The sequence below is a fragment of the Panthera tigris genome, chromosome C1 (assembly GCF_018350195.1).
Source record: "Panthera tigris isolate Pti1 chromosome C1, P.tigris_Pti1_mat1.1, whole genome shotgun sequence".
Classification (NCBI taxonomy): Eukaryota; Metazoa; Chordata; class Mammalia; order Carnivora; family Felidae; genus Panthera; species Panthera tigris.
The window spans coordinates 24,906,042-24,976,661 of NC_056667.1; the positions used below are offsets into that span (position 1 = coordinate 24,906,042).

The 70,620-nt window shown below is 50.6% G+C and overlaps 1 protein-coding gene across 4 annotated transcripts; it reads right to left on the minus strand.

The window, feature by feature from the left end:
* Positions 1 to 17,947: 17,947 nt before the first annotated feature.
* On the minus strand, positions 17,948 to 49,090 carry TRIM62 (tripartite motif containing 62). Of its 4 annotated transcripts, none has more exons than XM_042996359.1 (6): positions 49,003 to 49,090; positions 48,040 to 48,473; positions 36,165 to 36,260; positions 31,058 to 31,314; positions 30,118 to 30,233; positions 17,948 to 20,247 (listed from the first exon to the last, which is right to left on the minus strand). In XM_042996359.1, exons 2-6 carry the CDS (start codon positions 48,445 to 48,447, stop codon positions 19,697 to 19,699), a joined length of 1,428 nt encoding a protein of 475 aa, XP_042852293.1. In that variant the 5' UTR covers positions 48,448 to 48,473; positions 49,003 to 49,090; the 3' UTR covers positions 17,948 to 19,696. The 4 variants fall into 4 exon arrangements, with proteins under 4 accessions (XP_042852293.1, XP_042852291.1, XP_042852292.1 ...); XM_042996357.1 differs by having other exon boundaries at positions 48,040 to 48,489; positions 49,003 to 49,075; XM_042996358.1 differs by having other exon boundaries at positions 48,040 to 48,508; positions 49,003 to 49,028.
* Between the last annotated feature and the right edge of the window lie 21,530 nt (positions 49,091 to 70,620).

The following is a 70,620-nucleotide window of genomic DNA, read 5'->3' on the forward strand; positions in this document are numbered from 1 at the left end:
ATGAGGAAGAGTGAGCTGTTAGGGTTGAGGTAGGGGTCAGAGCTGCCTGCCACCCTTCAGCCCTAGAGCTGCATCTCCTGACTGGTGAGGGGCCTCGGTGTGAACCCAATACCCAGCCTAAGGCCTGGCCCAACACAGGGGCAACTGAATATCTGACACGGCTCTGGAAATACATACCAAAGATAAAGAGCAAAGAGATGGGTGTTTGAGAGGTCTTGAGGAGACCTGCACCCTTACTCTCCTTGCAGGTCTGCAAGGCAGTAGGAGTAATACAAATACATGGAGGTTGGTGTCACTTACTCAGGCAGTAACTGCCATAACAGGGTGGCCCCGGGGCACTGCCACATCCAGTGCCAGGGGCCCTGAGAGTGATGTCTTCTCGACTGGAAGTCTATCATCAGGATAAAGCCTCCTTCACACTGCTAGGGTCCCAGGCTATGCACCTGGGGTACGTGAGTTGCTTAGCAAAGGAGTTCAGATTTAGAGTTCCCCTCGCTGCTACAGGGGATTCAAAAGATTTTTCTTCTGCAATTAAAAACCATTAAAATGTAATTCACGTGCCTTAAAATCCACCCTTTCAAAGCACGGAATTCAGTGGTTTTTAGTATAATTCACGGAGTTTGTACAACCATCACTACTGTCCGATCCCAGAACATGTATGTTACCTCAAAAAGGAACCCTGTGCTCATCAGCATTCACTCCTCTTTTTCCCCCTCCCCAGCCCCTGGCAGTCACTCATCTACTTTCCATCCCCATGGATTTGTCTGTTCCAGACATATTAATAATGTTTTTATACCTTCACTTGAGCTTCTCTCTGGGTAAGCCTGGTATGTGGGTTGTTGTTGTTGTTGTTGTTGTTTTCCTCCCCCACACTGCCAAGCAATTCTCTGACACCAGCTGGGTATCCCACAGTTCAATTCAATTCTGACACTATCTGCTTAGAGATCACTTCAGATCCCATAGGTTGAGGGTTCAGTCCTAGAAGACTTCCTCACTGCCCCCCCTCCCCCCCTTCAGATACCAATCACCAAGTCCAGGCTGTGCCTTGTGTTTGGACCAACAGGCTGTAGATTGGAGGTCCCAATGACGCTCTTCCTTGGGTTCAATTAATTTTCTAGGATGGGTCACAGAACTCAGGGAAACACTTTACTTCCTATATTCCTGGTTTATTGTGAAAGGATGTAACTCAGGAATGGCCAGAGGAAGAGCCGCACAGGGCAAGGTGTGGAGAAAGCGTGCACCTCCCTCCCAGCACCTCCATGTCGCACCAGCCTGGAGGCTCTTCAAACCCTGTCCTTTGGGTTTTTATGGAGGCTTCATTACCTACACGGGACTGAGGAAATCATTGGCCACCGGTGATTGAACTCAATCTCCAGCCTCCTCCCCTCCCCAGAGTTTGAGGGTAGGATATAACAAAAGACACCTTTGTCACTCTCATCACTTAAGAAATTCCAAAGATTTTTAGGATCTCTGTGCCAGGAATGGGGGTGAAAACAAAATATACATTTATTATTGTAAGTCATAATATCATATCTCGTCATCCTGTCTCAGCATCTCAGCCAGTCCTGGGTCCTGCGTGTGGCTCTGAGGTCATCTAATGAGGCAGTGTGTTCTGAGTGAACTGGGTGCTTGTCAAAAGCAGAGATATCTTTTCCAGGCTTGGCCTACTTTTTGATACTTTGACACTAAATAGGCTGACAGGACACCAAGAGATTCAGAGACCAATCAGAAAGGGTCACTCTACTGCCCCTTAGTTATTCACCCACGACCAGGTTTTACATATTACCATGCCGGGCTCAGCCCTCGTCTATGAGGCCATTTCTGAGACTTCTGTTTTGATGCCCAAGCAGACCTGGACCCACTCCTGCTTTTTTGGAGGAAAGGGAAGGAGAGGGCAAACAGAGGTTCTTCTGCTGGAAGCGGGTGTCTGCTTCCAAAGGCAGCAGATGCCCTGCTAAGACCGCTGGCTGCAGTGAGATCTAGGCCTAACCCATTACCTTGTCTGAGGCAGGTTCACTGGGGAGATGCGTCTGTGGCTTTTAAAGTGACAGCAGCTGGCAGGGAGTTTGAACAGATTTCTCACTGGAGCCTTTCAAAAGGTTTCATGTTCCATTTGCTGCAAGAAATGTGTGAAACTTACTTTTCTGAGAAAGCTATACAGAGAAGTAGATGTGACTTACTTGGTAATAAACAGTCATTTCTTTTCAGTTGTTTTTGTCATTTCCATCTTTTTTTGTGTGTGGAAAGTATTAAACACGTGGAGAATGTTGAGGGCCTTTCAGGCCTGTACAGGGGAATCTGACCGGGGTCTCCTGGAGCCTGGGCTGCACAGGCATTTGCCTCCTTTGAGTGCCTCCCTAAGCAAGCCACTGGCAGTGAAACTGCGTGCCATGCTGGCTGCTCCAGAGGTCACTTTCCTGGTGGCCTCTCCCAACCCCATCCTGCCCTGAGACCTCACCTAAGGGACACCCTCCTCTCAACACCTCCCCATAATCCATCTGTGCCTCCTCCCGTGGGCTTACTAGCTCACTTACTTACTCCGGGAGGTTAACAGACCCGCTACTGCCACTCCTGGAACAAGCTGTCACCTCTCACCCAGGGACTGGCCCCCTCCTTCCCCTCCACTGTCCACTCTACTCAGCACTGGATCCAGTCACCCCTGATTCCCATTTCATCAAGAATAACATTTAAAGTCCTTGTCCAACTTCTTCTCTGGCTCCCTTTCCTCCCTTATTCACTACTCCCCAGACATACTGGCCCCTCTATTCCTCAAACACTCCACGCACGGCACCCATGCTGGGCCTGCATTTACTGCCCCCTCTCTCTGAAATGACCTTTCCGGGTTATCTGTGGGGCTCACTCCATTCAGGTTCTACTCCAATGTTTTCCCCAGGCAAGGGCTTCTCTGATGACTCTTTAGAAAAGGCCCTTTCCAGGCTCTCTCTTCTCCCTTAACTGGTTTTATTCTTCACAGTACCTATCAGCACTCGACACACTCCCTTACATGTTGGTCTGTGCATCATCGGTCAGCTCCTCCGGAATGTGAGCTTGGCAAGAACTTTTATTTTTTTCACTGCTAGGTCTTCATTACTTAGAACAAACTAGGTGCTCAAAAAGTATATGTCAAATGGACAAGTGAATAAACATAGCAACTTGACCTGTCTGAATACGTTTCCTCATTTGTCAAATGCGCCTGCCAAATTGCCCTCAAAGGGTTACTGTGAGGATTAAGTAAGAAAATGGTATAAAGCACCCAGCTCAGGGCCTGGCACATCATTAGGTGCTCAGTAAATGATGTTGAAAGGAAATTCCTTGAGTATTTACTGTGGCCATGCCCTGCAGTAGATGCTGGGGATGCAGAGGAGTCCTCACGGAACTCACAGGGCAGTGTGGTCATAGAGAAGCCTGAATGAGAGTAAGGAGTCTGATCTTAATTCTGTAGGCCGTAGGGAGCCCCACATGATTCTGGAACAGAAGCATGACAGGACCTCGGAAAAGATAATTGAAAGTATATTCAAAAAGATCAGAGGAAAGAGACCTGGTGGGCTGGTGGTAGCATGCACTTCCTTCCCCCGACAGCCTGGTTAAGGGCCCAGCCAGGGAGCCTTACAGAGGTCCAAGGGACACAGTTGTCACCTCTGTCTACCCTTGTCCTAGAGGGAAACTGTGGCTCTGTGGGTGTCATCCCTCCCCTTGGAAACAGACCTGCCCGGGCCAGCTCATTCCAGCTACAAAGGGACCACAGGGAAGGCAACAGGATGGGAGTTCCCACTCAACACTCTGCTCCATTTTAAATTCCCTTCCTGGCACCTCTGGAACGAGCAGCTAAACCTGTATAAATTCAACCAGCAAAATGATTCAATGCAGCTTCCTAGCAGTCAGAGGTATCTTTCTGAAATCTGAATCTGATCTTGTCAGTCCTCTGTTGAAATCCCTCAGTCAATCCCCACTGTGATGCCAATAAAAGCAAAATTGGCTGAGATCTCTGCCTACCTCACCAATCTCATCTGCCACTCTGCTTTCACCATGCTCCGGCCTACTGGCCTCTTTTTAGTTCCTCACAATTACAGGGTTCTTTCCTGCCTCCAGGCCTTTGCCCTTGCTGTTCCTTCTGCTTCTCCTGGGCTGACTTATTCTCATTTTAAAGGGTCACCTTAAATGTCACCACCTTGGAAAGGCCTTTTTGAATACCCTCTACAAAATGGCCCCCTGTCCATGTTAGGTGAGGTCACATTTTATAAGAATTAGATCCTAAAGGCATTATTTTAGGTAAACAAAACAAAACCAAAACAAAAAACAAAACACCACCACACCAGGATTGTCCCTGAATATCCTTAGGAAGCTATCCTATTGGAGATAATACACCATTTCCTTTATTTCTGTTCCTCTGACATGCCAGGCACCATTTCTTTACAGCCCCAAATAGCTCCATTATCTCTTTCTCCCCCTCCTTCAGGTCTTCGCTCAAATGTTACCTTCTCAGTGAAGCCTTGCCCACCACCACTCTTTAAAAACTAACATTCCCACCCCAGCATTTTGTTATCTCTTGGTACCCTTCCCCTTCCCCCACCCCGCCCCATAGCTCACCTTCTGACATACTATACACTGTCTATTTGGAATTAAGCTCTTAAAGGCACAGATTTATTTTGTTCACTGCCCTGTCCCCAGTGCCTAGAACTGTGCCCTATACATAGCTGTTCCATAAATAACTGAAAGAAGGAATCTTTCAGATCTCAGCGTAGGCACCTCTCCCTTTTCTCCTCCTCTGTGCCTTGGTTAGGTATTGCTTTGTAAGCATTCATAGTATCCTCTATCTAATCATACTAAAGAGCGGTTGATCACAAGGTAATTTTTGTCTACTTTTTCTTCTTGCCAATCTGTTAACCCCACAAAGATATGGAGTATCTCTTAATTGCCAGCGTCACTTGGAGCCTGGATTTGTGCCTGTAGGCTAGGTGTTTAGTGTCTTTTGAATAAACTAGTCATGGAGGGAGGGGCGGGTGGGCATCTGGCCCCTTCGGCTCAGCTCCAGAGCAGCCAGGACCCTGCGGAGGAAGGGTCCTTAGGAAGGAAGGCACACACGGTGCCACAAGAGCTCTTTCTGCTCCTCCACTTAGCTAGGTGGCCTTGGCCTAGGACTGCCAGATAAATCTGTATTCAGACAAACGACGGACGCTTTTTTAGTAAACGATCATCCCGTGCAGTATTTGGGATACTCTTACAGAAAAACGTCACTTGTTTATCTGAAATTCAGCTCTAACTGGGCGTCTTGCATTGTATTTGCTAAAACTGGTAACCTTACCCTCTCTCTGGGTTTCGTTTTCCCCATCTGTGAAAGGGGGTATTTCTGGGAGACCAGCCTCGGGCGGCCCCCCAGGCGGAGGAATGCTCCCATAGGGGCTGTCCCTCCGCTGAGCCGTGTGGGAGCGCGCTGGTCTCAGGGGAGTTTCTCGCTGAGTGAATACGCGCAAGGCCCTGCCTGCAGGAGCTCGGTTTTCTCACTTAGCACCAGTCGAGGGCGGAAACGATTCCGCCAAGGCTTCAAGGAACACCGAACGCACGGCTTCCAACCGCGGCGTCCGCGGATTTCCGGTGGCGTGATGTCACTTCCGTGCCAGACAGCCTCCTAGGCTTCCAGCCCCCTGCTATCGCGCCCTCTGCCGGCCCGGAGGAGAAGCTGACTTCACCAAAGGGAAGAGAGAGCGGAGTCCATTGGTTGAAAGACGGACGTTGCTACCAGCCTCCACCAATGAAAAACCAAACCTTTGCCGCGGGCGGGGCTCCCACAGGAAAGGGGTCAGGCCGGGACGAAAGCGGCGTGGGAAGGCGGCGACCTGGTCTCGGCCGGGCTAGAAAGGCTCAAAGTAACACCGGAAGTGGGCATGTTACCCACCAGCTACTTCCGCCTCGCTTTACAAAGTGGGAGGGTCCTAGAGTAAAAGGACCCGGGATCTGTAGGGTGCGGGGAGGCTTGTCTTCAAATTTCCTCTATGTCTGTTCGTTTCGTACCCGAGAGGGTCACGTGATGAGTTCACGCAGAAAAACAGGGGCTTTGAACGAAATCTTGAGCCGGAGGCCAAGGTGATTTTACATTTTGAAAGAATAGAGTGCTTACTGTGTGCCATGCCCCGCCCTCGCCCCTCGCTCGCTTTATTTCATTTCATCCGCGCAAGCCTGTGAAGTTACTTTGACAGGTTCCTACCCCTCGCTGCCTGTGTTGTAATCCTGGTTCTGTCTGTTATTGCCTGTTTCCTGGGGCAGGTTCACATTTTGTGCCACAGTTTCTGCGTCTGTGAAATGGCATAATTGTCCTTACCTCATACCGTTGTTCTAAGGATTAAATTAATGAGCATTTAAAGCGCTTAGAACTGCACCTGACTTGCTAACCATAGCAACCATTTAAGTTATTTCCATTTACAAGCTAGGAGACCAAGGCTTAGATAGGAAGTAGCTTGGCTAGCACAGATAGTAACTAGTGAAGTCAGGTTGGGGCCTCAGCAGCAGAGGTTCGCAGACGTTATTGTGACTCAACTCTATCTCTGGGTCTTACATTCCACAGTTCAAATTCCTAGGAAGAGAGAATCTGAATAGATAGTTTAAATCAGGTATGTCTATTCCTGGGTCAATCCATTAAGGACTCTTTGTGAGCTGCTTGCTGTACATTTCCTCCCTCTACCCTCCAGCCTTTATATTCCTAAAGGGAAGTCTGAGTTCTGTAACCTCTAGGAGTCAGCAAACTTTTTCTGTTAAGGGCCAGATAGTAAATATCTTATGCGTTACAAGCCATACTATCTCTGTTACAACTGTTCCACTCTGCTGTGTACAGCAAAAGCAATCAGAGACAATACATAAGTGAACGGATATATGACTATGTTTCAATAAAACTTTATTTGTAAAACCAGGTAGTGGGTCATATTTTGCCAACTCCTACACCGTACTTTCCGTTTTTGCCTCCTATACTATCCTCTTCCACCATTCTTCCAGCAAGCTGCTAGTCATTCTTCAGTTCTTGGTTCAGATGCCACTTCTTGGAAATTTCCTTAACTCTCCTTCCCTGTCTGGTTAATGGCCTCTTCTCTATGCTTCCACAAACTCCTGTACCCCATCCAAGCCTTCTCATTGTCATTGTTCTGTTCCAAGCACTAGATTACTAGTCTGGATCTCATTTATCATTAAGAACCCAGCACCCAGCACACCTGGGTATCATTGGATGGGTGGAAGGAGCCGTGAATCTGTGGCTGGCGGACAGTCAGAGCAAATGTTTGAGACCTTAGGGCAGTGGTGAGAATGCTGGGCTTTTGTATTAGGTGTGTGAGACCCACTCCCTCTTTTTGTTGCTCCTCTGAATCCCAGAGCTCAGGCAGTGGGTAAGATAGAGGAGAGGCTCCAGGTTGGACAGGGGTTCGGGGCCCTGGCAATTTCCATGCCATCCAGGCTTTGCCTGTCAGGGGCTTAGGCCATGTTCCCCAGAAGAACCATGTAATAAGCAGAAACTCCATGACCTCAGGAAAGCAAAGATGATGTGGGTGTTTTAAGATATGACAAGTGGAAAATTCCAAGTACACTAAGCCTTGGATAATCTGATAAGCCAGTGCCCAGTTGGGATGAAATCAGGTATGCTCTCATCCAGTCCCTGGAGAAAGACTTCCTGCCCTTGGTGAGGTTCCCTGTGGAGACCCCACCAGGCCAGGGAAGGGGGGTTCCCAGAGAGATAGTGGGCAGCATGTGGCCAAGGGCAGCCTTGGTCTCATAGTCACCCAGAGCCACAGTTACAGGGGCTGCAGAATGGGCTTCCTGACCTGAGGGTTTGTGAGTAATGTCCAACAGAACCTGGACAAGGGCACAGGAGACTATGAGGCCATACAACATGGTTTCTTCTCATGAGAGGATTTCTTCTCTTGACTTAAGGGTCACATATATCACACCTTTGGGCAATGCAGATTTGATAGGGCTTTTCCCGAGTGTTATGCACAAGGAGACTGAGAATAAAACAGAAATGGAAACTCCTCAGTCTTTTGGCCCTTCAGTGGCTTACCTGCGCCCCTGATTGGGACGGTGGGCTGGGGTGGGCGGCCCAAGACCACTGGGAGCATGTCTTCCATAACATGCAGCTGAAGATCAGCAGACTGGATGAGGAGAACAGGGCTGGGACAATGATCACTGCAGGCTGCAAGCCACCCACGTGTGGCCAAAGGGAATGAGAAGTCAGGGCAGGGGTAGCAGACTGCTCCCAGGGGCAGGCAGTGCCCCTGCCCTCGGTAGCTGTGCCCACAGAATATTGGGGTCCCAGGTCTGGAGGAGGCAAGAACAGACTTGGAGGCAAAGATTGAGTGGCCTTGGGCAAGGAGCCAATAGTTCCTTTCCCCCAGTGGTTTACGCTTAGAAGTGTATGGTACTTGGTACACGGTTGTGGACTATTAGGGGAGAGAAGCGATGTTAATAACACCACGTGCTTTATATGCCTTGTCTTATCCAACCTGACAAGCTGCCCGTGATATTCCCCACCCCCCCTACCAGGTGGAGAAGCTGAGATGCAGAGGTTGGCTTGTCTGAGTTAGTAAGGGGCAGAGGCAGGATTTGAACCCAGGTCTGCATGCTGCCAGGTCTTCATGCTGTTGACGTGTTTCCCAAGAAGAATGGGCCAGCCCAGTAAGACAACACCTGGCGCGCAACAGTCCCTCAACAAATTCTAGCTCTCACTATGTATTAATATTAGATTGACCCATTTGGCCCTCAGAGTAAGGATAGATAGTATCATTCCCATTTCTCAGACAGGAAAACTGAGTCTAGGGAGGTGAAATGTCTTGCCTCAGATCACCCAGCTGGAAAGTGGCAAGGCCAGGATTCAAACCCGGGCTGACTCCTCTTTTCTCGTGTCTGCTAAGGTGCTTAGGCAGCAGAGGAATCCAGTACTACTGCCTTAGTTTATTCAGCTGAAGAATGGGAAGGTGTCCTTGGATCTTTAAAAGGCCATCCTATGAAAAGGAGGCCATTCTTGTCTGGGGGACACAGAAGACGGAGCTAGGAACAGTGGGGACACAAGAGGACCCACATAAGGAAAGTCCTCCTGATTATTATTGTCCAGTAGTGGGATGGGCTGTGGCAGAACTAATGAGCTCCCTGCCAACAAACATACCCAGGGATGCCACGGTTTGCGAGACTGCAAGGATCACACTCTGAGGGTCCTGGCACCGGCAGACCCGGAGGCCAGGGTCTCTGGCCCCAGAGCATGGGGGCTCTGGGTCCTGTTCCGTGGAACTGCCAGCTTGCTGTACCTGTCCTCACTGGGGCTCTTGTAGTAAAGGAGTGGGGCTGAGCAATACAGCTCTGAAACAGCCCCCAGTGCTCCGAGGAGAATTCTCACTCCTGTCTTTCTCTCTATCCTGTGCTTCAGCCTTACCAGCCTTTCAGCCTTCTTTTTGGACTCCCTGCCTCCAGCTTTGCCCTACCACATGCAAATATGACCTCACTTCTCCCCTGCTTCAAACCTTGCTGGGGCTCCTGGGTGGCTCAGTCAGTTAAGCGTGACTTCGGCTCAGGTCATGATCTCACGGTTCATGGGTTTGAACCCCATCAGGATCTGTGCTGACAGCTCGAGAGCCTGGATCCTGCTTTGGATTCTGTGTCTCCCCCTCTCTCTGCTCCTCCCCCACTCATGCTTGCGCGCGCGCTCTCTCTCTCTCTCGCTCACTCTCTCTCTCAAATAAACATTAAAAAAATAAAGCAAAACTTTGTCCTGGCTCCACAGTGTCCTCAGATGTCTCACAGAGTGGCATGGCCCAGCCCTGCTTTCCTTTCCAGCGGCATCGCTCTGCCTCCCTGCGTCACATTCAACCCTCAGCTACATAGCCTCATTTCTGGCTACCTTGCACATGCTGTTTCCTCTTCCTGGTACACTTTGCCCATCCTGCAGTTCTTCCTCATCCTGCAGATCTCTGCTTCTCCAGCAGCCTCTTCTCTAGCCTTGCCTCTGCCCATGTGCTGTGACTCTTTGATAGAGACCTGGGATGCACCTGTCATTGCTTATCTCAGTGACAGCACCTAGTAGGCACCCTCTGGGGGTTTGTTGGGTGAATGACTGAAAGAGAGAGGGAGAGAGTGGAGAGCACAGTGGGGCTGTTTTGGAGGAAAGTAGAGAAGGAGGGGAGTCCTCTGGCTGGACCATCCCCACCCCACATGTAATGCCACCTTTTCTTTCTTCAGAACTTGCCCAAAGCAATACTTCTTTGGACTGAACTCAGGGAGGGTGGACCCAGTGTGGGCTGACCAAATATGACCTTCCTCACCTGGCCACTCCACCCCCATTCAGTTCTGGGTGTCTTGACTCCAGCTCAAGGGCTCTTTCTGATTCATCAACTTCCCTCCTTGGAAATTAGCCAGTGCTGGGCAGTAGGTGGGGGTAAGCTGGACTTACCAAGCTCTGCCATGAACTTGCTGTGTCACCTTGAGGAATTCACCTTCCTTCTCTGACCTCAGTTTCCCCAACTGTAGCAAGGAAACAGATCCCTACACATATCGCAGGATGGTATGGGAATGGGAAGCTGACAAGGAGCATGGGTTTGGGAGTCACCCAGCCCTGGGTTCAAATCTGAACTCTACTGCTTAATTGGAAAATCATCTTAACTCTCTGGACTTAGTGTTCTTATCTGTAAAATGGGGATAAAAGTAGTACCTCCTCTCAGGCTTGTCATAAGGATTAACTGAGATGACAGCTAATAATAATTATTATACTAATAATGCTTCAAACAAGGCTTGGTGCACAATTAGATTCAATAAATCATAAGGTATGCAGGGACTTGGAGAGAAAATAGAGCATTTGGAAACATGGCTTCGAATTGGGTTATAGAATTCCAGAGTTGGGAAAATGCCTTAGGAACCACATGGTATGTTGGTGAGGTCACTGAGATCCACCCCCACCCTCACCACCCTCCCCCCGCCTGGAGCAGAGAAGGGTCTTGCCCAAGATCACGCTCAAGTCCACATTATTTGGCTGGAAAATTCCTGGGGCAGAGGGTGAGCCTGGGCTGGGAAGCTAGGTATTTGCTTTAGGAACCAGAAAATGTTCAAGTGGCTGAGCTCCCTCCCCACCACCCCTAGCATGGGCTTGACCCTGTTCCTTGCCCTGTCCCTTGAGTATGGGGGAAAGCTGGCTAAAGAGCTGGCTGAAGTACAAGGGTAAGTAATATTTTTCTTGAATCCCACATGCCACCACTTGAGTCTAGAGGCCTTCCTCTGCCTCAAAGTCCACCCGAGCCCTCCCCACCCCATGATGGGAGGAGCCCAATGTTCAAGAAAGTGGTAGAGGAAAGGAGCGGGGTTCTACTTACTGCACAGGAGGGTAATCTGTGGAGCAGTTGCAGGGGGGCTCTGTGCCCATCAGTGGGGTGTTGGGGCCTCAGCTCAGGAGGGGTGGAGGTAGGCAGGGGGTCAGGGCATTCCCCTTTCTAAAAAGGAGGGGAAGACCAAGGTTAGATCCTGGAGCAGCTGTGGCAACAGGCTCCCTACTCAGAAAGGAGGGCAGGAAAAGCAGGCCTCCAGGGGCTCTGAGATCAGACATCCCTCTTGGTGTTAAACTGATGCGTAGAAGACTTTTTGACAACCTGGAAAAATGAATACGATCTATTATAAAGTGGGGAAAACAGGCTATGGAGCAATAAGAAAGTGTGTTCTGATTCTTGTATATAAACATACTCACATGGGAAAAAAGACTGCAAATGTTATCACCCAAGCACCATCAGTGGTTATCTCTGAACAGTGGCTGATGGATGATTTTTCCTTTTTTGTGTCTTGACTGTATTTTCTAAATTTTCTATAATGAGCACGTAATAAGAAAAAGATTTACTCAGGGTGCCTGGGTGGCTCAGTTGGTTGAGCGTCTGACTTTGGTTCAGATCATGATCTCGTGGTTTGTGGGTTCGAGGCCTGCATTGGGCTCTGTGCTGACAGCCCGGAGCCTGGAGCCTGCTTCGAATTCTCTGTCTCCCTCTCATTCTTCCCCTCCCCCCTCAAAAAATAAATAAACATTAAAAAAATAAAAATAAAATAAACAATTTACTCAGGAAAGCGACATACTTTAAATGAGCAAGCCTTTGACCAACAATTCCATTTGTAGGAATTTACTCCACAGAACACACAGAAACATGAAGAATGATCATATTTTCAAAAAAGAAAGCTCTAGTTTTGTTTATGCATAAGCAAAAATGCCTGGAAGGACCTGAATCAAACTATTAACAGCTGTTGATTTCTGGGAGCCAGATGAGGGAGTTTTCTGCTTTATAGTCTTTCGTTTATTTGAATTGTTAAACAATGAGGGTAAGTTATTTTGTAATTTTTTAAAAAGGCAAACAATCAAACAACATTCCTGGTCTTTGCTGGCTCTCTCTGGTTCTCCCAGTGTGGAATCTGGCTGGGATGGGGGGCAGGACAGTGGGCTCACCCTGTGGGCTCAGTTTCCATCCAAGCATCTTTAGGGAGGAGATTTCTCTGGTCTCTAAGATTGCCCCCCAACTTGGAGCTGGGGTGCTTCAAGATCCAGCTTTGGCACTAGCCAGTTCCAGCCAGCAACCATTTCTTGAGCCTGTCTCTGCACCCAGTGGGCAGAGCTGGGGTATGTGATCCCTGCCTCAAGATGTTCGTGATGGTGGGAGATTGAGTTCTTCTAGGTCTGAAAGCCTGGGATAGCTGCACCTTGGGTGGATGAAGGACGAATACGATTTCCACAGGAGGAAAAAAGGAGGGAAAGGGCATTCCAGGCAGGGGAATGAGTATGACAGAAGCAGAGGTGTTAAGGACCAAAGCATGCTTAACATGCTCCATTTGGGATCCTAATGTTCTGAGTGCTCTCCTTCCACCATTATATGCAGTCTTTCTCTCTTCCACAGGCAGCCCCTGGAAATGGAAAAGCCATGCCATGGCCAGCACCCTGTGTAGGGGTGTTGGGGACAGGGAGTGATGCCTGAAGCCTGGGCCAAAAGCAGCGCTTGCATTGGCCAGGTACACGGGGGCCACTGCCACTGCTAGCCAGCTCTGTGCCCATCCAGTAACAGCTGCTCTCGTGCTGCCCGAATAGAGTCATTTTAAAAAAGCCCCCTCTTTCTTTCTACTGTCCCTATAAACTTTTGCCTACCTGCTTGGTGTGGTCCCTGAAATCCCACCTCTGGCTACTCTTTCAGGAGTGGCTCTATTATGAATGCACAGAGGATGGGAAGGGGGCAGCATCTCGAACCATAAGCCAGTTATCCTGAGAAGCACAGGAGGGTGTGTTTTGATGGAGGAAGGAGTGTGACAGAGGAAGAGGGAGGGTGAAGGGGTGGGCAATGTGGGGCAATTTCCCCGAGACAGCCTCAAGCTAGAACCTTAGAACTCGAGTTTGCCCCATCACCCAGGGCTACCCATCCCTTTTGTGGAACCAATGAAGAATGAACACTCTTAAGGTGGAGATGAAGGGGACTGTCCAGGGTTACTGGAGAGTCAGGGATGGAGCCAGAGTCCACTCCTGGTTTAGCAAGGCTCTCCCAGGTCTCGACCCTGCATTCCACACCTGTGAGATGCACACATGTCCAGCCAGCTCTGCTTTTTCTGGGACCTCCTGGAGCCCTTATCTGCATCTCCCTTCTCCCAGTGGCAAGAACATTGCTGCTGGGCCCCAGGACCTCATTCCTGGTTTGTAGATCTGGCAGTTTGGTGAGGGAGGGGCTTCTGCCTGGGGTTTGTGGTAGACAGAGGAAGCAGGCCCAGCGGCTCAGCCTACAGGGTGTGAGGGGGCAAAAGCCCCTTCCCTAGGAAAAAAAATTCCAAAACCTTTAAATCACCGAAGTCCCAGGGCTAACTCTCGTGCCATGGAATCAGGGGACCCCCTTGGGCTATCGCCCCTGATGTCCTCACTTACTTGGAACTCCCTGTGGGTCCAGCAGCTGCCCAGGTGACTTTGTTCCTACTGTGGCTGATTCTGGCTCCAGACTGTGTTGCCAGCAAAGGAGGTCCCAGGTGTAGGCAGGCACCAACTGGCTTTGCCCTGGAGAAGAGGATTAGGGTCCAGGCTAACTGTCCCTTGTTCTTGGGGTAAAGGACAGAGAAAGGCACTCCGGTCCTGGTGCCCAGGGCTGTGGGGGCCATGGCCACTCCCTTTTTCCTTCTGCTCAGACTCCAGGTTCCCCAGGGGTGGGAGGAGGCACCAGAATCCACTGAAGGGAGATTGAAGGTTATGTGGAAAGAGCGTATGGCGGGGAGGCAGGAGGCCTGGGCCAGGCCTGGCTATGGCCCACAGGCTGGTGTCTTCTCATTTGGGTCATAGTTTTCTTCTCTGTAAAGTTGATGTCAGTGGTCTCTCAGCAGCCATCCTGTGATGCTTACTGACATGTTCAGTTGGGTTGTCTCCATCGCAGAGAGGATTTCCCAACCCTGTGACCCCTTTGTGCTCTCCTCCTCTCTGAGGGGTGCAGGTGCTGACTGAGGGTACCCCTCCACCCCTGCTGACCTTAGACATGAGATCCTTCTCTGAGCGCCTCCCTCTTCAGTCCTGCTCCAGCCCCCTTCCAGCTGGTCCTCTGTGCTCCTTTTCCTTGCCTAGGCGGGGCCTTCTCAGCTGGCTGCTCTTCCTCTCCTGTGTACTGATTGGGAACCAGGACATCAGGTCTTGGCTCTGCCATGTGCTATATGCCTTTGAGCTAGGAATCAACCCTCTCTGGGCCTCAGGATCCCCCATTGGCATTCAGGCTTGATCACACTCAGGACCACAGTTTTGGGGAACTCAACAGGAATTGGGCTTTGTGCCCCTGGATCCAGCCTCTTGAAAGGTCCCCCTTGTCATGACATCAAAGTAGGAAGCCCCTAGGCCTCTGGTCCAAAGTGGCAGTCCTTCCCATACTTCATCTAATTCCCGGGGTGAGTGGGGGGCATTCTGAAATAGTCAGAAATATAATAGAACTGTCAAATTTGTGAAAGAAGATAAAAGACTTTTATTCTGTACCCAGTGTAAAACAAAAACAAACATACTGTCATTTCATCCAGATAAAAGGAAAAACAAAGGAAAATGAACACATTTCAAAATAAAAGTATCCTTTCCTGCTATTTTTTTTTTGGAGGCTATGCTTCCTTACTGCATCTCTCTTTCTATATCTGTTTCTACTCTGTTTCCCATCACCCTTTCTTCAAGGGTGGGTCAGGATTCCCAGGGAGACAGAGTAGAATCGTGGGTGTCCCAGAGGAAGGAGAAATAACCGCTCCCGGGTGGGCAATAATGATGATTCAGCACCTTGGCCAGCACCCACTACTCCCCTCCCTCCCACCCCCCAACCAACCCCACTCCTCTCCAAGCCCCCTTCATTTAAGCCTGTGACATGGCCCTTTGCAGCTGACCTCCTGGTGAAGTGTTTGGGGATGGTGAACATCCCCAGGACCCAGGCAGGATGAGAGGAAGCCGGGAATGCTGCCCAGGTGTGAGCTGTCAGCCTCCGGGGACAACCTCTCTGGCTGAGCTCTGTGCTGCCAAGAGACGTCATCTCTGTTGTTTTCTGTTCCTGCTGGCACCCCAGAGAGAAAGACCCAGAGCGAATGGCCTTGTTAGGTTCTGACTAGGACAAACCCTGCATTAGGCTTACAGAACCCTGGCCAATCAGAGCCAGAACCTTGGCAATCAATTAACTAGATTCCTAGTCCCTCCCCAATAGAGATGGGGAAACTGAGGCCCAAGGAGAGAGAGAAGGACCTGCTTAGGGTCACATAGTGCCTTCTTGAGTCTACCCCTGACCCTGAGAGACACATGAGGCTTGGTTTGAAGTTGAGGCTTGACTCACAATTGCACAAATGCACAATGGAATGGAGCCAGGGTTAAAGTCCCACTTTGAACCCCAAGGGAGATCACAGTTTTGGTGTCCCCTGCCTGTCACTGAAGTGGTCCTCAAAGTTGAGAAGCATTTCCCAGGAGGTCCAGAGAAGAGTTTGGCTTTAGCTTTGGATGGGCCTGGGTCTGTTTCCAGCTCTGTTGAGTACTGGCTGTGGATCCCCTGGGAGGTAATGTTTCTCCACCAAACACTCAGATAATGATACCAACCTCATGGGCTTGTCTTGATATTAGATAAGTACCAGCACTTTGCCTGGGATCCAGATAGGGATACTCTCCTCCTATCAGTTCTCTCCTGCTCTGGGTAAGACCTTTGTTGATCCCTCCTCCCTCCCCAATGCTGAGATGCCTTTGCCTCCCCTCTTTGCTTGCCTGTGTTAAATGGGGGATTCCGGGTATCATTCAGCCTGACAACTCCAGATTCCTTCATTCATGAATTCTTTGGACCCTGAGAGACACATGAGCCTTGTCTTGCAGTTGAGGCTTGACTCACAATTGCACAAATGCACAATGGTATGGAGCCAGGGAGATGCACTGATTTCCCAGAGTCCCAAGTTAGGTGTGCAAATTAGCTCCCTACAGTCACTCCCAGACACTAGGAAATGGAGAGTAAATACCGGGAAGTGGCCACCACTTCTTGGACCTTGTGCCAAGGCTGAGTAGGGGAAGGGTAAGAAGGACTGTGGAGGGGGTACTGCCTCCCCAGAAGACAGATGCGCTGAGCAAAGATGGAGGGACATGGCTTTGGGGCAGCCAGTGGGGCAGGCGGGTTGGGGATACTTTAGTCTCAAAATCACCTCCCCCCAAACTGGGTGCTCTCCATCAGCCGATCAGAGACCTTTCCTTCTGCTCCTGCCAATCCCCCCAATCCTTGTTCATGCCCCTTTTTCTAGAACTCCAAGCAATTCAACAACTGGGGTGGTTCCTTCTCCTCTCTCTCCAGCTCCAGGTATAGGCGAAGATCCATCTGGAGCCTCAGGGAGCATCCAGTGTAACCCCCTTCATCTGCAGGGGACGAGACTGAGGAAAGGGCCTTCAGGGTACAAAATGAGTCAGCACAGAACTAAGACTAGGCTCAGGACTCCTGTTTCTCAGCTGTGGGGGGCCCAGGGCTTTGCCACTTAGAGTGTACACAGCTCATCTGTCCATATGCAGGGCCCTGCCTGACTCCTGGTCAGACTCCTTCCCCATGAGTCAGAGGTAGGATGGACCTCCCTGTACACAGCAGACCTGGGGACATTTCTGGCTTAGGTAGTCCCACACTCCACACAAGGCATAAGGAGGAAGATAGACTCCTTAAGGTCAGGTGTCTTAGGGCACTGACTCCTGGAGACAGGTAGAGTGGGAGGCAGGACCTCCCTAAGTGCACTGCATTTAGCAGCTTACCAATAAATCGTATGAGATGGGTGTTATTACCCTCATTTTCTCTGTGGAAAAACTGAGGCCTAGAGAGGCTAAGCCATTTCTCTAAAGTCACACAGCAATGGAGCTCGGATTCAAGGCCAGGCACTCTTATAGAATTCAAGAGACCATGGCACGGTCTCATGAGCTCCCCTCTGCTCTCAAGGCTGCCATGACCCCCTCCTCCAGGCAGACTGCCAGTCTTCCCTGACAAGTAAGTTGTGATGTGAGTGCTGGCTTTAGAACTCCGTTCTTTTTTTTTTTTTTTTAATTTTTTTACGTTTTTATTTATTTTTGAGACACAGAGAGACAGAGCATGAATAGGGGAGGGTCAGAGAGAGAGGGAGACACAGACTGTAAAGCAGGCTCCAGGCTCCGAGCTGTCAGCACAGAGCCCGACGCGGGGCTCGAACTCACGGACAGTGAGATCGTGACCTGAGCCGAAGTTGGATGCTTAACCGACTGAGCCACCCAGGCGCCCCTAGAACTCCGTTCTAATCCAAGTTCCACTGCTTCCCAGCATGGACTTGGGACTGTGGGCAAGTCATGTCTTCTCTCTGAACCTCATTTTCCACCTCTGTCAAGTGGGCATAATATTACATACCCAGTAGGTTTGCTTTGTGGATTAGCCATGTTAATACATGAATACCACCTGGGACAGAAAAGGCAGGCCTTTGTCAAAATGAATAGAACTGACCACTGACATTCTGTAACTTTAATTTAATACAAATTCATCATAACTCACAAAATGGGAAACATTTAAAATAAAAATACTGCTGGGGGGTGGCCCAGCTTCTGGTAGATGAAGGGGTGAGGTGAGAATGAGGATTCCTCCTGCCCACAGGGGACCCCAATGGGCAGCAGTTGTGAGGTGGGAGCCCCCCAAGTTCAGCTAGTCTGGCTCCTTTGGGATGAGGGTGGTCAGGGACCCCACAAGCTCAGAATCTAGGCTCCAGGACTAGAGAGCGAAGTGAAGGCTTGAGACATTCGGCCAGTGCTGCGGATAGATCCACCTCTTGGGCTCCTGCCCTCGGGCAGGGACAGGGCCACGGAGCAGGACACGTGGAGGCTCTGCTGCTTCAAAGCCAAGGCCTGGAGGTGAACTCCAGTGACAAAAACTGTGGATGGGCTTGTTCAACACCTAAACATCCTTCCGGGCCTTTTTGCATGGCTGCAGTGAGAAGAAAGAAAACTACGTTTCCCAGGCACCCTTGCCACCAAAGTTCTGGATCTGATTTATGTTTCCCCAACAGTATCCCTCACAGAGATTTGGATTTGAGAACTAAACTGAGTGGGACAGAGGCAAGCCTCAGGACACCAATTTGCCGGCCCGGCCAGCAGTGGAGGGAACACAGTTCTGCGGTCAGCAGCTTCCTGATGCAGTGGCTTCCTGCAGGTGGGAGCCGCAAGTTGTTCCTGGAAATTCAGCAAGGAGTCTGCTCCTCCAGCCCTTCCAATGATTTTGCAAATCAGGGATGTGATAATAAATGCTGTCAAATTAAACTAGCTAAAGCAGCTCTTGTTTTCTGCAACAGGATCCTAACTGAGACAGACGCCAAGCCTGATGGGAAGTCCCAGCCAACAGCCTGTCCCAGTGCTCGCCTGAGACAAGTGTTCCCCTCAGCCTCCCCGCACCCTAAGCCTGGTCACAGAGGCCGGTTTGGACCCTTATTTAAGCCTCTGGAGACCTCCATCACCCAGTGATGCGTGTCCTGCAGCTGCTTTTAGGCTACCGGGCTCTGCATCAGCCTTGCGTGCCATCATCCTGATTTTAGACCCGCGGGCTGGAAGTTGGTGGCACAGTGACCGTAACACGTGGGTTCAGTGACCAGGTGCCTCCCACAGGCCACAGCATCATCTCTACCTGCAGGTCAGTGGGAGAAACAGGAACCATAAAGCTCTTGGTCCAGAGGTAGAAGGAGAGGTGGTTCTCGGGAACCCTAGGACCAGCTACAGCCTGTGTCCACTGTGGGCTGGGATCAAGGGTCAAATGGCCCACGGTGGGGTGCCGGCCAAGTCTTAGACCTGGAAGCATAAGTGGGTTTCATGTATCTTTCAGGCTGCCAACTGCTGGCAACACTCTTGACACATCCTGAGGTCAGGGCATGTGGGCAGGAGGGAGACAGGGAGAAGCTCCCCCTCCCCGCCGCCCAGAGGATGGGGATGAGGGCTGGGCAGGGGCCGCCCTGAGGAGAAGCCATGTCACATCCTGGGACCAAAGCTGCCTCCCCATCAAGGTCAGAACTACAGGACACCAATGCTGATGGCATTTAAGAATCATGGAGCATGACCACCAATATAGAAGGGAAATGGAGGCTGAAGGGTAAACACCCAGCCCGAGGCCTCACGGGGTGTGGGGGCTACACTGGACCGGAGTCCTGGCCTCTGTCCCCTGGGCAGAGCTCTTGCTGGTGGCCGTGGCCCAGGTGGCCCCTGTGGGCTCCCTGCGCCGTCCTAGATGCGGACCGTGTTGATCCTCAACGGCTGCACGTTCTTGCCGTTGGCGTGGCTCTGCCCCGGGCTGAAGTAGGAGCAGAGCTTGCCCGGGAACTTCTCGCGGAATGTGTAGAGCCAGGACATGTCGTCGGCGTTGTAGAAGATGAGCAGGCCTTGGTCGTAGTCCAGGAACACGCCCACCTTGTCGAGCTTGTCGCGGACGTTGAGCCGCGTCCAGGGCTCGGTGCAGGCACTGTACTGGTTGCCATCATGCATGACGATGCAGTAGAAGCCGCGGCTGGGCTGGATCTGGATGCTGCCCTTGCGGCTGGCCGCCTCGTGGGCCAGCCCGATCACCCACTGGGTCTTCTCCGCCACCACCACCTCCCAGTAGTGGACGCCGCTGCTGAAGGCCTCGGAGCCCAGCACCGACACCTCCACGTCGAAGCGCTTTGGCGAGTCCTGCAGCGGCTGTGGGTGCAGGTTGCCATAGGCCACGATGGTGCAGTCGTCGGACAGGATCAGGCGCTGGTGGGCAGTGCCCGGGTCCAGGGTCAGGGCGGCGGGCACTGCAGGGGGCGGAGGAGGGAGGAAAGATAAGTGGGGAGAAGGTTGGGGATCCACTCTGTGGTGTCTCCCCGAGGGCCAGGTTCTGGTTGGTGCCCAGGAGGCTGTGTGATGCTGAACACATGTGATGCCTGCCCTCTCTGGTCCTCAGCTTCCTCCTCTGTAAAATGGAAGGGCGATAGCTGAAGTCCTTCCAGATTTAAGCCTGGCTGCAGGGGAGCAGAAGCTGTGGCTGCTTGTTCGTTGCCAATGCCTGGGGCAAGGACATAGTGGGCACCCCACAAAAGTTTGCTGAGTAAACCATAATGAAATCCAGAATTAGGGAACTTCAGAACTGAGAGAGCTTAAAGATTATCCCAGGTGCTGGTAATCACCCTGGGACTGGGGGATAAGGAAATCTGTGGGGTGGGGTGTGGGTTTCCTCAGTAGGTGGGATCCATGCATCTAAATGCCCTGAATGAGGGGCGCCTGGGTGACTCAAGTTGGTTAAGCATCCGACTCTGGCTCAGGTCAGGATCTCACAGCTCGTGAGTTTGAGCCCCGGGTCGGGCTCTGTGCTGACAGCTCAGAGCCTGGAGCCTGCTTTGGATTCTGTCTCCCTCTCTCTCTGCCCCTCCCCAGCTTGCATTCTGTCTCTCTCTCAAAAATAAACATTAAAAAAATTAAAATTAAAAATAAAAAAAACATTAAAAAAATAAACATTAAAAAAATTTAAAAAAATTTGTAAATGCCCTGAATGAAATGCACAGGGAAGTCCCACGACCCCTTTGCCACCCATAAATTTTCAAATGCTCAAGCAGACAATCATGTGGATGAAAAATCACTTTTATAATGACCTAAAATTACAACTTAACTCCCTTTTATGTATAAACAGGAAATCTTTTTTTTAAGTTTTTATGTTTATTTTTGATAGAGAAAGAGAGAGAGAAAGAGAGAGAGAGAACGTGAGCAGGGGAGGGGCAGAGAGAGACAGAGACCCAGAATCCGAAGCAGGCTACAGGCTCTGAGCTGTCAGCACAGAGCCTTACCGGGGGACTTGAACCCACAAGCCAGGAGATCATGACCCGAACTGAAGTTGGATGCTTAACCGACTGAGCCACCCAAGTGCCCCGGGAAGGAAATCATTTTGTACAGTTTTAACAGACTGAGTATTACTACCATGTAAACTGAGGGAGACTGAACTTGGTTTGTTTGGAACTTTGCTGAGAATTGTTCACTTTTCGGGAAAGTATATGTCTGAGAAAAATGCCACTGACTCATACAACCTACCTGTTGTGGACCATATGTGAGGCACAGTCGTGTTTCATCTACGGTGTGAGCACCTGACTGCTTCATTATGTTTTCCACTGTGGCTGTGAGTGAGCACGTACAGATTGGCATACACAATATTTTATTATAAATCATTTCCTTCTATTTTTCCTTTACACTGTCATCAGAGTATGTATATACATACCTGTATATATACAGTTTCTCAAGTTTATATACATAGTGCAGTTGTGGAAAGGTTATTATTACCTTTGAGACATTGCAAACTATTTGTTATGAAATGTAGGTGACAGGTCTGAAAAAGCGGAAAACCATGGATTCTAGGCCGACTCTTCCACTTGACAGATGGGGAAAATGAGACCCAGGGAGGAGAGGTGACTAATCTCAGGTCACCCAGCACTCAAAGGCAGGGCGAGGACTAAGCAAGGTCATGTGCAATCCAGCCCCAGCTCTACCTGTCACACGTCACTTCCACCACACGCAGCCCCGACACCTTCACCCGGACTGCCCCTCCACTGCCTCCTCCCTGCTTGTTGTAATCACCTCTGCATGAGGCTCAACTCCAGGGCCCATCTTGTGAGAAGCCTTCCTGGTTGCCCACAGGAAGGTGGTTGCTCCCTGGTTGCTCTTTCTTCTGAAATTCCTTAATTTTGTGTTCTGGTTGTATAAGGGGTATTGTCTTCTGTGCCCACATCTTTTTGCACCATTTGCACCAGGAGGGTAAGGGCTGTGTACCATGCAGATAGGCTGTCCCTTGTGCGCCCGGTGCCCAGCAGAGAGACAGGCATGGTGAGCGTTTCCAGAAAGGCTCACCAAATTAAACTGGCCCTTGCTTGTGTTCTCGTGGACAGGTGGCACAGGCTGGGTCATCCTGTTCCGGGCTGGCCACACTGGCTTAGCAGGTCTGGCTCTCAGAGTCTCATGCACTCTCATGCCAAGGGTTCTATTTACTCTCTCCTCCGTGACGGAGCTGATGCCCAACCAGAAGATGGAGAACCTGGAAGTGGCCTTCCTGAGCCTGGATGACCATTTCCAGGCCAGAGCAAGACAGAGGCGAGGAAGGGTGAGGAAAAGGAATCCTGCTGCCAGTACCCGGGAGCGAACAATTTCTTCATCCTGCTCTCTGGCGGTTTCGTTGTCTGGTGAAGCAGGAGCATGACTACACTTGGCTGGAGCCTTACCCCCTCCTTCTATCACCTCTGTTGGCTGCACGCATGCACGGAAATAAAACGCCTCAGTGGTGGCAACTGTCACCAACAGGGAGCAACAGCCAGTTTCTGAACTGGTGCGCCCGTTCACAAGGCCACTAACAAAGCTGACCGTTGACTTACATCGAGCTCTTTCCACGAGCTCTGTTAGGAGTAAATTTAGTTTTGCATTTTACATTCTCCTTTCCTGTTCTTTGAACTCAGAGGGATGCATGGAAACAATTAGCCCTGTGAATAGAGGGGTCAGTCAGTGGAATCACAATTCTCTATCCAGGGACATGGAAGAGGGGGAGTCAGGGGAAGGAAGACACTGGATCAGTGGACATATGTTTTACCCTGTGGTCCGAGCGGTCACAGGGCAGCCTGTCAGAACCAGAGGCTCCTGCCACATGGAATGTAGGAATTCCCACAGTGGGGTCAGGAGGTGAGAGGTGGAGGGAGGTGTAGGAAGTTATGTGTGAAGGGAGGTAAGGGAAAGAAAAATCTAATTAGACACAGATGGGCCACTCCTCCCGGCTGTGGAATGCGGGTCACACTCAGGCGTGTACAGAGGAAGGGTTAGAGCACGCACAAAGCCACGGTGTGGGCAGCGGCAGTTCTGAGTGCCACGCGGGAGCCTGTGGTGCTCAGGATGATCTAGGAGGTCAGCAACAGGCAGGAACTGCAGCTCAGGGCAGAAGGACCGTGCGACGGGGCGGGGGGAGGGGCGGAGACACTAGCACACCAGACTAGGGCTCAGCCCCAGACTCTCAAGCCTAATGTGGGGCAACGTGGGCCACTTCCAGTGCCACCGACGAGTGGGGAGGGCGCTCCAGGAGGCAGCCAAGTGGGCTCTCAGTGGTTCTGAGATTGGGCCCACAAAGATGAGCCTGCAGTGCAGAGGAAATCCTGACTGCGTAGAGTGCCAGCTCCTTGGGCGTGGAGCCTCAGCTTGGAAGCCCAGGGGACTGGGTGAGGGCAGGGCCCGCCACTCATTGGGTGGGCCTAGGGGCGGGGTCTGCTGTTCATTGGGCAGTGCTGGCAGTAGAGGCGGGACTAGGTGGGGGAGGGGCCTGATAACTGGGTGCTGGGTTCCACATCTCAGGGGCAGGGCTAGGGGCGGGGCCTGGTATTCTTATTGGCATAGGGCGTGGCCTGATTCTCAGAAGCTTTTTACACTCCAAAGGACAGGCTGGGGTCCACCTCCAGGGTCTCCCATCTACTCATAAACAGAGGTTCTGTCTTCCAGGCCTCCTTCCCACCCTCCCTGAGGCGACGGCTGGCAGGAGTAACAGCCTTCAGACCACAGACAGACCTAGAAGGGGGCCTAGCAACACCTTTTCTCCGCTCTGAGACGTCAGTCCGGGGTGGAGACTGGCAATCCCTCCACCCATCCTTTATCCTTGGGAGAAGTGCCAGACCTCAGCAAAACAAACCAGTCCCCCGGGGTTCACTATAGTACAGATCAGAGCTCTTTTCTAGGTCCTGACACACTGTTTTATAAAAACAAAAAGCAGGTATTGAAGCAGCCCATTTAAGCCTGAGACCTCGAGGTCAAAGGCATTTAGGGCGGGCATGGACTGTGGAGTCCCCAGGAAAATGTGTTCTGGCCATCTTAAACCACACATCACAGGCCCAAGCAGCAGAGAAACCCCCTAGTCAAGTACTATCACTTGGCAGCAGATGGCTGGTTCCTCTTTGTTCTCAAGGACAGTGGCTTGACCCTTCAGAAGCCTGATAGGACAGGAGACGCTGCCAGCTCTTTCCTCTGGCCAGGCCCTTACATAATCTGCTGCCCCAGTTCTCCCACCTCTTCGGCCCCCTCTGCGCCATACTGGCATTTGAGAAACACGTTCACACCCACTGGTTCATGGGAATACCACAGCAGCCCTAGGAGTGCAAGTTACCATCCCATTTTCCAGAAGAGGAAACTGAGGCTCCAAGGAGACTTCTCTGAGTTAAGTGGCCTGCTCAGGTTGCCACTTGGGGTGGAAGTAGAGTTGGAACTTGAGTTAAAGCCTTGTCACACCGTGTTCTTTCCTCTGTGTGGCTCCAGAAAGCCTGCTCAGCAAGACTGAGGAACCAACTGATTTGTCATTATAATAATGATAAACAAGTATCAAGTTCTTACTAAGTTCCAGGATTATTATCACAAATAGATAATTTTATTTAATTCTTATCCTTAGGCTGGGAGATAAATCACATCTTCTCCAACCCTGTTTTACAGAGGAGAAAACTGGCCCAGAGAGGGCAGTGATTTGCCCTGGGCTACACAGCTAGGTGGTGAGCATGCTGGAACCCACAAATGACTGGATTCAGGTGAGCAGGGGGAGGGGCGAGCCGCCCAGAAGAGGCAGATGGTAAAAGCAAAGGCAGGCAGTGTCTGGTGTCCTGGGAGCAGAGGCCACCTGGTCTGGCTGGGGAGAAAGTTTGTGCTCGGGGGCAGCAACAATCAGGCCAGGCAGTTGGAGGGTTTCCAATGTCGGCTGAAGGGTGGGACAGGGGGTGGGTGGTGGGTAGAGAGTGGAGGTTCCAAAGCAAGGGGAGTGACAGGTGCTAAATGGAGTTCTCAGATGACCCAATAGGAAGCCCAAACTGGAAGCAGGGCAGGCAGGAAGCTGCTAGAATCCATGGGCTAGTTCCCTGGGGGCGCCTGCCCCTCCCATCTGGACATAAAGGGCCTTGGTGCTGGCGGAGGAGCCATAGTGACTTCACAGGCCCTACAGACAAAGGAAGGGGCCTGGCTAACCAGGTCACTGGTCTCTGAACTCCCCAGGGACCGCTATCCTTGGCAGGATGTTCAGGGCACAGACTACTGCTCCTTCAGCCCCTCTTCCACGCAGTTTTCTCTGGGTCAGTGGTTCTCAACTGGGGCGATTTGCCTCGCAGGGGTCATTGGACAATGTCTGGAGACATTTTTGGTTGTCAAAACTGGGGAGGGGAGCATCTAGTTGGGTAGATACCAGGAATGCTGCTGAACATCCTATCATGCACAGGACAGCCCCCTAAATAAGGAATTATCCAGCTCCAAATGTCAATAGTGCTGATGTTGAGAAACCCTGCTCTGGGGCAACCAGCAAGTTCCCACATCCATTTACTCACTTGTGAGGGAGTTGGGAAGGGGCTAACATCCCTATTTTACAGAGGAGGAAACTGAGGCTCAGAGGAGAAGGGACTTGTTCAGGATGTGTGGCAAGTTCCATTCAAAAATACTTACTGAGTACCTACTTTATTCTAGTAGCAGAACTGAGACTCGGATTCATTCATTTCTTTATTTACTTTTCCACAAACATTTACCGTGCTGGCTGCTCTAGGGATCTACGGTGATGAATTAGACCCAGGCCTGACCCTGAGCTAAAAGTCTAGCGACACAGACAGCTACACACACATTGACAAAAGAGTGAGATCAGAAAAGTGCAGGGCTACCTGAAGAAACCCAGGAAGGCTTCCCAGAGGAGGTGTTTATAAACTAAGACATGAAGGGGAGTAGGAGTTAGTCATCAAAGCCTGAGGTTTGTGTAGAGGGCACAAGGGAGCAGCATGTGTGAAAGTGGAGGAGGGAGAATATGGCTCATTTAAGACCAGAAGATGGTTCGGTGTGGCTGAGTATGATGTGGAGGGGAGAATGAGAGAATGGCAGGGCGCAGGTCTTATAGGGCCTGGATCGTCAGGCCGAGGTGCCTGGATTGCCTCTCTAAGCTGTCACAAGGATGCAGCGGGTGGTAGCCGAGACAGAGCTCCTGAGACCAGCTGCCCGAGGGGCTGCCCTGGGTCAATGGTGGGGGACGCGCTTCTTGCCTCCTTGAGTTATGCAGTTTCACCCATGTGTGGCCCTCATCCTGCTGGGTCTCAGTGTGAAGGTCCCTCCACGTCTAGGAGCACATAGAGGCCAGAAGGACCCCAAGAGGATAACCCAGAGTCCCCCCAGTCTGCTGGAAAATGCGCCCTTCCCCAGACTAGGCACAGATCCAGATTTAAGAGTACCAGGAATGGGGTGCCTGGGTGGTTCAGTTGGTTAAGTGTCTGACTTCGGCTCAGGTCATGATCTCACAGTTTGTGAGTTTGAGCCCTGTGTCTGGCTCTGTGCTGACAGCTTGGGGCCTGGAGCCTGCTTCAGATTCTGTGTCTCCCTTTCTCTCTGCCCCTCCCCTCCTCACACACTCTCTCTCTCACAAATAAATAATTTTTGTGTGTGTGTGGGGGGGGGGTGCGCCTGGGTGGCTCAGTCATTTAAGCATCTGGCTTCGGCTCAGGTCATGATTTCACGGTTTGTGACTTTGAGCCCCACGTTGGGCTCTGTGCTGACAACTCAGAGCCTGGCACCTGCTTCTGATTCTGTCTCTGTCTCTCTCTCTTTGCACCTCCCCTGCTTGCAGTCTGCCCCTCTCTCTCTCAAAAAACAAATAAACATTAAAAAAATTTTTTAAAAATAAATATTTTTTTAAAAAATTAATAAAAAAAAAAGTACCAGGAGCTGTCCCTTCACTCCTGGGAAATCAGTATTGATACATCAAGTGTGGTCCTCAGCCACCTACAGGGAACCAACCCCCCATCCCTGTCCAGCATTCACACGCTCAGTGGTGCCTTCAGCCTCTCTCCATCCCTACCTGGAAGGCCCGATCATGAGCATCCTGGGTTCATTCATGCTCCTCCCCCACTGCCTTTGCCCATGCAGCTCCCCACACTGGGGACAGTCTGGAGGCACCACCAGGCCCCAGCCTTCCCCGAGTGGCAAAGCCATCAGCCTTCAGCACCTGGTTCAGACATCTGTTCCTAACAGCTCTGTGCCTGCTTTCTCATCTGAAAAAATGAGGATAATAATAGTGCCGACCTCTGAGGGAGGATTCCCCTTTATATCCTTGTCTTACCTCTAAAGGACGTGGTGCCTTTGTAGGTTGTATGATTTCGGGTCCCAGGGTCTACTCACTCTACTAGAAACCTGTTCAGACCTTCTTCCCAGCAAACCTCCCATTACCTCCTCTCGCCCATCATCATCTCAGCGGATGACCTTGCTTCCTACCTCGCTAGGAAAGGGGAGGCTATGGGCAGAGAGTTCCCTCAAGCTCCCACCGCTGCCCATTTATTGTCTCTCCTCTGGGCTCCTGAAGATGAGCTGTCAGAAGAGGCAGCAGCAGACCCCACTCCTGGCTGTCCCTGCAGCACCTCTCTCTGCCCTGCATCCTCGGTTTTGCCACTGGGTCTTTCTCATCACCCACAGATAGGCTGTTACTTCTCCCACCTTCAACAGCCTCTGCCGCCTTCTCGCTCCTTCCCTTAAATAAAACTCCTTGAAAGCACTGTCTCCACTCGCTCCCCTCCCATTCTCTCTTTTTTTAATTTTTAGAGAGGAGTGCGTGTGCAAGCAAGCATGAGTGAAGGCGGGGGGGGGGGTGAAGAGAGAGAGAGAGAGAGAGGGAGAATTCCAAGCAGGCTCCACGCTCAGCCTGGAGCCCAATGCAGGGCTCGATCCCACGGCCCTGGGATCATGACCTGAGCTGAAACCAAGTTGGATGCTCAGCCAAATCAAATCAACTGACTGAGCCACCCAGATGCCTCATGTCCCTTTCTCTCGGACAGCTTCCTATCCGGCTTAGGCCCCTGTGGCTCCACCAAAGCTCTTGTCACTGAAGACCTCCATGTTGCCAGAGAACGGTCAGTTCCGGGTTCTCTCACTTGGCTTAGCGGCCTTTGTTGCCACTAGCCACTCTCTACTTGGCTTCCAGGACTCACCCAGGTTCCCCTCCCACTTCCCTGGCTGCTCCTTCCTGGTCCTCTTGGCTGGGTCTCCCTCCTGTCCCTAACCTCTAGGAGTGCCCCAGGGCTCCAAAGTTTAGAGTGACTTCATCTCTCTTCCCTCCACTCTCACTTTCTAGGTGATCTCACCTAGGCTCATCAAATACTGTCCACGCGATGCCGACACTGCCCTGACCCTTGTCCTGTACTGCACGTGTCATCCCAACTGCCTTCTCTACACCTGCACTTGGACATCTCATCGGTACTGCAGACCTCACACGCTTACAGTTCTGTCCTTCCAGGCACCTCAGCCCAAATCGCTGTAGTTTCCTTGTCTTCTTTCTCTCCCACCCCAGTTCTCTCCCATTCGTTAGCAAATCCTGTCGGCTCTCCCTTCAGAATATATCTTAAATCTGATCACTCCTTTCTACCTCCACTGCCATCACCCTGCCCCAAGCCACCATCACCTCGCCTGCAGTATTGTGGTAGCCTCCACCAGTTTCCCAGCCTCCACCCTCCATCCCCTTCAGTCCGGTCCCAACCCAGCAGCAAGAGGGAGCCGCTAGGAAGTTAAGCTTACGTCACTGCCTGTCCCCAAACCCTCCAACGGCTCCCATCTCACTCAGCGTGAAATCTGAAGTTCTCACGCTGGCCTGTAGGCCCTCACGGGCTGGCCACTGCTGCCTCCCTGACCTCCTCACCTCTACTCTCTTCTACTCTAGCCACATGAGTCTCCTCACTGTTCCTTGTACACGTCAGGCTTGCTCTGCCTCAGGGCCTTTGTACTTGCTATCCCCACCGCCAGGAACACTCTTCCCTCAGAAACCTGCATGGATCACTCTCCTTCTTCCTTCAGGCCTTTACTTCTTCTTCTTTTTTTTTTTTTTTTCAGTATTTATTTATTTTTGAGAGAAAGTCGGGGAAGTGAGAGAGAGAAAGAATGAGCAGAGAGAGAGAGGGAGAGAGAGAGAATCCCAAGCAGGCTCCGCACTGTCAGTGCAGAGCTCAATGTGGGACTCAGCTCCACAAACTGTGAGATCACGACCTGAGCTGAAATCAAGAGTCAGACGCCCAACTGAGTGAGCCTCCCAGCTGCCCCCAGGCCTTTACTTCTATGCTTCCTTCTCGGTGAGGTCTTCTAACTGGGTCCTCCACCTAAAATCTCTATCCTACCTCAACATCCCCTCGCTCCCTTCCTTATCTTTTATCCTTATCTAATGAACTATGGAATTTACTTATTTACTTTTATTTTCTCTCTCCTTATGATGTAAGATCCACAAAGGCAGGGACCTTTTGCCTGTGTTGCTCACGGCTACATCTCCAACACTTAGACTAGCACGTGGTGTGAAGCAGGGGGTTTGATATGTGCTGAATGTATAGGATGGATGAATGAACTGTCCAACGCCTCAGTCTCTTCATCTGGAGAATGGATACACTAATGGAACCGACCTCATGGTTGTATGAGGACTCACTGAGCTGAGTGATTACGCAGGTGCCCAGCACGAGCCCTGGAACACAGTAGGTGCTCAGCAAGAAACTCTTCTCATCCCTCTGCCCTGCCCCCAGGCTGTGATTAGAGCAGGCAGCTGGGCTGGGATGTACCCCCCCCCCCCCCCCTTAGCTCCTGCCCAGGATAACCCTTGCCTCTTCGTTGGCCCTGTTGGTAACTGGCAGGAAGGGCCTTACCTGGGTGGATGTCCTGGAACAGGGACTTCCAGATGGTGTACTGCAGGGGGCCTGTGTACTTGGAGGTCGGGAAGTCTTCGTAAGTCAGATTGGTCTCATGGATTTTCCCTTTAAGCCTGGAAGGAAAGCAGGAGAGCAGGCTGCATTGGGGGCCGGATTTCTGTCCCAACACACGGGGGGCCCCACAGCCACCTTCAGGGCAGCTGACAAGGAGCAAGGCCGTGTATTTAAAGTCTGCCAGCCCCAGGTTCAAGTGCCTGCTTGCGCCACTTCCTACCTCTCCTAGCCTCAGTTTCCTTATCTTTAAAATGGGTGCTATGATAGCACCTGCCTCCTAGGCTTGTGGCGAGGATTACATGGCGTCATGTATGTACAATGCTTATCACTGTGCTTGGCTCACGGTCAACACCAAATACGTGATGTTAGCTGTCAGTATTGATCATCAACCGACCGATAATTAAGTGTTATTATTTCTAACGGTGGCGATGGGACAAGAGAGACCTGGAGTTGAATCCTGGCTCTGTCATATACTAGATGAGGGGCCTCGGCCAATTGACGTGGCTTCTCTGTGCCTGTTTCTACACGTGTGAAATGGAGATGACAGCAAGGGAGCTAACAGGATTATAATAATATAAATATTATTTATTATCAATAATATCAATGTTATTATAAAGACTATAATATGTACTTGTACTATAACATAAATAACATTGTACTGTAAGTAATATTCTATGATTCTACTTATTACATATAGAACGATAGAAACACATAAAGCCTTAGACCAGGCTCTGGCACACAGCCAATGCCCCGTAACTGTCTGATGAAGATGTGAGTGAATGAATTCTCTGCTAACCACCCCATCTGCCTCCAGGGCCATCTCCCCACACAGGCTGGGGACGGGATGCCCGTCTGGGGAAGGCAGCCGGTGGCGGGCACGTACCGCTCGGACAGGGAGGCCACCCCAGCCAGGAAGGTGTGCCGGTCGGTTTCGGCCAGCCGCTCCTGCAGGATCTGGGCCCCCTCCTGCACCTTGCGCAGCTGCTGGCTGTAACGCTGGACTTTCTGCTCAATGTCGGTTAGCGTGCGGGCCGTGTCCGCCTCCAGCTCCTCCAGCATGGCCTTCTGCCGCTCGCGCAGTAGCCGGTGCAGCCGCTCGAAGGCCTCACCGATGGTGGTCCGCAAGCTTTTGGTGGAAGACTGTGGGGACAGTCATCAGGGGTTATGCCAGGGGGAGCAGATGGGGTGACCCCCGGGAGAGAAGAGGAAACCGAGAGCCTTGGCACGGCGAGAGGAAAGGGTGGGGAAGGGCACACTCCGTGGTGGGAACGGCACCTGGTAAAGTGCAATGGCATGTCAGGCTGGCATGGCCGGGGATGGCGCACACTTCCACGTGCCCATCAGGACACTCATGAAGTGCTCTGGGTGAGACACTGAGGCTTGCACTAGAGGGGCTGCGGGCTTGAAAGACATTTGGGGGCAGTCTCTTTAGCCCCGGTGACTGACAGGCTGGCTGTAGGGGTACAGGAAAGAAAGGTGTGAGGATGATGCCCAGATTTCTGGCTTGGGGGTGGGAGGGACAGAGAAGCTGGGGGAGAACAGGGGGGCAGGAAAAGACGCTGAGTTCAGTCCAGGATACAGTGAGGTCTTTCTTTAAAAAAAAAAAAAAAATCACTCAGGGGTGCCTGGTTGGCTTAGTCAGTACAGCATAAGACTCTTGATCTCAGGGTTGTGAGTTCAAGCCCCATGTTGGGCATGGAGTCTTAAAAACAAACAAACAATAAAATTAAAATTTAAAAAATCACGCATGGGGTTCAAGCAAAGATGACAAGGAGATCACGGATGGCAGAGAGCTTTATAAACTGCAATGTGCCGGGCAAACCTTGGCGGTCGCTCATCCTTGAGACCCCCTGGCTGAAAAACAAGAGCTGGAGGCAAAAGCCACGATCACAGGAGGCAAGACTGGACTTGCACATTTCTCTGTTCCCGCGGGCATTGGCAGGCCCAGGAGGGGCCTGAGCGGTGCAGGGCGCAGGCTTTGGTACCCACCAGCCTGGGTGAGAATCCCAGCTCTGGGTCTCTAGCTGTGGAAACCTCGGTTGCCTAATGTCTCTGAGCCTGTTTTCTTCTCTGTGAAAGGGGTAACGCAACCACGTCGCAGGGTTCTGGTGAAGACTAAGCGAGGGCATGTTCACAAAATGCACGCCATTGTCTGAAGTGCAGAAAAAGAGCCTGGTTATTAAAGGGGATCCATTCTAACAGGCACACCCTAAAAGTCTTCACTGAGAGATGGCTTCTGAGCTGGGGCCCGAAGGAGGGGCAGGATGTCAACCGGGGGTGTGGGGAGCAGCCGGAGTCAGGACAACGCGGGATACAGAAGTGTGGCCAGGCAGCAGCAGCGTGTGGGACCTGCCTCTGCAATTTTACTTTGTGGGATTCTGGCTGGGAGTTCACAGAGTCAGAGACCCCGCTGTGTTCAGTGCCCAGGGCTCTGTGGGAGGTTCAACAAAGGCTCAATTAGGGCCAGTTCCCTCCTGTCGCGGCAGCAGGAAGAAGTGCTGGCAGTGGGCCAGCCTCCCCGCGCATGCCCACCCAGAGCGCCAGGCAGACAAAGGGGGCGGGGGAGAAGCTGGGGATGAACAGCCAGGCTGCTTGTGGCCTCCCGGAGCCCCTTCCTGCACCCTGAGGCTTCTGTGCGGGTCACGGCGGGGGTGACGGGGCCTGCCCTTCCTGCATCATCTGCTGCTGCCCTCCAAGGACCCCCAAATCCCACGGCCACCCCTTCCGGCTCCTTCTCAACCCCTCTATGACAGTGTTTGGTGCACTGGCCACCCTCTACCGGCGGCAGGTTCTGGTTTGCCTCCCACCTCTATGGCTGCTCTCTCTGGGCCAGCTCCTTCCATTCTCACCTACATGGCCTCCTTCCTGTTTGACCCCATGGCTTTGAGGATGGCTCCCGTGTCCTTAGCCATGGTCTTGAGTGTCTCCTGAGCACCACATTCATCCTTCCACCTGCCTCAACTACACATACTCCTGGGATCCTACAGCCCATCCAACTCTCTCGGTCCGCAAGTCAACTCTGGGTCTTTGGCAACAAATTCACTGCCAGAGTGATCCTTCTGATGTGCAAAGTGGGTCAAAGCCAATGTTGTGTTTAGGAACATTTCTTGGCTCCTTGATAACCAGTAGAACACTCGATTCCTTAGCCTGGCATTCAGAGTCCTCAATCTGACCCCAGCTCACCTCTCTAGTGCCACTGCATTGTAATTACACCTGCCTAGAATGGGCCCCACCCCCAACAAACTCTTTATTCAACAGGCAAACTCCTACTCATCCTGCAAGACCCAGCTTGAAAGCTACCTCCTCGGTGACATCCTCCCTAACTTTTTCAGGCAGTTAAATAGTTAAATGTCTCCAGAGCATTTTGTAAATATTCCTAATACACAGTCTCACATTTTATGTGGCTCCAGCTAGTGGATGAACCCCCCGGGGGTAGGAATGACGTCTTTTTCAGCCTTGCGCTTCCTGTGCCCATCCCAGGGCCTGGCACAGGCTGGCAGTCAGAACCTGCTTGAGAGGTGAAGGGGGAAAGAGTCTTGCAAAAAGTTGCTCTGCAGAGGTGAGTGCAGACTCTGTCTTCTTTTTAGGGTACGGGCTAGTGTCTCCAGGACGAAAGAAGATGGGTAGGAAAAGGGAGACAGGCAGGGAGAGGTCAGCTCAAAAGAACAACATCGGAGTGACAGCCAGCTACCACACGTGATTCAAGGCTGTCCCTGAAAGGTCCTCCCCCCTCCCAGCCTACCTGTCCTATTGACCACAAAGCCATAGATCTTGCTGAGGACACCCCAGCACATGCCTGGAATATGCCAGAACTAGGTTCTGACAAAACTGGACAGTAAGCTGCCAACTAGCCACTTACTAGCTGTGATGCCTTAGGCTTGTTCCTCAACCTCTCTGTGCCTCAGTTTCCTTGCCAATAAAATGGAGATAACATTCCTCCATCAAAAGTTGCGTCCCCCCCAACCCCCCGCACACACTCACTTGTTCTACAACTACTGATTGTGTGTGGGAGGCACTGTGCTAGGTTCTGGGGAGTCCCACTGTCATAGAGATGACATTCCGCGGGGTTCAGTGAAACAATGAATGGGAAACACAATTACCCGCACAGAGAAAGGTTCCACTCAACCGGTGTGCCCCGTTTATTCTAGTTTCTTTCTAGGGCAGAGCCACCCCCACCCCACCCCCAGTCCCTCTGGTGCTGTGGCTGGGAAAGTAGCCCGTACCCCAGCCCACCACATCCCTGGGAATACACTGGGGCTTGGAGGAATTGGGGCTGCTTCAGAAAAATACCCTGCCAAGAATGCGTCACTTGGTCAGGACCGACCAAAGAAAACACTGGGCCTGGGGAGGGAGATCAGACAGGCCCTCAGGCTGGGCCACTGGAGGGGCAAGCTCTGCAGGAAAGCCGAGTCAGGCACCAGGTGAAATATGACCTCCAAAGCATCCATAGGCATTTCTTGTATAAACACCCCAGTCCAGACAGGAAGCAGGGCTGGGGGAACTGGAGGGGGAGCTGGCCCCACAGGACCCCCCAGAGGTAGACAGATGGACAGGAAAGCAGGGGAGGAAAAGGTCAGTGGAGAAAAACAATGGGGAGTGGAGAGAAGAGATTGCTGGGGGGAAAACCAGACCATAATATTCCGCTCTCATTCACAGAGAGGCTTCCATTAGCTTCTCTTCACCTGAGAGGTGCTGAACCACCGGACAGATGGGGAAACTGAGGCTGTGGGAGGCAAATAGGCTAGAGTCCTCTAACTGTTCTCATCTGTTGCCTGCTGAGGGTCCTGCCTGCAGGCAGTCCAGAATGTTCTCTGAAGAAATGTTTGTCATGACCTTCCCAAGACCCCACACGGGTTGGTGGCCAAGCCGAGGCACAGATCTGGATCTCCAATGGCCTCTCCGGGCCCCAGGCTGACCCCTCAGAGGCCCAGAAAATTCCTAAGGCTCTGCTCCAGCTGCTGCCGGCAGCTGCACCCCTGCTAGTGAGTGGGGCCAGGCTGAAATCACTGTAGAGGTTAGCAGCTGGGCCTGGCCGCCAGTTTTTGGTCCCAGAAAGGGCAGAAATCAAAGCAAGCCTTGTCCCGTTGGTGAGACATCTGTGGGGGGAACTCAGAGGGAGCCCACGGGATCTAGAACTTCAGGGCTGCAAAGACCTTGGCAGAGTCTCCATTACAGATGGGAAGACTGGGGGCCCAGAAGAGTATGCAGTTTAGCCAAAGTCACACAGTGAGTTAGTGGCTGGATCAGAATCCAGGGCCTCCTTCTCAGGTCAAGAAGAAGCCTTTCTTTTCAAACCACCGCAGCCAGAGACTAGAGGGTTTGGCCCACTGTCCGAGTTTAAGAGGGGGGATGATACAAAGGCTGGGTCACAAATCATCAGGAGGGCTTCGAGGGCACATACTCAGGGTTGGCTCCTCTGGCAATGGGCCAGCGTGGTTTTGTTTTTTTAATGTTTATTTATTTACTTGAGAGAGAGAGAGAGACAGAGACTGATCACAAGCGGGGGAGGGGTAGAGAGAGACAGAGACACAGAATCCGAAGCCCCATTTGGGGCTCAAGCCCACTCACCATGAGATCACGACCTCAACCCAAGTGGGAGGCTTAACCAACTGAGCCACCCAGGTGCCCCTGGGTGGGCGTGTTTAATAAGGCGAGAGGAAAAAGAGACCAGGTACATTCTCCCAGCCCTGCAGGACTGGGAGTTTTCCTGAGGGTCCCTGGTCCCACCTCACCTTCCACCCAGGGCAGGAAGGGAGAAAGAGCCCTACCCTTAAAGCCAGGCACCAGCCCAAATCATTGCCCTCAGTCCTGGGAATGGGTCCTGTCCCGTTTACATTCAGGTGAGCCCCAGCCTCCGTTCCACACCCCCACCCCAGCCCCTCTCAGAATACGTTTGGCACCTTTACGCCCCGCCCCCTCTTCCTAGACGGCCCCGCCCCCACGCCCCGCCCACCCCGCAGGACCCGCCCCTGCGCCCAGGCCTGGCTCACCTTGGTTTCTGCCAACTGTCGCTTGAGCAGCTGCAGCGCCTCCGTGTGCTCCCGCTCGCTGTCCTGAAGGGCCTGAAGCTGCTCCTTCAGCTCCCTCTGGAACAACACGAGGCGGGGATGGGTGACCCAGAGCCGGGGCCGACCGCCGTCGCGCTCCCCAGACCTGGCCCAACATCCTCCTCCCCGCACAGCTCAGTAACCCCCAAGTCTCCCAATATCCAGGCTGCTTTCATCTTCCCATCTCTCATCTGGAGTTTTGCAACAGCCGCCTCCCTAGCCATCCTAGGAGCTTGTGGTCTTCCTGTCTCCAACCCGCCTCCACATATATTCTGCCCCAGCCTGATTTGCCGGCAGACACTCCCCGCTTAGAATCCTTCCGTGGGTACCAAGGCTGTACCACTGCCCGCTGTTACGGCTAACGCGTCCAGTGTGGGCTAGGCGCTGTCCTCAGTCCTTTGCTTGCATTGGGTCATTTAATCCTCGGAATGACACAGAGGTAGGCACTATTAGCCCCATTTTTTGACGTTAAAATCGGTACAGAGAGGTCAAGAAACTGGCCTGAAAGCATGCAGCTAAGCAGGTAAGGGTAAAGCCATAATTGGAACTCAAGCAGTCTGGTTCTGGAGACCATCATCTCGAGATGAGGTGACACGTCTTCCATAGTAATGACGCCCGTGACAAACAGCGACAAAAAAATCCATAAAACACAACATCTCGAAACTTCAGATAAGGACAGGATCAGCAGTACTGACTTTTCCTTTGCCTCAGGTTCCAGGATAGCTCAGCACGACACTGCTAGTGATCTGGTTTTTTGTTTAAAATGCTGATATCTTGTTCATCATGGGGCTTTTTGCTTTCATGTTGATTTTTTAAAAAATTGCATTGTCTTCTCCATCTCGATCACTGAGTTTGGGGGTGACTGCTTCAATGTCGCGCCTCACGCTAGTCCCACAGCTGTCTCCACCGCCCTTCTCCCCTCACTCCCATCCGGCCAAAGTGGCCTTCTTCCTGCTGCTCCATTGTAGGCTGGTCTCAGCCTCCTGACTTCACCCTTGCTGCCTCCTCTGGCCAGTGCACTCTATTCAGATTTTCTGGTGCCCATCCCTTTGTGTCATTAACGTAACAGCTCAGAGGCCGCCTCCTCAGAGAGGTCTTGCCCGGCCACCTCACGTACAGCATCATCCCCTACACCCACATCCTGTTATGTGGTCTTCCTAGCACTTTCTGCTGCCCAAGATGCTTTTGCTCACTTATTCGACAGTGTGTTACTGCTCGTCTCCTCCACAGAATGTGACTGTCATGAGGGCAGGAGTCTTGTCCAGCTTGTTGTATCCCCGGTGTTTTCTAGAAGAGTTTTCAGCACACAGTAGGGCCTCAATACATATTTGTCAAATGAATGAATGTGGTTTGAGGTGCGCATCCCCAGTACAGGTCCAGCTGTCTGCATTTATTGGGCATTTAGCCCATTGTATCGTAACTAGTCCTCCTGTCTGTCCCTAGTGCATCCATCCCCATATTAGCCCAAGTCCAACGGGGGGGCCCTTACTATTCCCCGCTCTATTACCCCCTGCGTGCATCAACAGCCCGACACTAAGATGGGGCTCAAGGAAGTTTGCTTTGTGGATGAAAGCCTCTGAGCAGGGCCCAGTTTTCCCAGTCACCTTGCACTGCGAGCGATGCCAGGGAGCTGACTTACCTGTTCACCCTCGCCTCCCTCCCACTCACTCAGCTCATTGCCCTCAGAAAACATCTAGTCCGACTAACTTTACAGACTAGGTAGCAACATGGGAAGATGATCATGATGCCTCCCTAAAGGAAGAATGCAGAAAACAAAATTACCTTTGCTTCCTATCCCTTATTCACGTGACAAATATTTGATCAACTACTATATCCAGGCACTGTTGAGGCACGGGGGATACAGCAGAGAACAAGACAGACAGTCCATGCCCACAGGGCTCCTCCAGTGTAGTGGGGGAGAGAGATAATTAGCAAGGGAAATAACAAAACCACCAGGTAATTAAGGATTATGGTCTGTGCTCTAGAGAAAATAAAGCAGTGTGGGACGGCGGGGCGGTGGGGGGCAGGGGGGAGTTGGGGTAGGGTGGTCAGGGAAGGCTTTTCTCCTCTGAGCTGCCACCTGAGATGACACACAGCCACAGGGTGAGGAAGAGCCAGCCTCGGAAACAGGAGTTGGACAGGAAGCCAGGAGCGGCCTGGGCTGTGATGGCAGAAAGCTCACATAGAACATAATGGCTGGCACTCGGGTAAAGACAGAAGTCGCAAGCTGAAACCAGAGGGGTAGGAGGAGGAAGGAGGCTGGGTCCCTGATGACTGTGGGGTGCACTGCTCAGGGATGAGCTAGGAAGCTGCCCCCCCCCCCCAAAAAAAGCCCTGATTTACAGTGTTGGCCAATTTCTGTGGTGTAAATACTCCCACCAAAGCCGATTTCAAGGGATCAATGTGAGGTCACCAGGCACAGTCAACTCACAGGCACTAGAGCAAGCTGGCTCCAGCACACCGCTGCCCCGGGGGCCTTTCCTCCAGGCACATTTTATGGGAGAGAGAAGCACAAGAGAGAAGCAGCGTACCATCTAATTGCAGCTGCTTAGTCAGGTGTCTGTTACGAATGGCCAAGAGTCATTCCTAACAGGTCCATGCGCATCTGAGTCATTGGAGCAGACAAATCTCATTCACCTAAGTGCGAAGAATGATCACTCCTTGGGCCCTTCCTGACAGCCCCGGGTCTGGCCGGCTTGGGATGTGGCTAACACGCAGATAATCGGAGGGATGAGCCGGGTATGCCGATCCCCTGCCTTGGTGTCCTCATGGGTTCACTTAAGACTCGGGTCCACATGAGACTCAGCTCCCCAAGGGGCTTCTCAGAGTCTCAGAAAACTGCTCTGGAGGCGGAGTTGCTCACATTGCTGAGGGCACCCCAGGAACTTGGACAAATCACTCCCTGCTTCCAGGGCTGAGGAACAAGGGGAACAGGCCTGCCCCTTCCTCCTGGACCCCAGGACAACGGAACGCTCCTTTGCCCATTCCAAACCCGTGCGGAGGCCTCCTTGGGCCCACACGGTGCTGTGTCAGCAACAGGCAGAGGGATGAGGGACAAGTCCCAACCCATGATGCCTCAGGAGGGTGCACATGAGTTGGGGGAAGACAGAGACACACACGTTACCATGGCAGAGAATGCTGGAATAGACCGAACTTGCTGCTCTTCCCATGGGCCCATCTCAGTGAAGGCCACCCCCACCCCCACTGCCATCCAAGCGAGAAATCAAGGAGTCATCCTTGCCACTGTCCACCAACCGATGCGATCAGTCATCAGGTTTGGCTTGCAATCTGTTCTCTCCTCTCTACACCCACTGCGTCTGGTTTGGTTTTCACCCCTGCTTTTCTGGACTGTGACCCTAGGCTCTTCTCCGCCCCTGCATTCTCCAAGTGCCCCTGGAGTGACTGCTATACGGGACAGATCTGTCCATGCTTCTCCCTCCTACCCCACTGCAGGATTTCCATGTTGTCTGGGAAGACGGGCACAAAGCCCGAGCATGGCACTCAAGGCCTTCACCACTGGCTCCAACTTCTTCTCCAGCCTTATCTCTCAGTCTTGTCCTGCACTGTCCAATACAGCAGCCACTTGCCACGTGTAGCTATTAAAATGAAAATTATTTGAAATTACATAAACCTGAAACTCAGTTCCTCAGTTGCACGGAGGTATTGGGTTGCCCATTTTCAAGTGCTCAATAGCCACACGTCACCAGTGGCTACTGTCTCAGCACAGATGCGGAGCACCAGGAACCATCTGGCCAAACCCTCCGGATTTCTTTAACAGGAAACTGAGGTCCGAGGAAAAGGACTGACTGACCCACGGCCACACAGCTTGACAGAGGAGAACCAACCAGAAAACTGACTGCCAGCAGAAGTGAGACAGAAAACAGGAAGCTGTTGATAAACTCTTGAGTGGTAGGACTATAGCTCTGGAGAAGGGCAGAGGCGAGGTTTGGGCTCATGGGGCACAGGTCACCTAATTCTCACAACAAACCTCATGAGGTTCGTGCCTTTATCATCTCTGTCTCACGGAGGGGGAAATAGAGGCTCACAGAGGTCAGACAGCCTGCCTAAGGTCACATGGCCCCATTTCCAAATCTGTAAAGTTCAGCTTAATACCAGTGCCGGCTCCGTGGTCGGGAGGATTAGGTCACTTAATTCATAACCTGACAGGACGCACAGGATGTACTCAGTCACTCTTCATTGTTGTCACTCTCATCATAATCATCCCAATTACATGTGAAATAGGGAGTCAGAACTGGCAGAGCGGCCAGGAGAGGGTTTATTTCTGATGGAAAGCCCAGGGAAGATGGACGGAGGGGCAGGGTTCCTTCAGATCTCCTGGGTGGGGCCTGAGCATCCCAGGTGGAGAGACTAGTTGGGTAGGGGCACACCTGGTGGTGTGCAGGAAGTCGGGGGGGGGCAGTTGGGGATGATGGGAGCTAGGTATGGACAGGTGGGTGGAGTCACGAGCTGGAAAGGCCAGCGGGGCTCGCTGGGGCCCGAGTAGGAGGTGGAGGAACCCTTGAAGGTCAGCTTGGCGGAGGTGGACTCTGAAGGCCCCATCAGAGCAGGGGGGAGTCAGGAGGGACAAACGTCAGAGGGCAGAGCCACATCTCTGTACCCCTTCCACTGGACAGGGAGCAGAGTCAGGGCTGGTGGACAATTATGCAAATGTCAGCTGAGAGGCTCTGGGCTCCCATAGGTTTGGAGAGGCCAGGACTGGGGCAGCAACTGTGGGGAGGACAGAGAGCCAGGGCTCATATGCTCCCAAGGCCAGACCTCCCCTCCCGTGGGGTCACCCCAGCCTAGAAAACAAAGCTGCTGCCGGCAGCCGTCTCCTGTCGGCTTCAGGGACCTTTCTCACCCCTGTCACCCAGCCGAGCTGCCCAGTGGAGACAGCATGAGCTCTGGCATCAGAAAAACCTGAAGTTTGAATCCCGGCTGTGTGACCTTAGGCAGATCACCTCTTCCGCTCTCAGGGCCCACTTCTCAGAGCCTAATATGTAAAATGGGGATCGGAGCCACTGGGCCAGGGTGGTGTCAGCACAAGCAGGTGCCCAGGCCCCTCCCCTCCTCTGAGCTCCGGTATTGCTGCCTCTCCTGCTGTGACCCAAGGACGCCAGAAATCTTAACATGGCAAACTGAACTTGCCTCTCCTTTTTCCTCTCCCCCATCCCTCCCCTATGCCTAGAACCCCTGATGCTCTTGTCCTCCTGACAGCTCTGAACTCTTGTATGTCCTCTCTCTTTGAGCCCCAGTCCTCCCGGTCCAACCAACCAACCCAACCGACCGCAGTCTCTCTCAAGACCTCCTGGCCTGCTCCTCCTGCCCCCAGGCTCTCCTAGTCCTCCAACTGCACACTGCCCATAATGCAGACCTGACCAGGCCCCAGAGGCCAGCTCAAACCTGTTCCTGGCTCCCTAGCATCTTGAGAACAAATCCAAGCTCCTTGGAGTGGGGGATGGTGGCCCGCTCCTTTCTGAGCCGGGCAAACCTCACTTTCCCATTCTGGCCTCGCTCCATACACCCTTCCCTCCAACCACAGCTAACCACCTGCTCGCCTCCGTGCCTGTCCCTGGCCTGAGACCCTGAGTCCGAGTTCCAGTTGCAGCCACACTTATTGGTTATGTGGCAGTAGACCCAGTTTCTGAGCCTTGGTTTCCTCACTTGTTAACACAGGGCACTAAGACCCACCTCACAGGGTTGCTCTGATTAAGTGACCGTGCCAGCCAAAGCACTGAACCTGCCCCTGGCACTCTGCACCCAGGCGATGGTGGCCGTGGGTGTGTTTATTCCTTCTGTCTGTAATGTCTTCTCTGATCTCAGGACTCCGCTCAACTGTCAGCTTCACAGAGGCCTGGACAACTCTCCGTGACAGCCAGAGGAGCCTGGGATGTGACCTTGAAGCTTATAGGCCTGTCTCCCAGAACCACAGAGGGGACAGCTCTCTCCTGGGCCCGGCATGGGGCCTGGCCCTCAGTTGCCCCCAGCAGGAGGAATGACGGGAGGAATTATTGAATGAATCCCTGAATTCAAGATGGAACCCCTCTTCAAACCCTCCACACCCATCCCAAGTGTCCAAGTGGAGCTCAAAGTCCAGAGGGTAAATGATGCCATGTAAATACTGGACTGAGTCTGGGGAGCAGTCAGTGTCCCCTTCTGTAAGGCAGGGAGGGGATGGAGCTGGGTGGTTTCTGAGGCCCTTCCCCACTCGGGTGCTCCCTGAGGCAGTTAGGATGTTGGTGAGGAGGGTGAGCTCTGAGCCAGACAGACCGGAGCCTGAGTCCCGGCTCGTGGCTCCCACTTACGTCCGTCTCGCGTCATCCCACACCCACTCCATCTTGGGCAAGTCACTGCCCCTCTCAGCTTCCATGTCTTCATCTGTGAAACGGTGCTTGGCCCCAGCCCCACACAAGGAGTAGGGAAAGGAAAAAGGATTTGCTGTCCATAATAGCACCTAGCACACAACAAGTGCCTGACGAACTTTGGCTAGTGTTTTTTTAGAGTTGTTCTTATTTCCATTGTTGTCACTCCCTACCAGATCCTTTGCTTTCTGTAAAATAAATGTCCTGCCCTTCCCCCTCCCCCCCCCCCCCCCCCCCCCCGCCAATTCAAGTTTCTACACTGTGGCCTGTGCCTAGCCAAGGTGTCCTGGATGAACACGGCATTCCTGGAGGCCCACAGACACCTGTGAGGAGGGAAGCAGAGATGCCAACAGCAAGCCTTGGGTTCGACTCACTGCCAGCCTCGCCCCCGTGGAGGCTGCTGTCTGTACATAAATCCTGTCCTCTCCTGGGAAAAGTAATGGCAGAGGCTGCTTCCCCAGGACACAAACACCCTGTCTGCGGCACAAAATAAAGTGACTTCGCATCTGTTACCTGCTTGGGTAGACAGCAACTCTCTCTCCCTCTTTGCACGTCAAGTGGACGGTCTGGGTCTTACTCTCCCACATTGGGAAAGGATGAGAGAAGGCAGTACCTTCCGTTCAGCTAGAAGAAGCTGGAGTCAGGATTTGAACCCTGTCCCCTGACCCTGCTCTTTGTCCCCCTGTGGCTGCATCTCTAGGTCACCACGCCCAGCTTATCAGGGCTCCCATCCAAGGCTGATCCAGCACCGTCTCCTTTGGCATGACAGAGGCCTTGGGAAAGGCTCCAGTGGTCACATGAGGCCTGGAGGGGGTGGCTGGGACTGAATGCGATCCCTTCTCTGGAGGCATGGGAGCTGAGGTCTCAGGCCAGAGAGCCGGATGCACGTCTGACCAAGATGACATCCAGCCACCTGCCCTCGGTGCATCAGCTGGCACAGTGTCCTTAGCCTGACCCTGTGTTGACTACTTGAAATACAAAGACAGGCAGTGTCGGGGAGGGGCGGGGGGGACAACTACCTGGCCCTCAGAGGCAGCTTGGAGGCCATGAGTGGCCCAGTCAGACTGGCTTCTAATCTTGCCTCTGCCATTTCCCAGCTGGGTGACTGAACGAGGCCCTGAATTCCTCTGAACCTGTTTCTTTATCTGTAAAAGCAGCAAATTACAGCACCCACTTGACGGGGTGTTTTGAAGATTAAATGAGGTAATATAACAAAAGCGCTTAGCATAGTCCCAGGCAGTGGGCTAGGGCCCAATGAGTATTGGCTGAGAAGCCCCAAACCCTTCTGAGATGGGGATCCCTCCTTCCCTTTTGCTCTGTGGTCCAGTGCTTAGCAGTGAAAAGAAAAAAAGGGGGGAACGCATGTACACATGTATACACACACTCACATGCTATTCACACAATAAAAATTCTGAAGAATTACAAAGCAAACCTAATCATGCTTTTCCATAGGGTGAGACTATGGGGGGACTTTAACTTTTACATTATATAACTCTCTTTATTGTGTTAATTTTACAATCAGATACAATAAAGATATCTAAAAATGGTTGTGTACTACTCTGTGCCAGGCACAGTATCAGGCACTTTTGATCCCTCACCCTTAGAACACCCTTCCCAGGAAGGCCATATTATCCCCATGTTATAGATGAGCAGGTGGAGGCTTAGAGAAGTGAAGTGACCTGACCAAGGACACATAGCTCATCAATGATGATGCCAGGATCTGATCCCAGTATTGGAATCAAGTTCAAAGCAATTCTGCTTGGCAGGTCAGGGAAAGCTTCACAGAGGACGTGATCTCTGGGCTGAGCCTCAAAAGCCGATTAGGGCTTCTCTAGGTCAGGGTTCTCAACCAGGGATGATTTTGACCCCAGGGGACATTTGATAAAGTCTGGAGACATTTTTGGTTGTCACAGCATGGTAGGGGGTGGGAGGATGGGGGGAGGGAGTGCTACTGGCATCCAGTGGTTAGAGGCCGGGATACTCCTACACATCCTGCAGTGCACAAGATTGCCTTGCACACAAAGACTTATCTGGCCCCAAATGTCAATAGTGTAGAGTATGACCTAACATGCTAGAGCTGTCATTTATTGAGTGCTTACTATGTGCTGAATGCAGTACTAAGTTCTTGCAAATGTCATCTTATTTAATCCATCCTCACTGCTGTCAATGAGGGATGGTAAATAACTTTTCTGAGTTTCCACTGCCCGAAAATGGTGGCACCAGGATTGAAGCTGCCCAAGTACAAAGCCACAGTTCTTAACCTTTCTGCTCTGCTACCTCCAGGATTTATAATAAATGTAAAAGCTCCAGGCCAACCGCTAGGTGGGATGTGAGGAGAGTCCAGCTGAGCCCAGGCACAGCCTCCTCTGGCCTCTGGCCTTGGGCAAAGTCCCCTCCCTCCTCCTCGTCCAGCCGTTTCTCCATCTGTCAAGTGAGGGCTGCACCAAAAGATCTCCAAGGCCCTGGCAGCTCTGAGTCAGTTAGTTTCCAGGAGAGGGGCCCAAGCCCTGGTTCTAGGAACCGTGGGACAGAACCACCAGCAGCTGGGAGAGGAGAGGGTGTGCTGGGTAGGCTCAGCTTCATTCCCAGCGCACAAATAACTAATGAGCCCCACTTCCCCACAAGGAGAGAGAGGCAGGTGGGGTGGGGAGTGGCCCGAACCTCCCCCAGGAGCTTACCTCTCCAGTGGGCAGGGATGTTTCTCTGCCACCTTCTTGCCAAGCCCAAAGGAAGCACCAAAGCAAGGCCTCCTTCTCTCGCAAGGAAGGCAGGTCTGGACATTTGCCCAGCTGGGTACATGAGTTCTCTCAGGTAGAAGGAGAAGGGATGGGAATGCATGCTGACCCAGCCCCTGCCCTGTGCCAAGCATTGCAAACAGCAGGCCCACCTCAGGTCAGCCTCCTAAAATCCTGGTAGGAAAGAATCACTGTGACCCCATTGTACCGGCCAGAGCATCAAGGCTTACATGAAGGGACTTGTCGAGTCACACACTGGCAGTGCTGAAGGAAGGTTTGGAACCCAAGACTATCTGACCGCAGGACAGTACATACTAGAAGGTAGGTGAGTGGCCCTCCTGTTCTTTTCACCCAGGAGTAAAAGTGTTTCACTAACATTTGGAGAAAAGATATATTTAATTTCTCCTGCATTCCCCAGGACATGGAATGGACTGCAAAAAACCAAAACACAATAGTTCTGACTTCTTGGTTTGCAAACAGAGGAACCCAGGCTCAGAAGGCAGAGGGCTCTCCAGCAAGAAAGTCAGACAGAGAGAGGAGAGGCTGAGTGATGGAGGAGGGATCTGGCCTGGGGCAGGCTGAGCTTTCTAGTCTGGCTCTCATTGTCTGATAGTGTGGCTTTGGGGAAGTTACATTAACCTCTCCGGACCTCAGTCTCCATATCTATTATAAGGATGAGGTTGGACAGATAGTTTCAAACAGACTCCCTTCAAACCCCACAACCTGCACCAAGCTATGTCAAAGGTTCTCTCCTCCGTTTATGGGACCTCACAGATGGAGAGGTGGGGCTACAAGGGCCTGGCACAAAAGACTCTGGAGGTGGAGGGCCCATGCCAGCCTGTGCAAGCTCCCAGAGCCCCCAACTCTTGCTCTCCATCCTCACAGAGCCAGACTGGGAGGGAGTCAGTAATGGTTTGGGGATGAAAGGAACAGGGCGGGGAGGGTGGTAAACATGGGACCATTTCTCCTAGGCCAAGGGTCATCCATGGGTATCTACTAAGTGCAGGTTGACTTACAGAGACTTATGTATAAGCATAGGGGGAGGGGGCTTCCTACAACATAGGGGAAAGTAGTTACTTAATTCCTGCTTAAGCATCTCAAGGGTCAGGGAGCTCAGTCTCCGCCAAGTTAGCCCACTGCATATTCAAAAAATGTTTGAGTGAAAAATCTTCTGCTTCTAAGGGCTCCACAGTCTGGGCCAGCTCAGGCCAGAATTAGTCATTTATTATTCAAACTTTACTGATTCGTACTGATGTGCCAGGCTTTGGGGCCATAGATATGATGAATAAGAGACTTCCCCTGCTCTTTGGGAACTATGTGCTAGACTGGTCAAGGCCAAAAAAACGGGACTGCAGGATTGAAACAGTTTAGGTTGAGAAGATTCTAGGCTTCCAGGCTGAAATAAGCTTGGGTGCCATTTTATTAAACACAGTAAAATGGGTATGTTTGCTACAAGATTTCTCCAAAACCTTTAATATGCAAAATGTACATGAAGAATCCTCCAAGGGAGGTAGATAATATACTATATTTTCCCAATATACCTGATCTTGGAACACTACTTTTTAAAACATCATACTTATTAACAGAAGATATTTACGGAAATGTAGCTCTAATGCAATTTTTTCCCCTCTTTTGGCTGGGGGAGCTTGGGAAGGCTTACACAGAAAGGACATTTGAGCAGGGCTTTGAGAGTTGAATAGGAGTTGGTCTGTTTCGATGGGAAGGTTTGAGGGAGATCAGTTATAGTCTTAGGCTGACTGACCTCAGGTTACCCCTGCATATACTGTTTCATTTAGTCTTCAAAGGTCTTGATGAGGCCAAGGAGGTCATCAAAAGCTCTTGGAGACTCCTAGAGGTCCATCCCCCTCCCTTTTCTTGAATCACCTCACCTTAGGGTCTTATTCTCCAAATCTTGAGTCTTAAGTCCTGTTCCCACTGTCAACCTGGCCCCTGGTTTAAACCCAAAATAGTTCTTACAGTATCTGGACTTGATCCCATCTTTAACCCCTCAGACACCTTGGCCTAGCCAAACTCATCCTCTTGGTACCCAAACTCATCCTCTCAGAAGTTTGGGGATGACCATAACTTAGACTCTCTCTCAGATTTAACTCTGACTTGCCCAGCACAATTTAGTCCTGGTACTGTCCCCTAAGGTCTTGGTGCACACCTGATTGAGTCTTGCCCCATTGTGCCCCAAGTCGGTCCCTCAGCTACTCCAAATAGTCCTGACCCATTCCCGGATGGCAGTCCCGCCCCCTGTCTAGCCCATTCTCATCTGTTTGTCCCGAAGCATTCATTTGTGGTCCCTGCTTCCAGGTCCAGGCCGCATGGGCCCTGACAGTGGCCCTGCTCTTGCCCAGCTCTGATCCTTCCCCGTCCCCAACCTTGCCCTGAGCCCGTACCTGGGCCAGCTCTGATCTCATTTGTCCCAGCCGTAACACCCTGTGGGTGACCTCTCCCCAACCACGGACCCACCCCCACTTAGAGTCTGTCTCAGACCCCTCCGGGTGCAGAGGGCCCTAGGCCCCGCCTCCAACAGTCCGCCCTCTCACCGCGGCCCCGCCCCGTTCCCGTCCCGTCCTAATTCTGATAGGGCCCTGACCCTGCCGGCGGCCCCGCCCCGTGACAATTCCGACTTGGCCCCGCCCGCGGCCCAGCCCTAACCCCGCCCCCGGCCCGGCCCTGGCCCCGCCCCCGCCCCCGGCCAGCCGGGCTGCTCACCTGCAACTCCTCGAAGGCATCATCGATGCCGGTGACCTGGTGCTGCTCGTGCAGCGCGGGCTCGTCGCAGAAGAAGCAGAGCAGCGCGCGGTCCGTGAGGCAGAAGAGCTTGACCTTGTCGTGCGCCTGGCAGGGTCGCGCGGCGCGGCGCGCGTTGAGGATGGCGTCCAGCGGGAAGGCGCTGTAGCGCTCCACGATGTTGGCCAGCTTGAGGCTGGGCGCGAGCGCGGGCTCGGCGAACGTGCGCCGGCACTCGGGGCAGTCGCGGGCGCCCTGCGCCTCCTGCCTCACCCAGTGCTCGGTGATGCAGCGGCGGCAGAAGTAGTGCTCGCAGCCCAGGCTCACCGGGTCCTGGTAGATGCTCAGACAGATGGAGCAGAGCAGCTCGTCCTTGAGGCTGCACGCCATGGCGTTGGGGGCGGCGGAGAGGGGCCCTCAGATGCAGGGGGGCTGCTGAGAGAGCGCGGCGCTGTCGGGGGCAGCACCGAGAGATGGGTGCGGGGAGCAGGTGGCGAGAGGCAGGAGTAACAGCCACAAGAGAAGGAAGGGGGCCTGTCCGGGAGGGAGGGGGGCACGCGAAGAAGAGGTGCAGGGTAGACACTAGCCGGCATGCGAGTCCAGAAAGGTGGTCTCGAGGTAGTGGGTGACTCGGAGCGATGGGTGCTGGAGGGTGGGGGTCGTAGGTGTATGAGGGAAGGGGCTCTGGCAAGGAGGTTCTAGAGGAAAGGACAGTCTGAAAGGGTGGGCGCTGGGAGAAGAGGATCCAGGAGGGGGCGGAGGCCTTAGGGGGCTGAAATCCCGGGATGGGTGCAGTGGGGGGAGGGGGAGAAGCTGGGATGGGGAATTCTGGGGAAGGGGGAAGCCAGCTGCGCCGCGGCTGTGCGTGGCAGAGGAGAGGAGGGGTGCGAGCACGCTCAGCTGCCCGATCCCGGCCCCAAGACCCTGCCCGGCGTTGCCCCTTACCCTGCCGGCTCAGCGGCCACTGCTCCGGTCCGAGCGCAGCCTCTCAACCCGGAACCAGCCGTGCGCGAGCTGCCGGCGGCAGTGACTCCCTCCCCGCCCCCGCGGGCCGGGCCCGGGCGACTCCGCCCCTGCGGCGGGCGGGGGAGAGGAGAGGCGGGGCCAGGCCTCCAGCCTGCGGACCCCCTCCCCGCCCCCACTGTTCCCCTACTCCCCCGGGGACCGAAACCCAGCTGTTCCTTCAGGATCCGCTCACGGAACAAGAGGCACGTCTCATTAGGGTCCCTGCGGCGGGTAAGGACAGCTAATTTAAGAGGATAACGAGTAAACAAGGAGCATCTTTCTGGATCATCGACTTGAAGATTTGGGAAAAATAATTACGTTTTATTAAAACAAACAAGGATATGTCGTGTAATCTCTATAGAACACAACTTTTGCATAAAACGTAAAGATACACTCGAGAGAAATGCCCTGCTTGCTTAGAGCAAGTTCAACATTTCCTCTTCACTTTCTTAAGGAGTGCTTGGAGGAGCTGGCTACTGTCTGACCCAATGAGTTGCCTCCATTCAGCAAACATTTCCGGAGTGCTATATTTGTGTGTGTGTGTGTGTGTGTGTGTGCGCGCGCGCGCGCGCGCCGCGGGTGGGAGAGAGGGTGGAGCTGGAGAGGAGAGAGTAATAGGAGACCTTATCTTGTATGCCAGATGGAGAGGGGATAAGGGATTTCTAGACAGAGGAGACAGCCTATGCAAAAGCACAGAGGCGTGAAAAGAGAGGCACTTTGAGGCAAGTCCAAGTAGTTCTGCAGTGTTGGGGTTGGGGAGGGGAAGGCAACGAGTGGAGGGTGTTGAGGGTCACGGTAAAGGGTTTCCTGAGGGCATTGAGCTTTCAAGTAGGGGCATGACTTGGTCTGATGTAGGTGTCAAGGAGTCAAGGAGATGCCCGCAGCAAGGTGAAGAAGGCAGGGACTCTTTCTGATCTGTCTGCACATGCGCAGTGCTTGGTACACGGTAAAGGTGTGTAGCTGAATGACAGCAGCAAGATTGTCGACTGCAGGAAGAGAGACTGGCCCCAGTTAGGTCACTGTTGTCATAGTGCCTGCAGGAGACCTGAACTGGGGCCATGACATTGGGGAAGGAGAGAAGACTATAGGGTATTGAGAGTATAGACACTATGGAATTTAGTAATGGAGCATGGCTCCCCACTTTCTGCCTTCTCCAGAAAAGTCTTCACTGGAATTAAACTTCGTTGAGGTACAATTTAAGAAACAGTTTGAATTTACTTCTCTGCTGTTTACATTACGTTCCCTCCCTCACACAACCACCTACCCGGTCCGGTGTCTCCATCATTGCCAGAAGCAAGTTGGTACCTTAATGCGAAGACTTTTTCTTGCAGTCGGAGTCTGATTTTGCTCAGGTGGGTCTCTTCCCCAAGTGACCAAGGGAAGGATGACCCCAGCCCAGTCTGGCAGTTAAGTCCCTTTTGGTCCAACTCCATTGTGGTGGTTGCATTCCTCTTGCCAGTGATACTTTGGGCTCGGACATGTAGATCTGGCCTGAAAAACCAGAGGGCAAGCCTATGGTGGGGAGGTGACTTCTGCTGAGGGTCTCTTCCCTTTCAAAAGCACTCTGCCGCCTTTGCTGATTGTGGATGTGTTTGGTGGTGATGCTCGGAGTTGCCACAGTTTACTTCCTCCCACTCTGAGGATGCAGCCAACGCATGACTGAGGTGGGGGGAGTCCAAGGGAAGAAGGGCTGGTGCTCTGAAGTAGAGCCTAGACCTTTGGATATATGAGGTGGCCCACCTTATTGCTTAAGCAAGTTTAATAATTGTGTGCTGTCACTTGGCAAACAAAAGAATCCCAAATAATATACTGATATGCACCCCCCAATATTTTTTTGTAAGGAGGGCGAGGTATAGATTATTGAAGCATTTGAAGCGAAATGAAAAAAAGCCTTGATGACAGGTGGATGGGCTTCAGTTATTCCACATGTAATCTATCCCCTTCTTCTATAGCAATATAGTAGCTGGCCACATAGCTGGTCTGCTGGAGACCGCACTTCCTAGTTGCTATGAGCGTGGCTTTGTGACTAAGTCCTTTCTAATAGAACGTAAATAGAAACAGTGCTTAAGGCACTGGGGCTTTTGCTCTGCCATGCTCCATTTCCTCTTCCCTCGAGGTGGAACACAGATGTGCCAGGGACCCAGCTTCCATAATGCTTCAAAGGGGTTGACAAAGCAAAAATAAGGAAGGAGGCTGGGTTCTGAATGACGACACGGAGTGGAACCACTCACCAACGTGGACTAGAGAAAGACAAATAAACGTCCACTTTGGAGAAGCCATTGTATTTCGGGTCTATTTCTTGCAGCAGCTTGGCCTAGCCCATGCTATCCCCTAGCTGTTTTCAGAAGCTCTGATACTATGTTAGCTACTGCCTGAATCTTTTCAAGTAGCTAAGTTCCTCTTGCTCTGTAGCTGCCACCCCTTCCTAAGTGTGGGGAATATGGTCTTCTCTGGCTATAAGTCAGTTTCTTGGCCTTTCCCAGTGCTTTCCTGCTTTGTCTTTTTACCCTTCCAGTGGTTCTTCTGCTGACCTTACACCATCTCCACTAAGATGCAGAACACCACACTCAGACTGCTGGTTATGGTTCAGTTTGGCAAGCCATTGCTCTTTCTGGACAGTTGTTTCCCCAACTTGATGCGGTCGAGGGGTCTGAACTAAGACTAGGAGGTCCTGACCGCAGGGCATATGCCGACTGTTTCCATCCATACTCTGAAAAATAATTTCAGGAAAAAAAGTTGTTTTGAAAACTATCCAAGAGCTCTTGTTGAGTGGAAAACACACACACACACACACACACACACACACACACACACACTCAGACACAGACACACAGTCACACGCATGCACACAGGCATTATCTGCCTAGGAGAAATCTGTAAAACTCTGCAGGAGTTCCAGCGGTGTTTATCTATGGGACAGGATAATGGAGGGGACTTGAACTTTTACATAGTATGCGTAGCTCTATTTACTATTTAATATTGTGATGAGAAAAAATAAGTACACAGTCAGATGTCAATGTCATTATTCATGATTTCCTTATTTGCAAATGTACCTGCTTGTAAATTTATCTGTAACCCCAAATCGATACTTGAGGAACTTCTGCAGTCATTTAAGGATCTACGCACGTGCAGAGTACTGACCCTTGCGAGTTGTCTGACACTCGTGTTCTCAGCTGAGGTCCAACAAGGTGACCAGGGGATATTCTGCCTTCTTGTTTCAGCCCTCCTACCGTAAACAAGTGTCTTTGTCATGGTGTATTCAGTGCCGTGTTTTCATCATTTTTGTGCGCTTTGTTGGTGATGTTGCTGTTTAAACTGGCCCCTGAGGGTCGCACTGAAATGCTGGCCAGTTCCTAAACCCAGGAGGGCCGTGTTGAGCCTTAGGGAGAAAACACGTGCATGTGGTAGATGAGCTTCCTTCCGGCCTCAGTTACGGTGCTGTTGGCCACGAGTTCAACATTAATGAATCCACAGTGCATATTAGATATGGTGTCTTTAAACAGAAACATACATAAAACAAGGTTATGCATTGATTGGCTGATGAAAATGTGGCCGGAGGCTCGCAGGAACCTAACACTGTATTTCCTCAAGGGGCAATGATTCAGTCAGTATTCCCTATTTCAATCTTTATGGCAACTTTAGAGAACCCAGCTACCATGAATAATGAGTGGGCTGTATTTAAAATTGTTGTGTTTAGGGGCGCCTGGGTGGCTCAGTCGGTTAAGCGTCTGACTTCCACTCAGGTCATGATCTTACGGTTCGTGAGTTCGAGCCCTGCGTCGGGCTCGGTGCTGACAGCTCAGAACCTGGAGCCTGCTTCAGATTCTATGTCTCCCTCTCTCTCCCTCTGCCCCTCCTCCGCTTGACTCTGTCTCTCTCAAAAATAAATAAACATTAAAAAAACATTTTTTTAATTGTTGTGTTTAACGGCATCCACCAGGACAAGGACCAACAGCCATGTCCCTTTCCATGCAGATACCTACCTCGGGTTCAGGTTTACTCAGAGCAGGAGGGGCAAGATAATGAGCATTAACTGAGCCTCTCCTGTGTGCCAGGCGCTGTGCCTGGTGTTTCATGGCGTGGTTTCATTTAATCCTCACCACTGCCATCCAGACTGGCTGTTTTTCTCCCCCTTTGCAGATAAGGACACTGTGGCTCAGAGGGGTGAGTTACTGGCTCAGAGCCAGGCCAAGTAGGAGGCACAGGCTTCTCCACCCAGAGCCGCTGGAGAAGATTTCATGGTGTGCAGCCTGGAACTGGGCCAGATCTGGGCCCTCAGCTCCATCCAGTGGAGCCCCTCCCCATGCCAAACACTTGCCTGTCTCCTCAAGCCCTGCAGGTTCGCCCCTGCTCCCTTCTCTGTGGGGGACCTTGCCTTCCACTCCAAGAAGAAAATAGAGCCCCTCTCTGGGGACTTCTCAACTTCCAGTCTCCTTCAGCCTGTCAACTCAGCTATAGAAATACCTCAAGTCCTCTGTGAAATGAGGCAGAGTGTAATATAAACAAATGGATGAAGTCAATGCATTTATAACTTTATTCGTCCTCACTTCCTTCCCCCTCGCCTGAGGGTGAAGTGTGCCTTCTGTTCAAAATGAATTTCTCCACCTGGGTCCAGGTCCAATCCCCTCAGACCTCCTCTGGGACCCAACTCCTTCAATTATCCCCCTCTCCACTGTCTTTGTGTCTCCGCTGTCAGCATTGGCCTCTTTCCCTCAGCCAGTGAGCACACTCAAGTTACTCTTCAAACAGCACCGTCCACGGTCCCCACACCTATATAGCTCCCACCTCATTTCCCAGCCTTAAAAAAATTTTAAAAACATTTTTTAAATGTTTATTTATTTTTGAGAGAGAGAGAGAGAGAGAGCGAGCGCAAGTGGGGGAGGGGCAGAGAGAGAGGGAGACACAGAATCTGAAGCAGGCTCCAGGCTCCAAGCTGTCAGCACGGAGCCCAACGCAGGGCTCGGACCCAAGAACCTCAAGATCATGACCTGAGCCCAAGTCCGCTTAACCAACTGAGCCACCCAGGTGCCCATCCCCTGCCCCCCCACACCCTCCCCTGCCGTTCATCAGCCATGACAGCTTGGCTCTGCTCCCTGCCACTCACTGAGGTCGGTAATAATCTCCTAATTGCCAATTAAAGAGAGCTGCTAATACACAGTTGCTACTGCAGAAGAACAAAACACAGAGAAAAATTAAAAGGAAAGTTGAAATATTCATGATTACACCACCTAGAAAGAGCTATTATCAATACTTGTTTATATCCTTATAGACCTTTTCACCTGTTTTACGTGTGTGTGCACGCACACACAAGGGAGGAGGAGGTGGCAGGAGAGAGAGAGAGAGAGAGAGAGAGAGAGAGAGGGAAAGGGAGAGAGATTTTTTTTAAAAAAATTCAAATGAGTTCACTCTCTAACTCATTGCTTTTCAAAGCCTGGTCCTTGAACCAAATGCATCTTAGCATTGGTTATTCCAAGAGCTGACCTTGAGATAAGGAGTGGAGTGAAAATAGTTTATTTGGGAAGCGTAAGCAACACTGAGAAAGTGATCCAGGGAAGGGGAGGGCGCGCTGTAATGCAGCACTGTTAAGTCAGCTAGCACAGCGGGTAACTGCAGATTTTAGTTTTAGAAAAAACATTATTGTATCCTCTGGTAGAAGCATTCTCCCCCTGCCCTTTGAGAACTAAGATCTCTAGGCTTAAGGGTTTGGGGTAGAAAGCATAAATTTATCAAGCAGGACAGTGAGAACAAAGGTGAAAGAGGCCACATCCTTTGTTTCCAGACCTGTATATTCTACTGATCAGGGAAATAGCAGATATATAATGGCTATTGGCTCAAAGTATAGAAATATGTCTTCAGGCAACACATCAACCCTGTCTGTAAGTTGATGCCTTGGTTATACTTTCAAGTGATTATTCCAACATCTTCTTAGTATGGTTGGTTCTGGTTGATATGGTGTATAGCAGGACCAGTGGATAATATGGTCATGTGACCACGTCTTCCATGGTCACGGGCGGCGGTGGGGGGGGGGGGGAATGTCGTGATGATAAATTAGATACTCTGGGAGCCTCAGAGAGTCATGCTAGCCAAGACGCTGTGGACTGAGAAGACAAACCTGTACAAATCTCATGAAGTCATGGAAGAATCATGGCCCCTCCGTGACGGTTGGGCTCATTGTAATTCACCTGACACCACGTGGCTGGGTGCTCTCCTCAAGGGGTGATAGCATATCAAGAGCATGGCGTCAATCTTTGCTCTAACAGGCTGGACATTTAGTAGCAGTAACACCTAGATCGCTTTTGGTGAGAGGGAGCCCGTGCCGTTGGGCCACGTATGGCTTCCATCAAGTTGAGACGCTCTTTGAAGTTCTGCCTCCTAGGAGAATGTCCCCTTTCCACTCTCCTGCAGGACACCCCTGAGTAGGGCTGCAGATCAGCAAAAGTTGTGTTTTGTTCTGTGTCTTTTACTAGCCTATGGGGCTAACCTGCCCATAAACCGGGCCCAAGCGTTCTCCTCCTCTGTGGCTGGTCATAAGGAATCCCCCATGAGTTATAGCTGTGAGCTGAGGGAGAGGCTTCAGTGAAAATAGGGTCACCACGTGGGGTCTGGCCTGCTCGTGTAATTCCTCTGTGACCTCTGGGCCTGCTCAGGCCTGGTCTTGAATGTCTCATTTCCATCCCACGATGCCTTGCTGTTGCAACCGTCCGACTTTATGACTTGGTGAATCTGACAGTACTTAACTTACCCTGGGAAACTCTGGCCACATGGTCAGTTGGTCTCCCATGGTCAATTGCTCAGTCTCTATCAGAATCTCGCAGCACACCAGGAGTTGGTTTTCAAATACTGAATGGTTTCCTGCTCCAGAAAGCATATTCTTGCTTCAGATACCTAGGGGTCTGCACTGAAGCCTCCCACTGGGCTGGTCAAAGGTTCCATATGTGTCTTTACCTACTTCTATCACCATGGCATCTGATAAATGGTTCGGAGTAGTATTCCCACATGAGATATAGGTTGTCTCCAAAATCCAGAGGTCCACTGAGTGCCTCTGTCTTGGTGATAAGAGACACAAAGTACAATTACTTGTCTATTACTTTGAAGGGGATGTCTCTGCATGTCCTAGATCACTGAACCCCTAGAACGTTTACTGTTGTTTCAGATCCCTGAATCTTTTTGTCTCCTACCCACTTGCGCATATGTCTTAGAGGGCATCCAGAGGACTTGCTACTTCCTCTTCCCCAAGTCTGATTCATAAGATCTCATCGACATAGTATTTCTCAGAAGCGGTATGAGGTTCTGAGGAACGGGAGGTACTATACTGTGACAGACTGGGAAAGTTAGCATCGCCCTGAGGCACAAGCATGAATGTATATTGCCGTCATCCCAAGTGAGTGCTAATTATTTCTGATCTTCCTTCCTGAAAATGAGCGGGGGAGGAGGGAGGAAAATGCGTTTGCCAGGACAGTTGCTACAAACCAAGGGCCAGAGGTTATCTTGGTCTGTTTTGCTTAAGACAGCACATCTCGCACAAAAATGGCAATTGAGGCTACTGTTCAGTTAAGTCTCTGCAGTGCACCATCACCCACCATAATCTGTTTGTGTGGTTTTCATTTTTATTTTTGCAGTGGCCCATCTGAATTCAATGGGAATGCCATGGGGACTACTGCTTCTACAGTCTTCAAATCTTTGAGGGAAGCGCTAATCTCTGCCATTCACCACAGAGCGCAGAATTATTTCTCATTAACCACCTTGTCTAGGGGTATGGGTGCAATTTCAGATGCTTCCACTCCACCTTCCTACTATTATGGATCTTTCTGTACAGATCAAGAAACCAATGTGAGGTTTCTTTCAGCTAAGTTTATTCATCCCAGTTTTGGGGGACGGGCAAACGATCACAGGAGAGTCTGCAGACCCAACGACCCACTGTGGGATGGGCTTTGGCCAAGACTCCATTTGTCATCTTGCTTCCAAATGTCCCCATTTTAACAGGACAGCCATGTCCTGGATACCCTGGTATTAGTGTCAGCCCAGATCCTGTATTCAAAAACCATAGGCTCTGGGACGCAGCAAAGGCGGTCATAAGAGGAAAGTATATAGCAATCCAGGCCTTCCTAAGAAGGAAGAAAGGTCACAGATACACAACCTAACCTTACACCTTAAATATCTGGAAAAAGAACAGCAAATAAAACCCCAAACCAGCAGAAGACAGGAAATAATAAAGATGAGAGCAGAAATTAATGCTACCAAAACCCAAAAAACAGTAGAACAGATGAATGAAACCAGAAGCTGGTTCTTTGAAAGAATTAACAAAATTGATAAACCACTAGCCAGTTGGATCAAAAAGAAACAGGAAAACACCCAAATAAATAAAATCAAGAATAAAAGAGGAGAGATCACAACCAACAGAACAGAAATAAAAACAGTAATAAGAGAATATTACGAGCAATTATACGCCAATAAAATGGGCACTCTGGAAGAAATGGACAAATTCCTAGAAGCATATATACTACCAAAAACCATAGAAACATCTGGGTATTCTTCACTCCCCAGTGTACAGTTAGTGTGGATAAATGGCCATAGGTCCTTTTGGGGAAAGAGTGGAGAAAGCAGTTCTGCATATACTTACTTGGCATTGCATGGTCCTTTCCCAAAGGAACCCAGTCTTTCCTTCAAACAATAGGCCCTTGGTCTAAGGACTAACTGAAGCATGGAAAATGGGTGAGAGAGAGCAATTTTCCACTACGATGGCTCACATCAGCCTTCAAAGCACATGCTCTTAATAGGTTTTAATTATATGGGTCAATCATACCATTGTTGGTTGCCCATTGATCTCACCCTTTGGAACCCTAGGGTCTATTAGCTATCCCTCAGATCCCTGTGGGTAAGGGCCCCTTGGTAGACTTTCCATCCACCTTGCCTCTGATGGTCGAGTGCTGCCACCTGGCCTCTGCTGTTCTGGAATCCCATTGTCACCATGAACACACACTAAGGAGACCAGTCCCATAGCAGCTTCCCCAACTGTTCACTTAGCTTAGAAAGAACAACCACCACTGAGCTGCTCCATGATGCCAACACCCCCTTCACATCCCAGCTCATTTCTTACCACTCCAGTGAAAGGGGCATACTGGGAACATACTCAGCTGGAGGGTCCTCTGGTTTTCAATAATATGTTTCTTCTAGCGGGCCCCACCTCTTGGAACCTTTCCAAGTTGTAGCAGTTCGTGGATTTCTACATCCTGTGTTGTAGCTGTTCTCTCTGTCACTTGTTAAGCTGTAGCCTCTTAGCACCAAACCCACCCTTGTATGACGTGTTGTGTAGTGTTGGAGCAGGCTCCGAAAATTGAAAATCGCATTCAGCATTCACCCGTTGCTCCCCGCTGTGCCCTGTCCCTGGGAGTGCAAGAGGGAGTTGACCAGGCTGAAGCAGGGAGGAGGGATTTGCTCTTCCTATTGGCTTCCTGTTTCTTTTTTCTTTTTAAAAAATTTTTTTAAATGTTTATTTTTGAGAGACAGAGACAGAGTGTGAGCAGGGGAGGGGCAGAGAGAGAGGGAGACACAGAATCTGAGGTGGTCTCCAGGCTCTGAGCTGTCACCACAGAGCCCAACATGGGGCTTGAACTCATGAGCTGTGAGATCATGACCTGAGCCGAAGTCGAACACTTAACTGACTGAGCCACCCAGGGGCCCCTGGCTTCCTGTTTCTGTGAGCGTCCCCCTAACAAAAGTTCTTGCCCTGTATCAGCAGTCCCTTCCCTGAGCAGCAGCTCAATGCAGCCTGCAGGTTCCCACACTTCAGTGCCCCTCCCCAGAAGCCTGAGTTTCAGTTTCTGGGAATCTCTCCTTGAAACTTTTCAGTTTTGGTAACTTCACCCTCTTACCTTATTTCACCAGCCTTGGGCAGGGCATCTTCTGCTGTAATTGGTACTTTTGTGATAACTTAGTTCTTGTTCTCTCTTCTTACCTTTTCACTAACCTAGTTAATAGCATCATACCTACTTAACCATACTATACGTTCAATTCGCTCTGTTTAAATTAGTGCTGTGGTTTCTGTCTCCTGATTGGACCCTCAATCCAATTTTTTTTATCCCCCCTCAAGTTCCAGGGAGCTATCCCAGCGCCAGGTGCCCCTGCCAGGATGATAGACCCAGAAGTCAGGAGAGTGACTTCATGTTTACAAACTCTTCCCCAATCCAGTCCTCCGTTCCCTTTCCCCTCCCAAATTAATACTGTCAATATCCATTCCCAGGCCTGCTCTCCAGATTTCTCTTGGCACCTGTTAGCCAGATCCTGTGGTTCTTTCTGTAAAAATCCCATTTCTCCGGGAAGAGAGAGTACTTCCTCAGTGGTGCCATGCTGAGACCTGGTCCTGGTATTGATTGGCCTAGAAGTCACAAGAGAACATGGGAGTAGGTCTTGAAAAGGGCAAGTATCCTCTCGCAAGGTGTCTGCCTTAGGCGATGTTCTGTCATAGAGGTTTTCTGGCTTTCATGCCATACCCTAGACTGGTAGCTGGCTAGTTAGAGCTCATCATTTTCTTCTTTCCTCCGGTCAATGGGACTTCTCACCAACAAACTCCACCAGTTCTTCTAATTCCCATTGCCCCACACCTGTCAAATGCTGCAGAGAATGTATAAACCATTATATCTCCTGACATGTGTAGCCTAGTTCAAGTTTACCACAAGTGAGAGTTCTTATTTTATAAGGTTTTTTTTATTAAAAAAATTTTTTTAGTGTTTATTTTTGAGAGAGGGAGAGACTCAGAGCGTGAGTGGAGGAGGGGCAGAGAGAGAGAGAGACGGAAACACAGAATCTGAAGCAGGCTCCAGGCTCCAAGCTGTCGGTGCATAGCCCAATGCGGGGCCCGAACTCACAGACCACAAGATCATGACCTGAACTGAAGTTGGACACCAACTGACTGAGCCACCTGGGCACCCCTTAAAGGTTTTTTTTTTTTAATGTTTATTTATTTATTTATTTATTTATTTATTTATTTTGAGAGAGGGACGAAGAGTGTGAGCAGGGGAGAGGCAGAGGGGGAGGGGGAGAGAGAGAATCCCAAGCAGGTTCCTCTCTGTCAGCATAGAACCCATTGTGGGGCTCAGTCCCACAAACTGAGAGATCATGACCTGAGCTGAAATCAAGAGTCAGACACTCGACTGACTGAGCCACCCAGGCACCTTGAGAGTTCTTATAATGGGGCTTCTCTACATGTCAAGGTCTACCAACAATGGGGTGTTGTTCCCACCGACCGGCCAGTGATCCACTTTTAGAATCCTGTCCTAAGGACCTGCTTCCGAGCACCATTGCTGGCACAAGCTTTCCTAGCTCAGGAGACCTTGTGACAAGGACTCGAGTTGAATTAGCTTATTTGGGGAAGCATCCACCACCCTGGGAGAGAAGTAGGAAGTGGAGAGAGAAAGAAAAGCATCCAAGAAGAACACGCTATTAAGCCAGCTATCACAGCTGGTTCTCAAAGTTTGCTTATGCCAGCAGGGGAATTCTAGGCAGTGGTACAAAACACGGGCCTCCGAAATCACCCATGTGAGGGGTAGGGAGCTGGGGTGCGAGTCACTGCTTAGGGGCAGATGCCAGCAGTTGGCTGTTGGCAGGAGAGGCGTGGGGATAGGGTGGGGAGCCGACAGCACCTGCAACAGCCTGCATCCACTTCTGACTACTTGCTGAAAACACAGGCTCCTGGTTGGGGGAAAGTGGGAAGGGTATGGGCGGCTTCTCTGCAGCTTCCCAAGGACCTATAATTATTTCAAAATAAAAAGTTTAAAAAATAGATAGGATGGGCGCCTCGGTGGCTCAGCCGGTGAAGCGTCTGACTCCGGCTCAGGTCATGATCTCGTGGTCGGGGAGTTCGAGCCCTGCGTTGGGCTCTCTGCTGTCAGCAGAGCCTGGAGCCGGATTCGGATTCTGTGTCTCCCTCTCTCTCTGCCCCTCCCCCTCTCATGCTCTGCCTCTCTGTCTGTCTCGTCTTTTTCAAAAATAAACATTAAAATAAATACGTAAAAAATAGGGTGACCAAGGAAACCAATCATATAGAAACGCAGCTAACAGAATATACGTCCTTAGTGTGGATTCTTGGGCCTCTTTCCGTAAGCACAGCCTACTACAGTGAGGACACAGCCCCTTTCACCTCCTACTCTAAATGGAAATGGTGGATAAACTATAACAAGTATACACTTAAATATCTACCTGTGCGCAAGATCTGTGGGTGGCAAGGATCGAGCGGGGGTACCTGCAATCAGCCCGCCCTAGTGTGGGTGTGAGGACGAAGTTTGCATTAACGATACAGTGGTGGTGGCGGTAGCTGGGGGAAACCTTGCCAAGAAATGGAAATAACATTTGTTGTGGAACTCTTTAAACTAAATGGAGCTTCTTGTGAAGCTACCCATGGCACTTCTCTGCAATCTGGGGCACAGGGGACTTCCATAGAAAACACCTCCCACGAGCAAAACGTTACAAAGTATGAGAGGAGAGAGACTTCCGGGAGACAAAGCCAGCAGATGAAACAACTCGGGTAAATCGCATGCAGTGTTAGCGATCCAGGGATGTCCGAGCGGGGATGGAGCTGGGAGTGTTGAGGGATGATGCCTCCCAAGGACAAAGGGGGTGGGCAGAGAGATCCTCAGCTGAGAGGCAGATCTGGCAAAGTCTTGGCTGACCCGAGGGCCAATTACAGAGCAAAATGTGCCCCTTAGCGGAGTCCCAGGGTGAGTAAAAATGGCATGACTCTAGCATCCTGTTCATCATCCGTCATTGCTTGGGGACTGCCTAAGGAAGAGCGTGGCCTCAGCTCAAAAGCTGAGGCAGACCCTGGGGGCACAAAGCCGGAGGTTGTCAGCTAACTGCACTCCTGGTCGCTGAGGACGAGTCTGTAGTGAAGGGAGACTTGAGTGGTGCACATGCCAAAAATTCTGGCCATAGAACAATTGGGGAGGATGTTTCAAAAAGATACAACGAAGGCTAGAAGGTATAGGGTAAGAAGAGAGCTTGTGACAAAAGAACCAAACAGAAAAGGGTAGAAATGAACTATCAAAAACCCAACGTATGGGGGCTCCTGGGTCGCTCAGTCGGTTGAGCGTCCAACTTCTGCACAGGTCATGATCTCTGGGTCCATGAGTTTAAGCCCCACATTGGTCTCTGTGCTGACAGCTCAAAGCCTGGAAACTGTTTTGTATTCTGTGTCTCCCTTTCTCTCTGCCCTCCCCTGCTCATTCTCTCTCTCTCTCTCTCTCAAAAATAAATAAACATTAAAAAAACATTTAAAAATGCAACCTATTTCTTTTTTAATGTTTACTTATTCTTGAGAGAGGGGAATAGAGTGTGAGCGGGGGGAGAGACAGAGAGAGACACAGAATCCGAAGCAGTCTCCAGGCTCTGTCTGAGCTATCAACACAGAGCCGGATGTGGGGCTCGAACCCATGAACTCTGAGACCATGACTCTAGCCGAAGTCAGAAGCTCAACTGACTGAGCCGCACAGGTGCCCCTCCCAACCTAAGTTTTGAAAAGCAGACGAGACACAGTCTGGAGAGGGAATCAGGAAACTCAAATTGATCTGAAGGAACGGCCCAGAATGCAGCACGGAAGTGACACAAAAGGATGAAATTAAATGATGGGTCATAGAGAACATGCGTGGAGAGCACAGGCTCTGAGGTCACCTGCCTGGGATTAAATTTTAGCTCTGCCACTTACTAGTTGTAAGGTCTCAGTCATGTTTTTAAAGCTCTTTGTGTTTCAGTTTTCCCATCTATAAAATGGAGGCGTTCTAGTCCCTACCTTATGCTGCTCCTATTAGGATTAAATTAGTACAATTCTTATCAATGAGTTATGGTTTCGTTTCGGTTTTGGTTTTCTGGGTTTTTCTTTGTTTTATTTATTTTTTTTAATATTTATTTATTTTTGAGAGACAGAGTGAGACAAAGTGAGAGTGGGGGAGGGGCAGAGAGCGAGGGAGACCCAGGATCGGAAGCAGGCTCTAGGCTCTGAGCTGTCAGCACAGAGCTGAACGCGGGGCTTGAACCCACAGACTGTGAGATCATGACCTGAGTCAAAGTCGGACGCTCAACCAACTGAGCCACCCAGGCACCCCTTTCTGGGTTTTTCTTGAGAGAGGAAGTGTGCACATGTGCGGGGCAAAGGCGGAGGGAGAGGATCTTAAGCAGGCTGCACACTCAGTGCAGAGCCCAGTGCAGGGCTTGATCCCACGATCCTGGGGTCATGACCTGAGCTAAAATCAAGAATCCGATGCTGAACTGACTGAGCCACCCAGGCACCCCTCAATGAGTTACAGTACTTGGAGAGCACAGTAAGTGCTCAGTAAATATCAGCTAATTTTTAAAAAATGTTTAATGTTTATTTTTGAAAGAGAGAGAGAGAGCAAGCAGGGGAGGGGCAGAGAGAGAAGGAGACTCAAAAATCCGAAGCAGGCTCCGGGCTCTGAGCTGTCAGCACAGAGAGCCATGTGGGGCTCCCAACTCACAAGCCGTGAGAGCATGACCTGAGCTGAAGACTGACGCTTAACTGAGTGAGCCACCCAGGTGCCCCCAAATCAGCTAATATTATAGGGGAATGAAAAATAGGAGAGATAAATTTAAAGTCATGGTGGAGAAAATGAGAGGCTCCAACATTTATCCACTAGTGGTTCCAGAAGGAGAAAATAGGAAAGAAGCAAACAGTATTTGAAGAAATAATGGCGAAAAATTTTCTATACATGGAGAAAAATTAGCCCCTAAACCGAAAAAGACTGAATTCTGAATAGGATTTAAAATTTTCATTCCTAGACATGTTGCAGAGAAATTAAAACACAATAAAGAAAAAAATCTGAAAAGCTACCAGAGAGGAAACAGATTATCTGCAAATGAATGACATTCTGCCTGAAGCCAATTTCTCATCAGCAGCAATAGATGCCAGTCGAATAATAGCTCCAGAGTGATCGGAAAAACAATTAGAATCCTACATTAGCTAACCCGCATTGAAGGGTGAATGTGAAATAAAGAAAGTTCTCCATACCCACAGAATGAGAGAAAAGGCAATCTGGTCTCAGACTTTTGTTCAAAGAATTTATAAAGGATGAACTTTAGCAGGAAGAAAATCATACTCTGAAGGAGAAAGACTTCTCTCCCAGCCAAGCTGTAATAACAAGAGCCAGATTTACTCTCCTACCTGGAACAATCCAAATGCGGAACAAAATATTTGAAACAGTGGTTCCCCAGGCATCAGACGGTCAGGGACAAAGGGCAGGGATCTCTCCAGATGGGCAACAAACAAGGGGAGCCCTACGGTTTTCCCAGCTCACCACCTAGATGAAGTTTCCAGGCCACAGTGCAAGGAGGCAGGACTGAGGCACACCCTGGGTCCCTAGACGGAGCTGGGAGCTCAAGCTGGCCAAAGAAGCAGAAGTTTGCAGGACAGAATACCAGAGGAGAGAGCCTCACGGTACTGAATACTGATAAAATCTGCACGTGAGGATATGATCCAGGGTTGGGGAAAGAACCTCCCAGAAGGATTAGAGGGAACTATTCTCAGAGTTTGCACGTAGCCCAGGAATAATGCCATTCCCACCAGCCAGCGTGGAAAATATAATTCTTGGGGCACTGAACAGAATATTTCTATATACTGACAACATCTCAGCAGAAACTAAAAACATCATTGACAATAGCATAAAATATGTGAAATACGTAGTGATAAATCAGATGGAAGATGTGCGAGACCTGTGCCCTGAACACTACAAAGCCTTGCTAAGAGGAGTTAAAGAAGGTATACCAAATAAATGGGCAGATATACCATGTTCTTAGATTAGAGGTTCCATATCGTTACAATGTCAATTCTCCCCAAAATTCATCCATAGACGCAACAGAATCCTGATGAAACCCCCAGCAGGCGTGGGTGTGGACGTGTAGAAGCTGACAAGCTAATTCTAAAATGTATATAAAAATACAGAGGCCCTAAAATGGGAAAAACAGCTTTGAGAAAAGAAAAGGACAAAATTTGAAGGACTTCTCCTACTTGGCTTCAAGACTTATGATAAAAATCCAGGAAGCAGGACAGTATGGCATTGGTTGCAAGAGAGACCGATCAATGGGACAGAATAGAGATTCCAGAAATAGATCCACACTTAGCTGATTGATTTTTGAAAAGATGTGAAGGCAATTCAGTTGAGAAAGGATGATCTGTTCAAGGGATAATACTGCAGCAATTAGATATCCACAGGCAAAACATAAAACCAAAAACAAGACGTGGAATGGATCATAGACTTCATCGTACTACATAAAACTATAAAACGTTTAGCAGAAGGGCGCCTGGGGGGCTCAGTCGGGTAAGCATCTGACTTTGGCTCAGGTCATGATCTCATGGTTCGTGAGTTCGAGCCATGCGCCGGGGCTCTGTGCTGACAGCTCAGAGCCTGGAGCCTGTTTCAGATTCTGTGTCTCCCTCGCTTTCTGCCCATCCCCCGCTCGTGCTCCGTCTCTCAAAAATAAAAACATTAAAAACAAAACGTTTAGCAGAAAACAGAGAAGAAATTCTTTGAGGGCTTTGTGCTAGGCAAAGATTTCTTGGATACCACACAGGAAAAAATAAAAATTGGATACAACACACAAGAGAAAAGGGATAAATTGGATTTCATCAAATTTGAGAAAAACCTATTCTTTGAAAGACACGGTTACAAAAATGGAAAGACAAGCCACAGACCGGGAAAAAATATTTGCAAATCACATATATCCAGAATATGAAGAACTCTGAAAGCTCAGCACTAAGAAAACACAGAGCTCCCCACCAAAATGGGCAAAGGCACTTCACCAAAGAATAGATGTGGCTAGCAAATAAGCATATAAAAAGATGTCCGACTGGGGTGCCTGGATGTCTCAGTCAGTTAAGCGACTGATTAAGACTTGGCTCAGGTCATGATCTTGTGGTCCGTGAGTTCGAGCCCCCATGGGAGCCTGGGGCCTGCTTCGGATTGTGTCTCCCTCTCTCTCTGCCCGTCTCCTGCTTGCACTTTCTCTCTCACTCACTCACTCACTCACTCAATAAATAAATATATACACATTAAAAAAATAAAAAGATGTTCAACACCATTAGTCCTTATTAAAACACAAAGGAAAACCACAAGAAGATACTACTACACACGTATGGTTATGGCTAAGATCTTGCCAAGTGTTGGTGAAGAACATGAAGCCACCAAAGACCTTTTTTACGTTGCTGGTGCAAATGTCAAGTGCACAACCATTTTGGAAAAACACTTTAGCAGTTTCTCATAAAGTTAAACCTAAAGTTAAACCCACTCCTTCCACTCCCAGATGCTTAAGAGAAACGAAAGCATTTGTTGTATACAAATTTGCACACAAGTGTTCATTCCTGCTTTATTTATAATCGCCCAAGGTGGACATAACTCAAATGTCCCGAATCGACAGGTAAATGGATAAATAAAATGCCCCAAATCAACAGGTAAATGTATCCCTACAACGAAATGGATATATATCCTCAGCAATAAAACGAATAAACTAGATATGCAACCACATGGTTGAATCTCAAAATAATTATGCTGAGTGAAAGAAGACAGACAAAAAATAGTACATACTGTGTGAGTCTATTCATATAAGACTCTAGAAAATGAAACCAATCTAGAGTGACAGAGAGCAGATCAGAGGTTGCTTCGGCACAGGGTGGGGCAGGGAGCCGAGGGAAGGAGAAATTATGAGTCACCAGGAAACTTTTGAGGGTGATGCTCATTATCTTGATAGTGGTGATGATTTCATGGGTGTGTACATAGGCCAAAACTTATCAAAGCTGCTCACGTTAAATGCGTGCAGTTTATTTTCTGCCAATTACACCTCAATAGAGACGTTAGGGAAAAAATCCCAGATGGAAAGTGTGGGAAGGAAGAGGTGATAGTGAACAAAGAAATTGGCAAATGTGTGCGTGAGTCTAAATAAGTAGTGATTACTTAATAAACATTAAAAAAGATAAAAATTATAAGATAGGTTGAAAAAGTTGGATTTTGTATTGGTTGGAAGAAAGAAGGTGAGGCATTTTTATTCAACTCTTGATTTTAAGTGTGTGCTGTGCAGTTAACTTCCACACTAGCTGAGGGAACAAAGAAAAGGGATTTAAAAAAAATCAACTCAAAGATGTGAAATAAGGAAAGTGAAGAAAAGGGAAAACGTGTGGTAATGAAAGTGATGGGAAAGCAGGCAAGAGTAGCTTAATGCAGCTTCTTAAAAATGCCTGTGGGGGGTGGGTGTTGGCTCAGTCGGTTAAGTGTCAGGCTCTTGATTTCAGCCCAGGTCATGATCTCACAGTTTCCTGGGTTGGAGCCCTGCATCAGGCTCTGCGCTGACAATGCGGGCCCTGCTTGGGATCCTCTCTCTCTCCCTCTCTCTCTGCCCCTCCCCTGCTCACACCGTCTCTGTCTCTCTCGAAAATAAATAAATAAACTTAAAACAATTAAAAACTAAAAATGTTTATGGGAATCAAAGAAGGCTTCCTGGAGGAGGGGACACTTATTTAAGATGGTTTTAGAGAATGAGCAGAAGGTACCCACCCAGAGAAGGCAGGGATATGATAATAAATACAGGGGGTTGTTGGGGTGCCTGGGTGGCTCAGTCAGTTAAGCTTCCGACTTTGGCTTGGGTCATGATCTTGAGGTCTGTGAGTTCAAGCCCCACGTCGGGCTCTGCGCTGACAGCTTGGAGCCTGGAGCCTGCTTCGGATTCTGGGTCTCCTTCTCTCTCTGACCCTCTCCTGTTCATACTCTGTCTCTCTCTCTCTCTCTCTCTCTCAAAAATAAATAAACCTTCAAAAAAATTTTTTTAAATAAAGGGGGTTGCATAAACAAATGTACAGGGAGATAAAAAGACATGTTAAGTCAGCACATGGGATGTGACCCTAGTGGAGGGCCGGAGGGGAGGGATGGGAGGCTGCCGATGGAAGTTGGAACCACATCACTGAGGGCCTTGAATGAGAGCAGTTGAGACCCGCAGAAAGCTTTTCCAAGCAGAGGGACGGGGAGTGGTGTTTTGGAAGCATCCCTTGAGGGCTGTGTAGAGAATGGGTCAGTGAATCACTACGGGAGACAGGGAGACCCGTGGGGAGGGTTGAGGGGAGGCCATGGGGCCCCAGAGAAGAGGCCTCTCCCCATTCCCCTGCAACTCAGCTTCCTGGTCAGCATCGGTGAAGGCCCTGTGACAAAGCTGCGACTTCTTGGCTCAGCGATGAGGAAACTGAGTCAGAGAGAACTGTTGTCACAGCAAATCGGTGGCGGCACCGCATCTGTGGAAACATGCTGTTTAAAAGTGACCTCACTTCTGACCTTCAGATCCACCTGATGAAGCGAAAGCAGCAAGGAACGAGCCCTGGCCTCGGGTCTGAAGGCCTGGGTTCTGGTGCCTGGTGCGGCATTGGCTTGCTGTGTAACCTTGGCCAAGTCCCTAGCCCTCTCTGAGCCACCGTCTACTACTCCCTACCTCCTGCCACAAAGTGAGGGTGTTAGCCGATCAGGTCCTTCCACCTCTGACGGGCCAGGACTAGGTCCAGACAACTGCATGGTGGGTCAGCAGATCCGGCCAAGCTCTTTGTGTCCCCGTCAATGTCCCAGCCCCCTAGCATGCCCTCCTAGTGGTGTCATCCCTGCCTCCCCAGCACTGGGCTCCACCACCTGGGGAAGCAAGACCCTCTGATTGCTTTCTTCCCTCAAAATGAAAACCGCTTTAGGGGCGCCTGGGTGGCTCAGGTCATGATCTCATGGTTCACGTGTTTGAGCCCCGTGTTGGGTTCTGTGCTGACAGTTCAGAGCTTGGGGCCTGCTTCAGATTCTGTGTCTCCCTCCCTCTGCCCCTCCCCTGCTTGTCTCTCTGTCTCTCTGTCTCTCTCTGTCTCTCAAAAATAAATAAACATTAAAAAAAATAAAAACAGGGGCGCCTGCGTGGCTCAGTCGGTTGGGCGTCCGACTTTGGCCCAGGTCATGATCTCACGGTTCCAGCCCCGCGTCGGGCTCTGTGCTGACAGCTGAGAACCTGGAGACTGCTTCAGAGTCTGTGTCTCCCTCTCTCTCTGCCCCTCCCCCACTCGCACTCTGTCTCTCTCTCAAAAATAAATAAACATAAATTAAAAATTTTTTTAAAATAAATAAAAACAGCTTTATTGATCTTGTTATAGAAATAACATGGGCTTATTGTTAACATTTAAACTGTAACAGTAAGTTAGGAGAAAGTAAAATTCCAGTTTAATCCTATTATGCAAAAGTAGCTACCATTAAGATTTTAGCAGTAGTCTTCAAGATAAATCCCTATGTTCTCGAGCACGTGTGCACACACACACACACACACACACACACACACTTCAGACACCCTCACACTTGGTGTAGGTGGGATCATAGTATTTTAACTGTGCTGCAATCTGTTTTTCACTCAGTGGTATGCCATGAATATCTATGTAAAAAATATTTACTTTGTTATTTAAAAAATCTTGATTTGGGGAGGCACCTGGGTGGCTCAGTCGGTCAAGTGCCCAACTCTTGATTTTGGTTCAGGTCATGATCTCACGGTTCGTGAGTTCCGTCCCCAAGTTGGGCTCTGGGCTGGTAGCCCAGAGCCCGCTTGGCATCCTCTCTCTCTTCCTCTCTCTCCCCCTCTCGTTCTCTCTCAAAATAAATAAATAAATAAACCTTTTAAATAAAATCTTGATATTAATTACATACTCACATGCAAATATACCGTTTACACAAGTGTGCGAATGTGGTCAGCATGCACGTGACCAAACCTACCTCTTTATTTTTAGTGGCTTCCTGTTTTCCTCTATAAGAGAATGAACCATAAACACTGCTGAAACGAGCATCTTTAAACCTAGATCCTTTTGCATTTTTAGGATAAATTTCCAGATGTGAAATTGTTGGGTCAAAAATGTGAACATGAAAATGTTTTTTTAAATAATTTTTTTAATGTTTATTTATTTTTCAGAGAGAGAAAGAGCATGAGTGGGGGAGGGGCAGAGAGAGAGGGAGACACAGAATCCTAAGGAGCCGACACGGGGCTCGAACTCACGAACTGTGAGATCATGACCTGAGCTGAAGTCGGACACTTAACCGACTGAGCCACCCAGCCGCCCCAAAAATGTTTTTTATACACAGTCCAACTATCCTCCAAAAAGTTTATACCACTTCTCACTTCTACCAAATATGAGTGCCCATGTCTCCAAACTCTTGCTAACAGAGGTCATTCACAATTTCTAACCTAAAAGAGGGACATGTCACCTCATTCGTTCTCATTTCCATTTCTTTGGTTTTTAATGAGGTTAACCATCTGATTATTGGCTATTTGAATGTTTTCTTTTGTGAAATGGCCTGTTTGCACCCTGTGTCTACTTATCTTTTGGGTACGTTTGTTTCTTACTGCATTTATTTATTTATTTATTTAATTGTATTTTATTTTTGAGAAAGAGACAGAGCAAGCAGGGGAGGGGCAGAGAGAGAGAGAGAGAGAGAGAGAATCCCAAGCAGGCTCTGCATTGTCAACACTGATCCCAATGGGGGCCTTGAACTCATGAATTGTGAGATCATG

What these genes read in the sequence shown, in the direction of transcription:
- TRIM62 (XM_042996359.1), bottom strand. Translation starts at nt 48,447, where the DNA reads ATGGCGTGCAGCCTCAAGGACGAGCTGCTCTGCTCCATCTGTCTGAGC. An exon ending in ATGCCTTCGAGGAGTTGCAG is followed by an intron (nt 36,261 to 48,039) that starts GTGAGCAGCCCG and finishes GTGTTGTTCCAG; the next exon opens with AGGGAGCTGAAGGAGCAGCT. An exon ending in GTTCCAGGACATCCACCCAG is followed by an intron (nt 20,248 to 30,117) that starts GTAAGGCCCTTC and finishes CGCCCCCTGCAG; the next exon opens with TGCCCGCCGCCCTGACCCTG.